This window comes from Podarcis tiliguerta (assembly GCF_965153285.1).
Source record: "Podarcis tiliguerta genome assembly, chromosome: 6".
In the NCBI taxonomy this organism is placed as follows: Eukaryota; Metazoa; Chordata; class Lepidosauria; order Squamata; family Lacertidae; genus Podarcis; species Podarcis tiliguerta.
This window is the reverse complement of record NC_139539.1, coordinates 70,310,783-70,382,871: the sequence shown is the minus strand read 5'-3', so window position 1 is coordinate 70,382,871 and position 72,089 is coordinate 70,310,783. Positions and strand designations below refer to the sequence as shown.

The window sequence follows — 72,089 nt, the reverse complement described above, 5'->3', positions numbered from 1 at the left end:
CCTTTCTTGTTTTCCGATTCTGACTCGTATTTAAACAAGCTGATCAGAATTAAATACGACGCTTCTCCTTCCGCCTCCTTTCAACATGCCCACTACTCAAACTGTACCATTGTGTTATTCCATTAGGCAGGCAATATTTCATATTTTTCATTTCTGAGAAGGGAGAAGAAGTACTGACTGAAGCATTCAAGGGTCCTCTTCAAGTTTTTCCTCTCTTTTTATGTAGGGGATTAAACCTCAGGTCTTAGTCACATCATACCTGGGGCTCTTTGCAGAGAGGTAGGGATCAGTCTATGATCCGGCAAGATTACATATTAAGGAGGAATTCTTGGGTGTTTCTTTTCAGATCCATGCCCGCTGAACTTTTATTCCAGGCATTCTGACTGGATAGACAGCCTGAGGTTTGATTGGTTTTTTAAAGTCTGGACTGGGGCATTAACAGGACTCCAATTACCAGCTGGCAACTTTTATCGCATACCAGTGCCATTGATTTTCATATTAATATGCCCTATTTTCCCACCAGCCCGCCTGTTAATGGAAGCTTACCAACACATCCTCCCCCTGCCCAAATTAGGAGTGATTTCAAAGAGACACACAGAAATGGCTTAGGTACTAATTGCATCCCCTAACATTACAGTGATGATTATGAGCAACCCTATTAGTGACCAGCTGCTGAGTTTAAACTAAAATCAATCCCAAGCGAAGGTCTGCCTTCTTTTGCTTTGCTCACGGAGCCGATGGGCCTGGATTTCTTGATTATCAAAGAAAGGACATGCAAAAAGTGCAAACTATTTCTGGAAGGGTGTTGCTAGGACACTTGCAGCAATTTGCAGAGTTCAAAAAGCAATCATTCTGCACTCCCTCCCGGCTTCTCCTTCACGATTCTTTCATTTACTGCCAAACATTTTTAAAACAAGCACATTAAATCTTAAGGCAGAATTGTAGGCTACAGCTAATTAAGACAAAGCTCAGGATATTAACCGGGGGGTACTCTCTCTCAATAAGAAAAGGATTATGTTAGTATAAGAAATTATGTTAGTATAGGGGCATTAGTAGAAGATATCATCTCCCTGAAAAAAAGTGTCCAGATGTGTGAATATTGCAGTGGAGTCAAATCTTTGGCCTTGCTCCTTTGACAAGTTATTGACTCTTCTGATTGTTTGTTTGGCAATTCCTAAGACATACCAAAGATGGATCAATAGGTTTTGATACAACACTTAACTGAAACTGTTTTTATCTTTCAAGATTCAGGAGAATGTTATGAAAAAGTAGAATGGAAATATTAGAAAAGGGTGACTTAGTTCACAGCTTTCCAGATTAAAAAAATAAATCACAATTGATTTGTTAACATGAATTCAAAATATCACATCAATAGAAATTCTAGATCCATGCTCATAAGCATGATCAAGGCTTTTGTTTTGTTTAGTAAGGTCCATGGGATAGATATCTCTAAAATATAATGATCTGGCTCTAAAAGAGACATTGAGATTTTGGAAATTTTTGAAAATATGTCCATGGGATGGTTCTTTATAAGCAAAGAGGCCTTCTTCTTTTTTTGGGGTGGGGAATACAAATCTGTTAACTCCTGAATATCAGGTGGCTTTCTTTCATTTTTCATAATTATTATTTATGTATCATACGGAATGCATGACATATATAATAAGCAGTGGTGTACATACCTCTGGTACCTTGAATAAGACTGAGAAGAAAGAACAGATTCAAAGAAGCATTTTCAAGGACTCAAGCTGAGAACAGAGAAACATGGTGCATTCAAAGTTAAATCACTGGCCTAGGTTGTGCATGGCTAGAAGGCATGCTTGGATTGTATGAATTGCATCAAAAATGCATTCAAGATATTGCATCAAGATTACTTAGTAAGAAGACTAGGGATGCCTGCCTACGAGAAAGAAAAGAAACAGCTCACCATCTAAAAAGTGCCAACAAGGCATAAACCCTCAGGCCACCCTGTTCTCTACAGCATTGCTCTGAATGGTTTGGAGGCTGTAAGTGTTTGATTGTTTCCAGATTCTTGTTGAAGAATTTACAATCAATCCATCTATACAATACACTCAAGTTTAATACATTGAGCCATTGGCTATTCGTTCTACTCAAGATTACTTCTGGCTAACGGAGGTCAAGAGGCTATTTAACACTTTATTCTGTTATAGTGGCATTCATGATTTAGAGCAGGCATAGGCAAACTCAGCCCTCCAGATGTTTTGGGACTACAAGTCCCATCATCCCTGACCACTGGTCCTGCTAGCTAGGGATGATGGGAGTTGTAGTCCCAAAACCTCCGGAGGGCTGAGTTTGCCTATGCCTGATTTAGAGTTTGCTTTGTCTCAGGTCATGAGATCATTAGAGCTGTCTAAATGTTATTTTTTATCACATGAAACTCATTTGAAATGTTCTCACATACTGCTCTAAAGTATGTAACTACTAACCAGTTAGTTCCCCCACACCATGTGGAAAGTTTCTATACCAGAGCTGCACTTTTCTGGTTGTAGTTCTGTGTGACAACTGTAAATCATATTCATTGGAAGTGCCAGGTTGGTTCACATAGCCATTTCTTTGTGATAAGTCACATTTATTCAAACTTTTCAAATCGTCAAGATTAAAATTAAGTATTTGAATCTTCAACATTTGCTTTGGAAGTTAAGTTTTGAAACACACAGTTAAAAGCTAGAACAGCAAGATGTTGTGATTTGTAAACAAGATTCTGAAATATCAACTTGCTGGTTTCAATATATTTATACCTTCTTCTAAATTCAAAAATAGCCATAGTTCAAAAGATTAAAACAGAAATAAGTTAGAATACAGATTTCAATTTCTTGGGCAAGCGATTGAAGTTAAGATTCCCCCCCCCCCTTGAGAATTCTCTCAACTCTTCTATAGTTTCATCTGTAATCGTGTGCTTTCCTTTCTAAGAGGTTCTGAAGCAGCAAACTGGTCCTGTTCTTGTCTATGAGGACATACAAAAATGACTATAGCCCTATTCAGCAGTTATCCTCCAATCATTCCAAGAAACCCTGTTCCTGCCAGCTTCACCTCCAGACCACTGGACAGAAGGTCTGAATTAAGAATCTATGCACATCTTGTGGAAGATGTCTTGGAGATGTCCTCCATGGGGTTGGGTGATTAGCAAAAGGTGCATAGCTTCTCCACTTGGGTGTGTGTGTGTGTAAAGATCGGGTGTGTGTGTGTGGAGCCAGTGATGGAATGGGGCATTGGGGATGGAGTAATACCATATGGCCTTGCTCACTCCTCCACACACAGGGCTTATTTGAATCTCCAGCAGAGAATTCAGGTAGCCTCTTTACTGTAGCCTAAAGAAAATGCTTTGTGACACCCTTGATGGTTTGGAGGGACATATGCTCAGGCACCAGTGGATCAGCATAATCAAATCCTATGGGTTTGCTGCGGATATAATCTTGGTCTGGCACCAGCATCTGGAATAGTGAGGCTTCAGGCCTACTTGGCCTACCTGTATTGGCGCAGTGTTGCTGGCCAGCATGTGAGCACAGGCTGGGAGCTCTGTTTGGTGCTAAAGCCAGCCCACCATACAGTTGAGTGGCAGAGGTGGCTGCACAGGAGCCAGTGCAGTGGCTGGGTCTCCTTTTCAGATTCCCCAAAACCCGGAGTCAGGACAGGACTGATCTGATATTATCACAATGATCTTCCATAAATCTGGAAGTCATGGCTCCTGGGGCTGCCATTGGCTTGGCTGTTCTGATGTTTCCTGGGTAGGCAGAAGCTGCGTGATGAGGATGGAGAAGAAGAAGAAGACTGGATTTGAGTTCTGAGTTTTGGGAACGACGTCTGGTTCATGAAACTTGATGACAATGATCTGTGGTCCTGGACCCTTCAAACGACCTTCTGTGGCCACAGCCTGAGTGTTTGGGAGCCTTTCAACGAAAGCAGATGGATGACACCTGTTATTTAGGTATATGGCATGAATGAAAGGAGGGCTGAAATTCTGATATGTGTATGTATGTGAAGAGTTGGAGAGAGAGGGAGAGAGAGGGAGAGAGAGAGTCATTTTGCAAGCAATCTCCTGCCTTTTCATTTACATGACACACATTAACCGCAACACAGGAGTTCCAAGAGAATTGTCTTGTTCCCTTGTCTCCAGGAACCCATGTAGGGCTCTTTAATTGCCACATTTTCAAACCGATATAATGGTAGGGATGTCTTGGTAATTACCTTAATGAGATAACACCTTTCCTTCCCTCAACCTACTCATTATCGCGCTTCTTGTTCAGATTCCAGCTACAAAGAGCTATACTTGTAAGGGGGAGAAAAAGAGAAGACGACGATTTGGAGGGTGGTGGTGGTGGGGGGAGAGTTTGAAACTTGGTTTTGGCCTCCCCCCTCTTAATCTAATTGCATATATCTTTCCAATGTGAAGTGAGGAAGGGGAAAGGGACAGCCACCCCCATCGAATCAAAGAAATGTTTGAATGGAGTAAACCTAAACATCTGGGCACCCTTAATTATTCGTGGTTGGCTTCCTTAGTCTGACCTGTAGTGATGCTAAGGTGCCAAAGTGATGAATTTTAAGATGTTGGGCTGTGAAGACGCGCAGCTGCAACACTGATGGATTTACGAAGGGATGGTAACAAGGTTAGCGGCATGTGAAGTGTGAATTAAGATTTTTGCAAAGAGACTGTGATTGCAGATGGGCGTAATGTTGTACCCTTCCATGAAATCTTGCTATTACCGGAGAATGGTCAGACAGGGTGTGAAATGACTTATTACTTTACTTTTGTTCTTTAATGAAGTTGGCTGCTGTTGAAGAGGAGCGGTAGGTAAGTTGATGGTAGGAGTGCTTTGAAACTAAATGGTAAGCAACCCTAGATTAAATATTGAGTTAGCCTTTAATTTTTACTACCAACTTACCACCCTTTCTCAAGTCGGAATATAGACGTCTGTCAATCAATCTCGCCAACCAAGCATAATATCTGACAACACAAATATCTGACAACACACTCCCTCCCCCATATTAAAAATGGAGGCTCTGCTCTTCTTTACACTTCTAATGGTAAACTTTGGGGGTTGTGAGGGTCAGAACTGCTTGTTCTCCAGCAGAGAGCAACTGGAAGGTGGCAAAACCAAAGCATTAAATCTCACAGAAATGCAATGGGGCCCCCTTCTCTGCGAAAGGCCTTGGGTTATTTAGTTTAACATTTTCTCATGGCACCCTGAGTGCTACAATTTGGGAATTGCCAGTCTCTCACTTGTGGCTATCTTTCATTGCACTTAGGCTCTGTCCGTGTCTCCAAGAACAAGTTATTGAATGTGCTCCGCTACCTGCCGATTTGCACAAAAACGATGGCACACGTCTCGCTAAATATCGGGGACCTTTTCACTCATTGCATTTATTTGCATGTAGATTTTGGATAGTAATAGAATTCCACAGAGCTGCAAGACTTCATTGATCTGCCGAATATCTCCAGGCCATTATGTGTTTATATCTATCTCTGTATCCATCACAGAGAGAGGGAGGGAGGGAGGGGGGAAGAGAGCGAGCAATCTGGGGCAGGTTGTCTGCTTAGCATACATTTATCACTTATTTTGCACATGGGCATGTTGAAGCACTACTTATCACCGTTTACGATTCAATCAGATAACCTACCCTAATTTTTTATGAATATGCACAGCAAGGCAAAAAAGGAAGCGGGATGAGTCCCTCAGGATCCCATCATGGACAAGGAGAGTCCCCAGCCAACCAGCCTCAGGATGCCACCGCTCAGAACTGCATGACAAATTCATTTTCTGCCTCTGCAGTTGAGAGAGTCTTTCATGAGAGGATGTCCCTTATTTATATCATATAATATGCTTAATAAATTATAGATGACGCTGTGCCTAAGTGATTGAAACCACACACATCCAAATTAATTTTTTTTGGAGTGGGGAGGGGGAAATCTCAGCACCCACATGACACCTGAATTATTTCATGAAATCACAACCACGAACCAATTTGAGTGAGATGGTACACAGGCTTGGATCCAAAATCTATTTGACTGGGATTTTACCTATGGCAACGCCCATAGGTAGATCAATTCCCCTTTTCCCTTCACACCCGTTTCGTACCACCCCAAAATATTCTCTGAAGGGTGAGGGGACACTCTGGGATGGGAAGATCCAATGAAGAACAACACTGTGTGTATAAACGAAGAGAGAATCCGATATAACAATAGTTCTAGTTATCAGGAGTGTCAACTTGGCCCTGTGACCATGGGTGCCCAGGGCCATGGGTGCCATGCAGCGTGCATGGCCCTGGCACTGAAATTTGTGGGTGTACAGCCAATTCATGGGGAATTTTGTGGGTGCTCGGGGACCCAGGGCCCCAGGAAGTTAGCACCTATGCTCATTATGGCATTATATAGCACCCAGCTGCAAACTTAATAGTCATTTTAAGGACTGTGGGCCCAACTGGCTTAAAATGAAGCACTTTCCAGTCTGCTTGAATTCCACGTGCAAGAGAGGCCTATGCCTATTATAGCTTACTTCTCAGTATTCAAGTATAGAATTGAACTGTACATTTTTTCCTGTACTGACTCAATAGGGCTCAAAAGGGCTCGGACTGGATTGTGCTCTTTGAGTGGGAGCATAATTATAAACAAGGAAATGGGCCTGTCTATGAGACATGCATGCCAGAGGCACAATCCTTTTGCTTTAAAAAAAAGTGCATCACACTTTGCAAGGTTGAATATATCCAAGAGTACACCCATTGAACCTTGTTGAATACCTTCTCTGTCCTTCTCCAAAACATTATTTGCTTGTGTGGATCCCTGCCCAGAAGATGTAGGTTGGCTGTTCTACACAGGACAATGAGAAATGTCTACATGGTAGACCTTAGACCTGATTGGATATTTTCTGAGTATTTCTTCAGCGCTTCCTTCTTAGAACCCAGCTTCTTTCTTCTTCTTTTTTTGGTAGCAGAAAAACATGTGAAAGGCTGGCTCTTTTTGGTGTTAATAATAACAAAATATGGTGATACATTTGGTGGGATAGATAAACTAACATGTAAATACTACCCCCCACCACTATATACAAGAAAGGTGATGAGATACTCGACAGAGATGGAATTCTGTGCATTTTAGTGCCTACCCAGATGGAAGGAGCTTATCCCATTGACTGCAGAGGAGCACGGTATTATTAGAAGATGAATCACATTTGATTCCCAATTGCTTTTGCATTATTATTGGCCTAACAATGTGATCACAGAGAAGCTGCAATTTACTCAGGTCTCAATGCAGAGGTCTAACCACCAGACAGTTAAAGCCAGTAATTTTGATCAGGGCTCAAGAAGACCTTCCTGTATTCTGTATAATAAATACCTACACATGAGCCCCATAAGTCTGTCATTATTTATCTATAGAGCCTCCACTGGGAATATTTGGACATTATGCAATTGCAACCCATCAACAGCAAGGTCAATTCAAACAATTGGCTGAGGTGACTTTTTATCGGCTTATCTACTGATAGTCTCCTTTCCATCGCAGGATAGATACATTAACGTGATACGAAAGCACTGTATTTGGTAACTGATGATGAACTGATCTACATGGTCAAGATAATCCTTCTTCATGAGCAGCAATGGAGGAAAAGGGCATAGGTATTATCTTACCCATAATGCAGACTTGGGGGTTCCAGTGGACAATTGTGTCAATTCATTCATTTAAACAACTCTGAGTACAAATCTCACATCTTTGCATGGTGAAGGATAGCTGTCTGCCCATTTGATTCGCATTTATTGTTTTACTGGGGAATCTGTTACCATTAAAGATTTACAGCGAACCATGAGCTGGACTCGGAGAGCCCAAGATTACAATTCTTGCTGGATTACTTTAGGCCAGAACTCACCCTCAGCCTCGCATACCTCACAAGGTTGTGGTGAAGATAAAATGAGACAATTTCACACACATTATCCGGAGTTCCTTGGGGGAAAGGGGAAATTCAAATATAACTAAAATAACAATAAAATTGGTTAGTGCTGACCTTTAAAGCTCTAAGTGTCTTCAGCCCTGTATACCTGGAGGAGGGTCTCCACCCCCATCGTTTAACCTGGACACTGAGATCCAGCTCCGAGGGCCTTCTGGCAGTTCACTCATTGTGAGAAGTGAGGCTACAGGGAACCAGGCAGAGGGCCTTCTTGGTAGTGGCACCCGCCCTGTGGAACGCCCTCCCATCAGATGTCAAGGAAATAAACAACTATCTGACTTTTAGAAGAAATCTGAAGGCAGCCCTGTATAGGGATGTTTTACTGTGCTTAATGTTTTAATTGGTTGGAAGCCGTCCAGAGTGGCTGGGGCAAGCCAGTCAGATGGGCGGCATATAAATAATAAATTGTTATTTATTATTATTATTATAATCATCAGTAAGAGAACAGGTTTTCTCCTAAAGTCACCTTTCCAAAACAAATGGCACGATTCCTCCCCCAACAGGTGCTTAGAAATTCAGAAGATAATATTTGCATAAACTATCCTGACTCAAGACATGCAAACAAACAGACGCCATGCAAATATCTTTGTGTTTTGCCTCTACTCACAGTAGCCTAGAGTTCTGCCTTTGGATTTCCTTGTAGCCTGCCTGCCTGCCTGCCTTTTGCCTTGGGCTGTTGGCCTACTTGGGAGGCTTCCTTTGTATCTGGCAAAAGCGCTGGTGCGAATGCAATGCAAAGTGTGAGCAGCAAATCTATGCTTCTTCCATGGAGACTAAGCTCATTATCTTGCAGTCTTCTAAAACATGCCTAACCTCACCAATCCAGAGCAGCGCCGGATCCCAAATCTGCCGAAGAGCATGGACACCCCAATTAGCACTTACAATGTACTGTTGACATTTCCCGAGGTTGGCCCAACAGGAATAATTAGTTCTGATATATAACATGAAATCATTTTTTAAAAAAAACAAAAAGCAGCAGGAATGTTTGGGTGAAAGCCAAGACTGGTCGTGCACCTGCTAATATGGTACCTTATTCTGCTCTCGTATTGGCTCATCCTAGGCATAATATTGCTGATGACCTCGAGATTTGTGTCGTAGGATTGAGAAGAGGAAAGGTTATATTAGGGTAGAATCCGGGGATTCAGGGTGGTTGGGCATCATTCCTGGGAGAGAGGATGGTAAGATTGCTCCAGCCTTTAGGACACACTGCACATACTTCTAGGCAGGATGAGAGAGAGATGAAAAATGGTGTTTCCATTCTTTAAAGCAGGACTGGCTAAACTGTTGCAGCCTGAGTGCCACATTGCTGGTTCATCCACCTGGCAAGGAACGTGCTTCAGAAGTGCCCCCCCCCCGAGAGAGAGGCAGATTCCACCTATTCTTCTGCCTACCAGAAAAAGAACTGGTTCTTCCTTCCTCACCCACATAGCAGCACTGGGGCAGAAGAAGAGAAAGCTCTCCTCTTAGCCCTTCATGGCTGGGGAAAGGGGAAGAACAGCACAATTGTGTTGGTCCCAAGAGGAATGCAGGTTTAGGTGGCCAGGAGCAGTAGTATTTCCCCCTTCCTATGATGAAGAAGAGAAGAAGAAGAAGAAGAGTTTGGATTTGATATCCTGCTTTATCACTACCCGAAGGAGTCTCAAAGCGGCTAACATTCTCCTTTCCCTTCCTCCCCCACAACAGACACTCTGTGAGGTGAGTGGGGCTGAGAGACGTCAGAGAAGTGTGACTGGCCCAAGGTCACCCAGCAGCTGCATGTGGAGGAGCGGGGACAAGAACCTGGTTCACCAGATTACGAGTCCACAGCTCTTAACCACTACCCCACACTGGCTCTCATGGCTCTCATGATGGTGCTGGGGAAGAGGAAGAGGAACTTCTCTTCCCCCTCCACTGGGCAAAAACATCTTCAGGATTCCTCTCTCACATTACAGAAGACTCTCTGTGGTGGCTCATTTCACCTCTCCCTCTGCTACCAATTGGTGCCCCTATCATCGGAAAAATAGGAGGTCACTTTACAGGCCCCAGCCAGTCCCCGGCGCTGGGAAAGTCACCTGAGCATGCCAACTGCTGCCTGCCTGCCGTACCTCCTTCTGGCCACCAGTGCTGGTGGCGCCCAAGAGCAGCTGATGAAAACATGAGGCAGTGGTAGCAGCTGTATGAGCTCTGTCTACTGGCAAACCTCTACAGAGGCATTGCTAAAGTGCCAGAGCCCCAGCTTTGAGATTTGCACCATTTTGAAACGCTGCAATCCTATTGCCCCGGAACAAAATGCTTTTCAAGCAACCATAGGGAATCATCTTTGGCGCGGAGCCTGTTCCTTCTTGTCTTTTATTGTGCTGCGAATCTGGAATGAGGATGGCGGAGAGAAACTCAAATGATAATTTTTCATGTTGCAGAGATCACGTGAAGATTTTCCTTTGTAGTTCACTAAGCTTCCACTCCGAGATGTTTGGAGAATTAAAGCATACAAATAGAAGAGATCTGCAAAAAAAAAACAAAACCCCAAAACACACCGTTGTCTGGTATTATTTATGTATTATTATTCTTGTTAGATGAGACGCATAAATATGAAGAATTAGATAAGACTGAGGCAGTACAATAAATTATAATGGAGAGATGTAATAAATCTAACATGAGAATAAAAGTATAATGAGAACATGCTTTCTTCCTACATAAATACAAATCCTGTCTGCGTTCTAAAACCCAATTAATTGGAGAGCTGCTACAGGAGAAAATCTTTAAAGGCGCTAAAGAAATCTCTTTCTGCTCAGGGATGACATACACAAATATCTCACAGAAGATCCACTGAATGACCCCTTACATCTTATTTATGCTTATGTGGCACGGGGGTAGACCTCATTCAGAAAAGAATGGCAGCTCCATGAATACACCTGCTTGCAGTGCGATCATGTACATGCCTATTGAGAAGTGAAGCCCCATGAGTTCAATGGGGGTTACTCTCCCAGGTAAGCATTCATAGGATCTCAGTCCGAAGCTCCAACCTTGCACCCAGCCACTCATTTGTACGCTGTCCCTGGTTTATAGTTCAACCACACCCCCATGGCAAGGGTACGAGACACAGGGTACCAGCTGGTTCTCCGGTGCGAAACAAACAGTAGCCGCGCAATAGAAATAGGGCACAATATCTTGTGACGCACCCACTGCAATGAACAGGAGGTGTGCACTACTCCTATTTGTTACAGTGGAGTTTATGTGGAAGTTCCCAGTGGATTGTGCCCTTTATAGTTTCTCACCAAGAGAAGATTTTGTTGCTTTCTTGGCTAGAGAACAAGGCAGAAACGAACTATAAATTAAGGCTGCCATATGTCCTGACATATCTGGGATTTGTCTGTCGGAAATGGTGTATGGGCGGAATTTAATAAAAGCTCAAGAACTTTTGTGTCCAGATTTCCCCTTTTTTGAAATATGGCAACCCTACATTAATTAATTTTTAAGCTAATTACTAATAATACTATTAACTGTTATTAATGATTGACGTATCTTCTACAGCAGATATACGTGCAATATTTATGCCAGACCATTCAATAAAAGCAAGTGCCACAAACCCGAGAAACCACATCAGGGAAGGTTTCAAGCTTTCTAGTTTAAAGATTCTAAATCACAGGTGAATTTTCTTATATTAAAGCATAGAATTATAGAGTTGGAAGGAACTACCAGGGCCACCCAGCCCACCTCCTTGCAATGCAGTCATCTTTTCTGCCCAACAGTGCCGGATTTATGTACAGTGGTACCTCGGGTTACATACGCTTCAGGTTACATACGCTTCAGGTTACAGACTCCGCTAACCCAGAAATATTACCTCGGGTTAAGAACTTTGCTTCAGGATGAGAACAGAAATCGTGCTCTGGCGGCATGGCAGCAGCAGGAGGCCCCATTAGCTAACGTGGTGCTTCAGGTTAAGAACAGTTTCAGGTTAAGAACGGACCTCCAGAACGAATTAAGTACTTATCCTGAGATACCACTGTATAGTCTAAGTAGGCTTCGGCCTCTAAATCTAGGGGGTCTCGCCAGCCCTCCCGCTCCCCAGTGGGCAGTCTCCCCATTCCCAAAATTGCAAACCTAAGGGCAGGGCAACTCAGGCCTCTAAATCTAGGGGGCCTCACCAGCCTGCCCTCTCCCCAGTGCTGCTGTCTCCCCTCTCCCAAAATTGTAAACCCAAGACTTCATGCAAGGGCAGGGCAACTCAGGCCCAGCAACTATTAGACTCAGGTGGGGCCCAATTTGAAGCAGTGGGGCGAAACTTGAATGTTTTTTTGTAGGGCCCCAGTTCACAGCCAAAGTCTGCAAAATCTTATAGATATAAATAAAATTCATCTAGATTGCCCTGGTGTGGGGGCCCCCTTAGGAGCAGTATGCAGGGCCCAATTTGGCCCAATTGCTCCATTTGCCTTAAGGTCAGCCCTGATGAGACTGTGCAGGGGTTGGACTGACAAGCCCTGCACCTTCTAGGTTCCTGGTGTCACTATTCAGAGTACAGACTCAAGGACTTGTTTTTTAAATCCGGCCCTGATGCCCGATGTAGAGCTCAAACCCATGACCCTAAGATCAAGAGTCTCATGCTCTGCCGACTGATCAATCTGTAAGCAGCAAACTTGAGAAGAGGGTTGATCATGGATCAATGAATCTCTTGCCCCCAATATGGTTTCCCATGCTTGTACTAGCCTAATAGTGATCGCCATATAGCATGCTTGTCCTGTGCACTCTCTTTTTATTACATCCTTTCTGCATGTTAATAAAAACAAGAGTGAATCCAAGCTTATAGCATATTCCCAAATTCCTTCCACAGGCATCCTATTTTGTTTGTTTGTTCCAGTATCCATAGTTATTTCTTGGTACTTGAATATCCTAACATTTATTAGGGTGTCTTACATAAACACCTCCTATGGCAGAAGATTTCATAAATGGGGCACCACCCAGGGGTTGATTTAGGGCTGTATGAGTGTTGCATGTTCACTAGGTAAAGGACCCCTAGATGGTTAAGTCCAGTCTAAGGCGACTGTGGGGTGTGGTGCTCATCTCTCTTTCAGGCCAAGGGAGCCGGCGTTTGTCCACAGACAGCTTTCCGCGTCATGTGGCCAGCATGACTAAACCACCTCTGGTGCAACAGGAAATTGTAAAGAGTGCCAGAGTGCACGGAAACACCATTTATCTTCCCGCCGCAGCGGTACTTATTTATCTACTTGCACTGGTGTGCTTTTGAACTGCTAGGTTTGAAGGAGCTGGGACAGAGCAGTGGGAGCTCACCCCACCGAATGGATTTGAAGAGCCGACCTTTCGATCAGCAAGCTCAAGAGGCTCTGTGGTTTAGACCACAGCGCTACCCACGTCCTTATGCACACTAGATGCTGAACTGAAGTGGGTACCATCTCAAAGTCCAGTAAGTGAGGTGCTGGGCTTTGGGAAGGAGGCATGAGGCTTCCTCCACTCCAGGTTTCTTCCCTCCATGAATTGTACAATTTTGGGCACCTCATCCTCAGGAGTCCCCCGGGTGCTTTAGAGATAAATAGGAATATGTGGTTGGTAGTAAAAGGGGATACTATACGTTCTGAATCAGCAGGGGTGTCCTACTGAGTTGTCATATCTTTATTGTACGGAAACAGCAACAGTCATATTTCCACTTCAAAGTTAACAAATGACCAAGAATGCGGGAAGCTTGCAGAAGATTAACCTAGGACAATTCTTATTGACATCTAAGTTTAAAATAAAAAGATGAGGAGTAATGCCTGGGGGGTGACACTGCATCTGATGCCTGAGGCAATAGCCTCCCTCTGCCTAATGGTAATGCCTGCCCTGGGGTGGGAGAGAATGTCTGAAGGGGGCTACCAGTGCTAGATGGAGGGTGGCAAGGGCACCCAGGGCGCTGAGCTGAGGGGGCGCAAATTTGAGCAGATCCAAAATTGAGAAGATCCATTTCTGGGCACCAAATTTTGGCCTTGCACAGGGCGCCAGTACAGGATATTCCATCATTCTTTAGCAGAGTTTCTCCACCCCCCCAGCAAAGTATGTGGCTCACATGTATGTATGGCTGCTATATACCCGGGACAACAATTTAGGGGGTTTCCTTAAAAAAAAGGTGCCCTGGTTTTTACTTTTTGAAATATGGCAACCTTATGTCTATGTCAAACAAAGCATATATCAAACAAATAACATACTGTCTGAGAAAAACTCAAAGAACATCATGAGGCAAGAAGCAAGAATGACAGTTGGTCTCTCCAACTGAACTTAACTGAACACCTGAAGGGAGGGGCCGATTCCAGAGACAACACAAAAGCCCTACCCACCAGATGACAGACAGTCTATTATTCAAATTAGGCTCCAGTGTTTTTCTAACACCAACTGCCTGTGGTCCCAATGATGCCCCCTGCCAACTGCTATTTATTCTGGGAGGGAAGCTGCCAAGCTTGGATGGTAATCACTGGTGCCTAAATAAAGTTGCTTTGTAGGCCAGCTTTGTAGATTTGCTCCCCCCAGCCTAATTCTTATAGGTGAAACACAGCCTGCATTTTGGAGCTTCCATTTTAAGCCAGCCAAATAGGGTTTGCTCACCAGTGTTCTGGTGCTGATCTAAATGCAGCCGCTAGGAAGATCAGAATATTTACTTCGCCATCTAGAGAGTGCAAAACAACAACAAGCCATGTCTAAAGGGACCAGCTTGGAGATGCTCGCCCTGATGAAGTCTCTTTTGTCGTCAGCAAACACTATCTGTAAAAACGGTGATGTGCCTAAATGATACATAAAGCCGCATCTTCAGGGCACTCCCAGCAAAAAGCCTTCTCTACCACACGGATTGCTTTATTGTGCACATAACCTGAGATTGTTACCAAGCCTTGCCAATGAATGACAAATCTACATACACGTCATGTCAGCCGGCAATATTTTGCAGCCTTAATTGCTTTAGCTTCGGGCATTCTGTGTCAAAAGAGAGTGTTTTACGTCCTGCGTGTTGCTCTGCTTCTTTGCAACAGTTAAATTATTCTGTAATTTGCCTGTTTTCTTTCTAATGCATTGTCCATTAAGTCATTTAATAATTTATGACATAAATCGCGCAGTGCAACCCTAAATAGCATATAAAACCACCTTGGGGTGCTCTAGTTGTGATGTCGGGAATCGGAAGAAGCATAAAACAGATTCATAATGAACCAGTTGCCTTCCAACAACTGGTTCATTTTTCTGGGGATGTGTGTGTGTTATCTTGGGAGGAAGGCACTTCCAGACTGCCACCATTTTGGGGTGGCAGATTCAGGTTGCATCGTTGGAGCTGTTGGGGAGGTCTTGCAAAAGAACATAAGAACATAGGGAGAGCCTGCTGGATCAGGCCAATGGCCCATCTAGTCCAGGATCCTGTGCTCACAGTGGCCAACCAGATACCCGTGGGGAGCCTGCAGAAGATAAGACTTTTTGTGATAACGAAAGCAATGGCGAAATGCACTGGATAGCATGGGATAACCTTGATTTAACGCAACAGCATTTCCCCACCAACCCTAATGTAATTAGATTGTAAGCCTGAGGGTGGGGAGTGCCTTTATTTGATTATATGTAAGGCTCCTCAAAGGGACGCGGGTGACGCTGTGGGTTAAACCACAGAGCCTAGGACTTGCCGATCAGAAGTTTGGTGGTTCGAATCCCCGTGATGGGGTGAGCTCCCATTGCTCGGTCCCTGCTCCTGCCAACCTAGCAGTAGATAAATAGGTACCGCTCTGGCGGGAAGGTAAACAGTGTTTCCATGCGCTGCTCTGGTTCACCAGAAGCGGCTTAGTCATGCTGGCCACATGACCTGGAAGCTGTACGCTGGCTCCCTTGGCCAATAAAGTGAGATGAGCGCCGCAAGCCCAGAGTCGGTCACGACTGGACCTAATGGTCAGGGGTCCCTTTACCTTTAAGGTTCCTCAGGAGCCTTTTTTGGCTGAAGGGTCGGGTACAAATGCTCTAAACAAAACCAATAAAGAAAGGTCATTCAGTAACCAATGTCTTCTAATCTCCCTGCATATATCAGGACCAGTGCTCAATGCATACCCTCCAACATTCCTCAGATGGAAATAGGGACATTTCTCTCTCCCCACAAGCTGGCCCTCCTTCCTATCACCAGAAGGTCGAGTGCCGCCATCACTACACTGACAGGACACATGCCCTCCACCATCCTGAGAAAACTCCTTACAGTGGTACCTCGCGTTAAGAACTTAATTTGTTCCAGAGGTCCATTCTTAACCTGAAACTGTTCTCAACCTGAGGTACCACTTAAGCTAATGGGGCCTCCCGCTGCCACCGCGTGAATTGTAGAGTTGGATGGGGCCCAAAGGCTCATCTAGTGCAACTCCCTGCAATAAACCTGAAAGAAACCTTTCCACTCTAATTTCCTGAAAAAGTACAAAGATTCCTCTGTAGAAATAACAACAGGCAGCTGTTAGGTGCACAATAGGCAGGACAGCCCAGTTGAGGATATCCTGGGGTTTTCAGGAAAGGGGAGTACCCAAGAAGGCTGCAAAGTATGGACCACAAAGGACCCATAGACTGAAATAAAGGACACTTAACAAATACCCCTTGGCCATCTTGAAAGTAAGGTAAGCACTACGAAACTCCACATCTCACCCACAGAAATTTCACTGAAATCTTTTCCGTTAGAAGAACAATACTCTATTGCACTGACCACTGGGATACAAATCAGCATCAGAACAAAATTCTGATCAGCTTGCAGCGGCTGGCAGATACCAATTTCTTAAATGGATGCTCTGCTACTCCTAGGTATATGCCACATAATGTTGGGTGGTAAGCACCTATGTCCTGTGTCCCATCAGGCACAAGGATTTCGGCTTGTGCAATGGGACTTCCCCCCCCCTCCCTTGTGTGAACTCTGCACCCCCCTCAAATCAGTTCCAGAGGGTTGGGGAAACCCCTAGAACAGATGGGAGGAATGGAGATAGGGAGAACGTTCCTTTGCAGAAGCGGAAATCCTTGAGCTGATGGAATGAGAGACTTAGCGTTGTGTTGGATTCCACCCATTGCTTTCCCATGTAGGTTTGCGAGGGTGGGGGAAATTGTGTCTCTCCATGTGTTTCTGGGCTTGCAATGCCCTTCATCTCTTACCACTGGTCATGTTGGTTGGGAGTGAGGAGAGTTGGAGTTCAACAACATCTGGAGGGCTGCTAGTTCCCTAACCCTAATTTAGAGGATTCAAGAGGTACCTGCAGCAAAATGCTGTAGTGGATCCTCACCTCTTAATAGGGTCACGCCTTTTCAGGTTCCCAGGTAGCCCTTTCCAGGTCATTCTACCCTAGCCCCCCTCATTTTTATTTTCCAACTGACTTCCAAAACTGTTTGTTTGCTAATCACTGATTAAGCTCAATCCTCACTGGGCTGTTTTATTTTGGTGGGCATTATCCCACCAGGTTCTTTAAAAGTATGCATTTTGGTTTTGTACCTCACAAACATTGGGATTCCCCCAGTGATAGCCCCCTCCAGTTTCTCAGTGGCCCTGCTTTTTGACTAGTTAGCAATCAGCACTCAACACCCAAATTTGCTATTAGAGGGAGTGATTATTTGGCCTCGTTTAGTTCAGACTCATCTTTATACCTAAAACCAGAATGAGCTCAATAATAATTTCATTCCATTTCCCCGTGTTTAAATCAGTTAAGTGTGGAACACATTTTAGCTTCTTTCACTTCCTTACTACATAAGCACTGAGGTCAGAAGTCTGATTCTTTTCTTCTTCTTTTTTTTATAAAAAAAAAGAAATCTTGTAAGTTGGGAGATAAGACTCCCCAAGGCCGGCAAATTATAGAACAATGTTGAGCTAAGCTTGGCTTAACAATTCTTAATTAGAAACTCCCTGATCATTTGCTAATTTTTGAGATAGTCCTTGGTAATTAGTAGAGTGCACCTCAGTCTGCCAATAAAGCAGAGGAGGAAATTTGCAGGGTGTAAAAATCAATTATGCTTTTGGATCGTCAGGTTTAGATATATCCCCCTATCCGCTCGCCTTGTGCATGGTTTGAAAATACATTTTTTGGGGGTAACAAAATAACTTGGGACTCATCTCAACCGCCTACTTGGAGGAGAGGTGGCGGGGGGGGGGGGGGCAACTCCTGGTCAGATCCTTGTCCTGGATTTAATTTTTCATTGATAATTAGACTCTCAAAGCCACCTGGTATTTTTTTGACCAGCAGGAAACAAAACCCCACTGATTGACTCAGGGGAGAGAAGCCAGCAGCTCCTGCTGAGCTCACTAGGCAGCTTCACAAAGACTGAAAACAAGAGCGGCGGCAAATTGGATCACCCTACAAGTTTCGACTGGCCCATTGTGTACAAGTAGTAAATTGAGAGTTGATATTTCTGAGAACAATTTATTAGCGAGGCTTGGTGTCTCGCTTGCTCTGCGACGGCGTCTTTTGCAAACAGCTTTTTACCAGTTTGGGTGTGTGTCTGTGTGTGTGTGTGTGAGCGAGCGAGCAAGCAATCTATGCCACTTGATAGAGAAAGTGAGCTAGCCAGCCAGCCACCAAGGAATCCTGCTCACCCTTCCAGGTAATTATTGTTACAGGACTCTTGCCGTCCGGAAGCACGTGACCAAGGCTGTTGGCTGGGATGTTGTCCTGGCTGTTAAGACATTTGACGCACCCTGAATTGCATTCAAATAAACAAGTAAATAAATAAAAGCGAAGGGGTGCATTTTGCAGGAGCTTGGTGAGGCACAGATGATGCGAGGGGAAGGAAGATTGGGGAGAGGGAACATTGTTTGGCTATTTCTTTCTGTTGCCGCCGGCTTTATTAGTATTTTAAATAATGACGTCCTAGCGACAGCTATCGGTTCTAATCATTTAGTGCAAAAAAGGTGCGAAAGTAGAAGGCTGTGACCAGTTAGCAGAAATCATAGTTATACATGCTGAGACCTGCCTTGCGATGCCAAATCGAAGGCTGCCTTACTGAAGGACGGATACACAGGGTAAGTTTCTTTTTCCCCTGCAGTCACAGGAAGATAATGTGATGATGGTTGTTTCATTACCTCTCACCCTCCCCTCCCTTCCCCTCCCCTCCTTGTGCTCTCTCAAGATTTTTTGATTTAGGTAAATTGAAAAACCCTAGCATCGAGGAAGAATGGAGATTTTCAAGGTGTTGTAAATAAAGCACATGCATCCCATTAAAAACAACAGACATGACTTTTATGTAGGATTGCCTGGTTGAAAATAAGCATCTCATTGCCAAAGAAACAACAACAACAACAACAACAACTTATTTATATGCCTCCCATCTGATTGGCTTGCCCAAGCCATGCTGGGTGGCTTGCAGCAAATTAAAACATTAAGCACAGTAAAACGTTAAGCATTAAAAACTTCCCTATACAGGGCTGCCTTCAAATGTCTTCTAAAAGCCAGATACAGTGGTACCTCGGGTTAAGTACTTAATTCGTTCCAGAGGTCCGTTCTTAACCTGAAGCACCACTTTAGCTAATGGGGCCTCCCACTGCTGCCGCACCACTGGAGCACAATTTCTGTTCTCCTTCTGAAGCAAAGTTCTTAACCTGAAGCACTATTTCTGGGTTAGCGGAGTCTGTAACCTGAAGCGTATGTAATCTGAAGCGTATGTAACCTGAGGTACCACTGTAGTTGTTTATTTCATTGACATCTGATGGGAGGGTGTGACTACAGAGAAGGCCCTCTGCCTGGTTCCCTGTAACCTCACTTCTCGTGATGAAGGAACCACCAGCAGACCCTCAGAGCTGAATCTCAGCTGAACGATGGGGGTGGAGACTCTCCTTCAGGTGGAGATGCTCCTTTGAACCATTAGTTCAGAACAAATGTTTCTATGGATGCACAAGTCCTCTTCTGCATACAAGGGCCCCATTTGCAGCAAGGAGGGCTGATCTCAGTGCAGGACGTCTTGAATTTCTTTATCTATGCCACCTTTGGGTCAACAGATGCCAGGATGGTGAACAACCCGAAATAGTAAAATATATAATAAAAGCACAGCAATTACATGAGATGGGAGAGGAAGGGGATATTGCTATCTCTCTCTGTGTGTGTCTTTCTCTAGAATACTTCCTGTGAACTATAAGTTATGCACCACAGCAGGGGTAGCCAACACGGCTGGGCAGCACCTGCCACCATCCCTGGCCATTGGCTGTGCAGACTGAGTCTGATGGTAGTGCTAAAACTCCAAAGTCTGCGAACACTTTCTGAAGTCCTTTCGCATGCTACTGTTAGGATATTACCGTTCCACCTTAAAAGGGAGCAGGATGTTTGTGTCACAGCCTGCGCATTTCCTGTTTCACAGGATGTTTCTGTTGTGTCTTTGCTTTCGTTTCTCTCTCTGCCGGAGACACTGAAGCAGGCAGTCATGTTTTTCTTTGTTCTGATCAACGCAGAAATAAACTTGTAAATAATGCTCTCCTGACTGCATCTTTCGCTGTGCATTATCTGCTGATAGAGCGTGCATTGGCTCTGGAATGTGGGAAGCTATTTCTGGAGCTCCTGTCACTAATTGCTGATATTGCGTGTCTACGCGAGATCGATGGACGTCCGGAGACGACGTGGAGTCATGATGGACTTTGTCTCCCTGGCAGTATCCCAACAGCTACTAGAACCAGTCTCTTCACCTCTGAACTTCTTCAATGATGCACAACTTAGCAGAGTAGTGCAGTTTTTCCCAGGCAACGATTGAGACTGCTCAGTCAGGACGACGATCAGGAACAAAGCTGACGACTAGTAACTTGATTTTGTAGTTTATTTTATATGGCAGTAAACTCACAAGCTATATACAAGTTACTATATACAGATATGAACTTCATCACTCTTCAAGCACTCCAGAATACTCCTAACTAGCAAAAAAATTTCACGGGTCATGCTGCCTATATGAGAGACCTCAGCCAATCACCAAGCTGTTACTCTTATCTCCAGGCAAATTCCTCCTCTGCTCTGTCTCCCTAGCCTGTAGTCAAAACACTAATTGCTCACTTGCCAAGCTGCACATAGACTGTGAACTCCAACGGGTACTTGCAGTCCCAACCTCATCCGGAGGGCCCCACATTGGCCACCTTGGCAACTACAGCACTGAACCTGAAAAGGAAAGCTACAATCTGGGCACCATGTATGTAGAAGAGAGAGGCAGCTAATGGACTCAGCCTGTATTATGGGTAGTGGCAGATCAAGCCGATCGGGTGTGCTTGCCCTGCGCCCAGGGGTGGTGCGAGCCGGGGCAGAATGCTCCATGGGGCCTCCCACTCAGCTGCCCTACGGTTGAGGGGGAGGCGGTGGGCAGACCATTTGGGGCAGCAAGGAGCCTGCGTGCGCCCAAGCCACCACGTCACTCCCAGGAGAGATGCGTGGCTCGGGCACATCCTGGCATCTCCATTAAAAGAAAGAAAGAACCTGAGACATCAGAACTGGGAAAGACACCTGTCCTGGACCTCCAGGAGTTTCTTCTAGTAGGGATGACTCTGTCAATTTTCTCATTTTCCCAATATTAAATTCAGTTATCTATATTTTGCAGCATAAAAAAAGCTTATGAAAATGCACCAGCATTTTGGAGTGAATTTTCGCTAATAAGCACATCTTTATATGCAGTTTTGACTAAGGCACACAGTTTTGCAAGCAATTCTCCCTAAACCACAGAGCCTAGGACTTGCCGATCAGAAGGTCAGTGGTTTGAATCCCCGCAACGGGGTGAGCTCCCGTTGCTTGGCCCCTGCTCCTGTCAACCTAGCAGTTCGAAAGCACATCAAAGTGCAAGTAGATAAATAGATACCACTCTGGTGGGAAGGTAAATGCCATTTCCGTGCACTGCTCTAGTTCGCCAGAAGCGGCTTAGTCATGCTGGCCACATGACCCAGAAGCCATCTGCAGACAAACGCTGGCGCCTTGGACTATAGAGCGAGATGAGTGCCGCAACCCCAGAGTTGTCCACGACTGGACCTAATGGTCAGGGGTCCCTTTACCTTTAAGCACATCTTTATAAGCACACAGTTTTGCAAGAAATTCTCCCTAATGCGATGCATTTTTGTATATTGTTTTCATGAATCTCTTCATTTTAATGCCCTTACATGTTCGGGGTTTTTTGTAAACATTGCTTGGTTGGAGAACTCCATTGCAAAATTAAGGTAAGTGCAGATTTTGAAGGATAACTGGGTTTACTTATTGTTTCGTAAAGTGAAAATTTGATTGATTCAGCTTTAAAAGTGTACTGAATAGAATTTCTCCTCCCCCCTGTACAGTATATGCCAACTTCATATGTTCAGTTTTCATTTGGTTAAGCACAGCACACTGCATTCACAGTTCTGGCTATTTCCATATTAATTTATTTCGCTAAGGACATAAGAGCCTGCTGGATCAGGCCAGTGGCCCATCCAGTCCAGCATCCTGTTCTCACAGTTGCCAACCAGATGTCTATGAAAAGCCAGCGAGCAGGATCCAAGCACAACAGCACTCTCCACTCCTGTGGCTTCCAGCAACTGGTATTTAGAAACATACTGCCTTCAGCAGCGGAAGTCGGAGACCTGAAAGCTCTCCCCCATAAATATTTATTCACTTAATAAATCATAAACAAATATTTATCATGCTCTGTCACAATGGCAGACACCATGTTGCACACCGAGGCTGCTCCTCAACAGATACTACAGAGAGAGTATTTATGTAGTATTTTTTTTCTTTTTTCAAAAATAAATCTTTATTAAACATTCAACACAAATTTGCACAACAATTTACCATATTATAATTACTGCACATATTCTGCACAAGGAAAAGAAAAATACAACTAAAAAAAGAGAAAAAGAGTGAGAATAAAGAATAAAGATAAGACAGATAAAATAAACTGCTCAAAAAACTGAGCCTCATTTGTTATTTTTACACAGTGTTGTATTATTGTATTTATGTAGGTTAGGTTGGGTTGGAGAAAAAGATGGCAAGATGGGTTGGCAAGAAAAGATGCTCAGGAACTGTGGTGCAATGGCTTAGGAAGGCACTGCAATGCTATTGCCAAGTTATTGCAAAGCAAATCCGAGAAATGTTGCTCATGCATTCATATGTCAAAGGGATTAGCATCGCCAATGCCTGGTAATTTAGAAAAGAAAAAGGGGAAAGGAAAGGAACGATCCTGCTTTCCATTTCCCCCCGCCGATCACATCATGATAATATTTCTGTTTCTGAATTGCCATGCCAGGTGTGAACTGGAATACAAAAGGCAGGATACCTGTAGGCATGAGGTTCACTATAGTACCTAGCCAGCTTGTCGTAGACTGCACAGCAATGATTATGCGGAGTGTGGCAAGAGCATTGTATATAAATTTAACCTCCAGAAAAAGAGGAGGAGGAGAAAAAAGCCTCCACGAAAAGCTAAGCCAGCACATTATCTAATTCTCAATGTAAAATAATGCACGAGTGCGGAAGATGAACATCTGATTTGTCACATCTGATACACTAATGTTTTATCCAAAAGGAAGAACACATTGTAACATGCTCGTTCATCTGCATAAACACCACCTGGCCCTTTGCAGGCACCTACACAAGTTACAGAACTTAATGGCAGCCCATTTGTAGCCCTTTCACTGGTAGAAACGGGAGGCTGTTCTAGTTTTCCTTTTTGTTTTTTTTAAAAGGAACATATTTATACAACTGTGTTAATTACACATCATTCTGGCCTATGTGGTTTATTGCTGCCAATTTCTTCTTTATAATTATGGACGTTTAAAAGAATTATGAAATAAAACGAAGCTTCAATATATAAGGACACAGAGATGACAGTATCTCCAGTGCTGAAATGTCTACAGAAGCATCTGTGTATCTTAATGGCAGATTATGGAATAATTATGGTATGGAAGAAACCTAGGGGAGACTGGAACGTATTAGAATAGGAGGTGAAACTCTGTATCTTTATGAAATTATTGAGTTGTTGTCCCACGATCTAAATAAGAGTGAAGTAGTGTGCCGAATATTTGTTTACGAATGAAGCAGGTTTGGTGTGTGTGTGTGGTTTTTCTTTTCTTTCTTTTTTAAAAAACTGACACATCCTGATTGTATGCCTCAGTAAGCATAGCTTTATGCTACATTACACACATGTATGTATCATCACATTTCCTTCTCGGACGAAAATAAAATCCAGGAACCCGAGACACTAAAATGCTTATGTACCAGTTAGGCAGGGTCAGAAAGGGATTTAGGCACGGAAGTGTGAAATGTAAAGTACGGAGGTGTGTCTCGTACATGCCTGGTCCTTGTGCCCTGATGTGGCAGGGATGGGAAACAGAATGTGCTGAATGTCACCTTGATGTCTTAACTCTGGAGGGTGGCCTGCTTCACAGAAGCTGCCAATAGGCTTCCATTTTGCCTGTGACCTGGCTCAGATGTAGAGAAACAAAATCAACGGTAGGACCGGCCCTCCTTACAGCAGTGAACACGTCACTGAAAAGCTGCTTGTCTGAAATGTCCAGAGTGTAATAACAAAACCATTATCCACCTCCTTGTTTTTCCAATGTCTAATATCTAATTTTATAGATGCTGGTTATAATATAGAAATGACTGTGTGGGGAAAATTATGGGGGGAAGCTATGAATTTCTTTGCGTGTTACCTTATAAAGGAAAACTTACCAAAGATGATGTACCTGATGTGCTTTTGACACCCAACAAACTGGTGAAAATGTACAAAAAAGGGTCAAATCTATGCTGGATGTCTCATGTGTTAGTGGGAACCTTGACGCATATGTGGTGGCCATGTAAATATGCTAGAGAATACTGGGAGATGATTCATACAGAATTAAAAACGATATTTAAGATAACATTTCCCAAAAGACCTGAGGCATTTCTGTTAGGGATAACAAGTGATGATATCCTGAAAAAGGCACTCAATCTCTTTATACGTGACCACCACAGCTAGAGTGGTATATGCAAAGAAATAGAAAGAAAAAGAAATACCCATGAAAGAAATTTGGCAGAATAAACGGATAGAATACACATAATTAGTAACTATGACTGCAAAATTAAGAAATAAGGATGAGTCATGGATAAGAGATGAGTGGATGTGCTTTGAAGAGTATCTTAGAGGGTATAACAGTCAATTTTAACTCAGCAGGAATGAACATATGAGCAGTAAAGGTAAAGGTACCCCTGCCTGTACGGGCCAGTCGTGTCCGACTCTAGGGTTGTGCGGCCATCTCACTTAAGAGGCTGGGGGCCAGCGCTGTCTGCAGACACTTCTGGGTCAGGTGGCCAGCGTGACAAGCTGCATCTGGCGAGCCAGCGCAGCACACGGAAGTGTTATCTATGAGCAGTAGAAAACACTAAATAAAGGAAGATTTGAGATGAAAATGGGTGCATGAATATGCAGCCAACAAAAGACTACCTAGAATGCAAAGGAGAGATGGACTGGGAAGTCTGAGGATAAGAGATAAATGATGAATATTGTATGATGGAGATATAAGTTGCAAAAATGCATAAATAAAATTAAAAGAAATATTTTTCTAATTTCAGACTGGCTGTAGAAGAGATGGCAAAAGATTTCCTTGTGATATGGCTACATGCTACAACTTTCCATCTTTCCCTGTGGTTAGGTACAAAGGGTGGTATAGCATAAGAATGTCAGTCTAGGGCCTGACAGCGCCAACTTCAAATGCTCAGTGAGTTATGTTGGGCCAGTCACTAGCTCTCAATTGAACCCACCTGATTGGACTGTTGTGAAGATGTAACACGGGGCAGTGCCATGTATGTTGCATTGGACTAACTGGAGGAAAGATGGGACTTTAATGTGATTAATTTTAAGTGTGGTGAATATTTGAGTGCTGCAAACTCAGGACAGGAGTAAAATGCTGTTGATGGTTCAGAAGCGTTTCTGGGAAATGAAACAAGCAAAAACAAACATATTGGCTAAGGTTTTTTTTTTAAAAAAATAATAATAAAACTTTATTGCAAATATAACAAGAGGAAAGAGAAAAATACCTCAAATAGAACCCAGTGTGAGTTCCCATTAACAGTAAGAATAATCCATCAATTCATTAAAAAAAGGTAAGAATAACCCACTGATCCTAAGTTGAATATAAGGGCTGTCACATGGAAGAGGGCACAAGCTTGTTTTCTCCTGCTCTGGAGGGTAGGACTCGAACCAATGGCTTCAAGTTACAAGAAAGGAGATGCCAACTCAACATACGGGAAATTTTTTTGACAGTAAGAGCTGTTCAACAGTGGAACAGTCTCCCTCAGGAGGTGGTGGACTCTCCTTCAATTGAGGTTTTTAAGCAGAGGTTGGATGGCTATCGGTCATGGATGCTTTAGCTGAGAGTCCTGCATTGCAAGGGGTGTGACTAAATGACCCTTTGGGTCCCTTCCAACTCTAAGATTCTGCGATTCTATGATTCTATAATACACATGTCCAAATAGGTTTTCAAATGACATTGACAATTATTAGATTTATGCTAAACTGTAGGGACGTGGGTGGCGCTGTGGGTTAAACCACAGAGCCTAGGGCTTGTTGATCAGAAGGTTGGCGGTTCGAATCCCTGCGACAGGGTGAGCTCCCATTACTCAGTCCCTGATCCTGCCAACCTAGCAGTTCGAAAGCACGTCAAAGTGCAAGTAGATAAATAGGTACCGCTCTGGCGGGAAGGTAAATGGCGTTTCAGTACACTGCTCTGCTTTGCCAGAAGCGGCTTAGTCATGCTGGCCACCTGACCCGGAAGCTGTACGCCGGCTCCCTCGGCCAATAAAGCAAGATGAGCGCCGCAACCCCAGAGTCGTCCGCAACTGGACCTAACGGTCAGGGGTCCCTTTACCCTTTACCTTTAAACTGTAGAAAGTGCCGTGAAATATTTACTCCAGAGGAATGGATGGTGGCTGCTTGTCCTTCCAACCTTGCAATAGCTCTCCTGGCAATGCTATGAGTTCACAGGATCAACTTTTGTTGCCCACCTGTTAAACCTCGCATCACAGGAATATAGTTTAAAAGTGTGTGATCACCCCTGAATTAGTGGCATTAATATCAATAGCTCTACTCTCAGTAGAACTTAGTTGACGCCGAAACTATCTCACACATGTTGGCAACACACACACATACACTTCAGCCCTTTCTTTCCAACCACCACCACCCACAAAATGAAAACAATTCCCACTTGTCCTCTCTACTAGGTTGAGTCTGCATAGTTAGAATTGACATCCCTCCCCTTTCCCCCCAGATTCAAAGCAGATGGAGTATTCTTATTATTTAGGGGGAAATGATGGCTACTTGTCTGGCTCTCTTATGCGGGAGCCTTCAAGAGGAGCTTTCGATCAAGGCCCATGGATGGCTTGTTACATTTCTGGCAGCATAACTGGTGCCTTTTTCGGAACAAAGGGGGAAATTAGAAATCATTTGTCATAAAAGCCTTTTTTCCTACTCGGGTTCATAAGAGCCTTTGTCTTTTACTGACCCCTTTTGAAAGTTGCAGTTTCGCGAGAGGGAGGGGAGAAGAAGAAGAACTCTTGAAAGGAGGACGCTGCCTTGTCTTTAATCTAAGGGCAGTGTAAGAGCCTAAGTAACTGTCTATAGAGCCACTTTAATCAACTTAATGCAGCTTGCTAGGCTACAGGGGAGTACAAAGAGATACTCAGATGCAAGGCCCAGAGTGGATACTTTCACAGGGCATTTGACTAGAAAAGAAATCTCTACGAGATAAGAGATCAGGACCAAGAGGAGTCAATGACATGACATACAGTGGATTGATAGTGGCTGGGATGATGCTTCTGTCTGGTGTCAGGAGAGGTGCAACAGCAAAAGCCAGCTGGTCCCTCCATTGAGCATCATTTCCTTTCCGAGGTGGCTGTGCAAAATAAGTGCACAGCGATGGACCTTTGTTTAGTTCAAAGGTTTCTTTCTTTCTCTCTTTTTTTTTAAAAAACCCTCTTTATTCTAAAGCCCCATTGTGAATTCACAGGGCTTAAAATATGTATCACTGTCCCTTTCATTTCATCCTTCTGGGGGGAAGAAAAAATCAAAGGCAGGGGGATGGGGAAGGGGGAAAGTTTTCATTTTTTCTTTCAACAAGCCATGTCTGTTTGAAATGGTATGGCGTTTGAACATATGGTCTCTACCAATATTACTTTCTCAGTAGAATCTTTGTGATACCTGGGTGTGAGATAGGAGTTCAAAAAGCACACATGAGCCTGAAGTAACTTGCAGATGAGTAAAGTGTCCCTTTTTCCATTTTCTTCTACCTGCGTCATTTTGAAATGTATTTCCAGGGCTCTGAAACAAAAAGGTGCTGTGTAAATTCAAAGGAGGCCCAGTTTTCTAAAACAGTAAGCTTTCTAAAAGAATGCTCTTGAATGCATAGAAAAATTTGCTGCCAAGAAGTTGGCTGCAGTTCAGCCCACAATTTATATGTGCTTAATTCATTGATTACAGTGCTAAAAACTCTGGCTTGGATCATAGCTGCTGGCTTCACTACTGGGCTCCTTAAATCTGATGGAAGTCGATTTCGGCCTATGTACACACTGTACCTTTAAATGACATTTGACACCCCCCCCCCAAAAAAGAAAAGGATTCTGGTCATTCACCAGTTAACAAACCACAGTTCTCAGAATCTTCTTTGAGGAGGGAAAGTGGAATAGCTCAATAGCAAACAGGATTGCAACTTGTGTTTTCTGCATAATACGCACTTGAACCTCTTAACTTTTTACTGGGGACTGACTGATTCTGCTGTGTACCACTGAGTTAACACATACCACAATTGCCTCATTACGTAAATCATGTTCAGAATACCACAACACACACGCAACTGGCTGTAAAGTAACATAACATTATATGTTATGAGAGTGTAACAAACAGAACTACTTAGTAACAATAAGGCAGCTGATGATAGAGCAGTTCTTAGGATACACCTTGTTTCTCCTGGAAATCTTGTCGCTGAAGAAGCCCAATGGGCAAAACAAGGGTGTATCTTGAGAACTGGTCTTGACTATCCGTGGACTTTACGACACTAAAAGCATATAGAAGGTTAATAGTAATATGATATGGTATTGCCACCAGGAACTGTGCTTTGCAATTTTTTGATGTGACAATTACAGTTTTATTATATATAATGTTATGTTACTTTACAGCCAGATATGTGTGTGTTGTGGTGTACCACTGAGTTACAGCTCTGGCGCCTCCTCACGCTCCATGAAAAATATGGGGTGTGAAATAGCACACATAAGGAATGCAACACCGAGCTCCTTAGACAACTCCCCAAAACTGTAGTGATGTTCCCCAACTTGGATGGCTTTAAAAGAGGATTAGACAAATCCACGGAGTATAAGGCTTTCAGTGACTACTAGCCATGATGGTGACAGTATGCCTCTAAATAACAGTTGCTGGGTTATGAATGAATGTCATGAGTATGAATGATACTGTTACAAAAGTCAGGTGCCCCCCCTCTTTGCTGAGTGGTGGCAAGAACCCATGGGGTTCTCAGCACTCAGCCAGGGTCTGTGTTCCTCTGTAGCACTGAGACATGGCAGAGACTGTCATAGCCTTAAGAACTATGGTTTATTCAACTATTTACACCTTCAGTCTGCAAGGAGGGAGTCCAGATCTTACGGCATGGGCATTTCAAGAGGGGCATATCCACCACAGCAGGGCAACCATGGAGCCCAAGGCATCTTTTGCAGCCCGCCAGCAGCCTGCCCACCCAAGATGGATCCCAGTCTTTCTCCTTCCTCTTCTTCTTCCCAGCGAACCTTGCTCAGGATTCTCTTCCTATCACCTCACACCCAGTTATGCTGGCAGCCTTCCAACCCCTGTCACTGTCCACACCTCAGAGCAACGGGGGAAAAGGACAATTTGTTAAGTTGTGGGTGAACATATCAGATGACACAGGGATTCTTCAAACAGCTCTTGTTTATTCACAGGCCAGAACTGAACTGAACTGAAGGGTTCAGCCAGCCTGCTTATATAGAGCTCCACTACAACACAATAGTAACCATTTTCTGTAACTATCCAATCACTGAACGTCTCATTCAATCCCTTATTTGCATATGTGGACCTGAGTGAAAACTATCTACAGTATCCCCCTGCTGGCCCAGGGTGAGAACTTCAGTACATAACACAATTCTCTTGCATTGCCAATGGCCCTCCATAGCCCTGTCATGTTAAGAAACAGTTGGACAGCTCATTTGGCACAGGCTAGCTCAGGAATTCCTCGACAATTTGTATTTCTCCCTTAACACCCCAAATAATCAAAATCCAATCATTTATTAATTTATAGGGATTAGGTGGGGAGGGGGTCCCCTCCCAAATCTATTACAATACTGTTGCATTTGGATGTTGCTTTCAGGCTTACCACAGGCATTTGTCTGCCTGCTATGAGAACAGGATGGTGATCAGTTGGTTAGAGCATGGTACTGATAATGCTAAGGTTGCAGGTTCAATTCCTGTATGGGGCAGCTGCATATTCCTGAATGGCAGGGAGTTGGACTAGATGATCCTCAGGGTCCCTTCCAATTCTACAACTCTACAATTCTATAACTAGATGGGTCCTTGACCTCATCCAGCAGGGACCTTCCTATGTTCTTAACTATTTGCGCTAACAGTTTCTGGATCACACTATAGGCTACAGAAACTGTTTACATCATTTAGGAAGATATGTGTGCGTTGGCTCTGCTGGTTCTACATGATATACTATCTGCTGACATATGAGACGTCGTTTAAATTCGATCTTGTATCCACTTGGTTAAGTTTAAAGCATAATCTCTGTGACTGACAGTCTTCATGGAGGGGGGGGGGATAAACCCCCCGCAGAACAGCCCAGCTTTACCATGAAGAGAGAAGCACGCGATAAGAGAGCAAAAATGTGGGTGACACTGAATTGCTTCCTAAAGATTTGCGCATCATTCTGAGATGCGAATCAAAAACAATTGTGACAGGTGAATGAAAAGGGGGGAAAAATTAAGATATCGCTACAAACAAAAGCAGCATTAATAATTCAGGTAAATAAACTTCGCAGTGCAGAAATAAAGCGGGCTGTCAAGGTGATGGAGACTCCTTCCTCAAGTACACTTAGGCAACAGAAGAATGCAGAGAGGTTTAATGTTGTACCTTTGTCAACAAGGGCTTTTTATTTCCCTAATTTCACTTCACTGGTTACGTTCCCCACCCCCACCCGCACCCGGCTTCCTTAGTTTACTGTGGTTCATAACCCAGGCCCTGTAAAATGAGTTTGATTTCCACTGCAGTAAATAAACTTCACTGCAATGTTAAGATGCTAACAGCGGCCTTATTACAATGCAAATTTCCCTCTTTTTATCTGTAATATGCTACCGTCTATCTATATTTAATGTGCACACAACTAACCCTTCTTTGCTATCGCCATCTTACCTCATCAAGCAAAGCCCTCAGATTTTCACATTCCTAAAAACGCACTTTAAAAATGAAACATTGCATTAGCATTTTTTGTATCTCGTGCTCTTAATAATTTGAGCAGAAGAAGAAGAAGAAGAAGAAGAGTTTGCATTTGATATCCCACCTTTCACTCCCCTTCAGGAGTCTCAAAGCGGCTAACATTCTCCTTTCCCTTCCTCCCCCACAACAAACACTCTGTGAGGTGAGTGGGGCTGAGAGACTTCAAAGAAGTGTGACTAGCCCAAGGTCACCCAGCAGCTGCATGTGGAGGAGCGGGGAAGTGAACCCGGTTCCCCAGATTACGAGACTACCGCTCTTAACCACTACACCACACTGGCTCTCCAATTACCAGCAGAGTTGGTAGGGCGCAGTAAAAGTGTTGAGATGGTGTACTTAGAGAGGTATAAGGGCATTTCGATCATGAGGCCTACATGGACTTAAATGGTCAATCCTACCTGGGATCTATGTTAGAAAGGTGGTCTCGAAAGGCTGGACTTTTCAAGCAGCCTTGAAACAGGAAGCTGATTCTGAAGGTTGTTTCATTGTGCACCCTAGCTTTGACAAAAACCAGGTTCGATGCTTTTTTTAATGATTACATCTTGACGAAACAGTAGGAGAAACTAAAAATAAAGTAAAAAACACAGGACAAATAAGTACCTGAATTAGGCTTGCCCTATTCCTAAAAGTGAAAATCCGGACAAAGCTGTTGAGCTCTTTCCCCCCTTCTTCTGAAAGTTGTTGTTAAAATATTGCCCTACTTGCCATATACCTGGGTTTCCCCAGACACAATTTTGCAGTCCAGTTCCCAGATGTATGGCAGCCCTACCTGAATGATCAGTGCTGCCTTGATTTCATTCAGGGCTCTGCTGCCACATCCTCACTGCAGCCAACGGCAAGAGTTAAAAAAAGAAGACGTAAGATTTCCCATTTTTATTCTCGCTCTCCAAATGACCGAGCTTAGACTTAACAAAATTCATTAACATTGCTGCAATGAGACAAAACCACAAGAGGTACAACAATTTGTATACTCGCGCAAACCAGAGTGTTCTCGTGTTTATAAATATTCCTCTATGGAGAGAAGTGTGTGTATTATGATAATTATGCATTACTGCCTCATTAGGAGGAGGTTACATTCATTCTGATTCTTTTTCCCTCTAGAGTATTTTTGATAAGCAAGCACTCTTTCTCTCTCTCTTTTTTTTTAAAGAGAAAGTTTATTTAGCACGAGAGTTTACCTGTATGTCTTTGGAGATCCTGTTATGCTTCCTAACCTGGGACAGATGGCAAATTACATGGATTCTGTGTGTGATCTCAGCTGATTGGCATCTTTTGCAGTTCCCCAATGAGGAAAATGTCTAGATCCAATTAATCAAAATGAGGCTAAAGTGTTGTGAAATAAATGCTTCTATAAGGTCATTTTCAAGAGTCATCGTCTAACTACCCAATCTAGTGTCTCCCCATCAGTGTAGTATATAATTTGGAAATGTCACAGTATTTAGATTTATGGCATTAGTGGTTCTCTTGATAATTTCATAATACCAGGTCTGAATTAACCAGTAGGTTAAGTATGGCACAAAGTAGAGCTCCAGTCAAATCAAGGATCCAGCCAGAACCCAGTAATCTGAGAGCGCCCTGATGTGACAAGTGTAATTACTCTGCTTCCTGTGATGGGCTGCTCTGAGATTTCTTAAAAGTGTCCTAGGAATATATGCCCGTCACTGTGAAAATCTTAATAGTGAATAACTGGAAACTGGATAAAAATTTTTCCAGGTCAGAATAGTTACAGAAATTAGTTGAATATGCAGAGCTAGCCAAAGAAGGGGAAGAAATGGAGACAGTGAGAGATTTTACTTTCTTGGGTTCTATGATCACTGCAGATGGTGACAGCAGTCACAAAATTAAAAGATGCCTGCTTCTTGGGAGAAAAGTAATGACAAACCTAGACAGCATCTTAAAAAGCACCTTGCCGACAAAGGTCCATACATTTAAAGCCATGGAAGTGAGAGCTGGACCATAAAGAAGGCTGATTGCCGAAGAATTGATGCTTTTGAATTATGGTGCTGGAGGAGACTCTTGAGAGTCCCATGGACTGCAAGAAGATGAAACCTATCCATTGTTAAGGAAATCAGCTGAGTGCTCACTGGAAGGACAGATCGTGAAGCTGAGGCTACAATACTTTGGCCACCTCATGAGAAGAGAAGACTCCCTGGAAAAGACCCTGATGCTGGGAAAGATGGAGGGCACAAGGAGAAGGGGACGACAGAGTACGAGATGGCTGGACAGTGTTCTTGAAGCTACCAACATGAGTTTGACCAAACTGAGGGAGACAGTGGAAGACAGGAGTGCCTGGCGTGCTCTGGTCCATGGGGTCACGAAGAGTCGGACACGACTAAACGACTAAACAACAAAGCCAACAACAACAAACCAAAATTAACCAAAAAATTGAAAGATAATTCAAAACAAATGTTTAGTGCAAAATGGGAAGTTTTCAAAACATATCTTAAGAACAATTGTGGCAGTATGAACTCAGTCGCTGCCTTTGAATAACTTCTGTAGCTGTACCAAGTAAGAAACAAGGACTCAGGAGAAATAATACTTTATTATAAAACGATTGGATAGGTTTTTGTAACAAGTTAGTAAATATGAAATGAAATACGGAGACGACGGGAAGTTAGATGTACTTTAAGAAGATTTGAAAGTCTTAAATTGTTGTTGCTAATTTTTCTTAGTGATAGTTTTAATGTTTTTTAAACCTCTTGGTTTTTTGTTTTAAAAAAACCTATCAAGTGGTATATATGTGTTAGGAAATGAATGAATGAATGAATGAATGAATGGTGGGTCAGGAAGAGAAAGAGACACTATAAACAGAGACTGGTGCTTGGATTGTCTTTTTCTTCTTCCCCTCTCCTTACTGGCAACCACATTTTTAATGTGGATTTAAAACTCTGGTTGAACATTAGGGCTGGGCCAGGCCAATCAGAATCATGAAACTGGGTCCCAAATCAAGTGTGTGTGTGTGTGGGGGGGACTTGCACAGTTCTGCTGGATTCTACACACTTTGCTTTGGGATTGACAGAGGAACTTTTGGCTTTCCTGCACACCTGTATCCTTGTATGACCTGCCATCAGGTGAGCAGGGCACATTTCATTCCTATCACATTTTAATGCAAATTTACCTAATCTGCACTTCCCGGAACAATATGTGAACCAACAGACAGCTATCCTTTCAAATTTGCACTTCTCTGAAATCTGTGACATCCTTTTCCAACTCTAACATGTGTACAAAAATGTGTACATTGTTGAAAACAACAAACAAAATTCCATGCTACTAGGGGGGAATTGCATACAAAAATGCACATGTTAGAATAAATGCCCACTAAAGATCTGTAAACTGGTACGAACATGTTGCAAACTGACTGGAAGAAAGAGAACCCTAGAGAGACAGATTTCCCCATCCCTGCATATTGATGAGAGTGGTGTGATGAGCCCATAATGCATAGAATATGTTCTTGGTTAATACAACATGGACAGGGCTATTGTACGCATAAAAATAAATGATCAGAGCACTGCCTCTTTAAAATGCCTTTTCAACCCCCCCCCCCTGTGGCCCAAACAATAGCAGCTGATTAAGTGGGTTAGCAACTTTCTTCATGACTAAAGTTGGCACCCTGAGCATGGGATACATTCATCTCCATCCAAGATAATGAAGGAATGAAGGTCTTCATAGGCCTTCCTTGTTGCAACTCCTGCTACCAGAATTATGATCACATTACAAAAAGGAAATTAGTGATATCCTGAGAGGGGAATAATTCCATTGTAACTTTTTCTCTTCTATCATTAATTTCCTTTTGGCTATCAAAGTCAAGGTTTCAGATTACAGAACTAAAGAGGGCGGAGGTACTTAACTCCGCCATTTTTTAAAACAACAACAACACACAAAGCAGATTGACTTTTGAGCAAATTGCCTTTTTGTTGTTCCGAAAGACAAAACAGTATGCCAAGGGGGAGAAAACAACAACTAATTGATGGCTTTCTAAGTAAAGCATGAGAGTTGTTATACAAAATTGGTTGTCTTGTTCAAATTAATCTCTTCATTACGTGGCACTGGGCTGACTATTTTGTGCTTTCAATCCATCTTTAACAGCAGCATTTGATTAATCAAGTTAATGATGACAGCTTTTTTAGCTGGTGACAAATGGTACGTTTATTCAGGCAATGTTGCAGATGATCCATGCTATTGTAAGCAAAAAAAGAAAAGATGCATCAATTTGCAAGATTAGGTTATTATGCTGTGACCAGTACGTGGTTCAGTTTTTCGAACAAAGGAGATCAAAAAGTGAGGATTACTCCATAAGTAGTCTACCATCTGGAAGCCATAATATAAAATAAAATCAGACACATGAGATACATTTTCTGGCAGTTAGTGTGACATGTGAGAAGCAATTTGAATGCACAAAGTTGACAGAACCTAGAATTAAATAAGAGTTTAGAAATGATCCCCACTCTGCCTAATTTTCAAGTTACTTCAAGTGCTACTATATGTTCAAAATCAAGGTAGGATGAAGCTACCTTAGGGCCTTTTCTATGCCATGTGTTTTTGGTACCTGTGCAGACAAACTGGCTAACAGCACTCAGGAAGGTACAAAAGCCACACTCCAAAAATCTGTCCTTTTTTAATCGTGTGGCTACTGCCATACCTTCCAACATTTCTCCGATGAAAATAGGGACATTCTTCTCTACATCAGGAAGCTTCTCCTGTGTTTGATTTCCCGCACACATATACATCATACGAACATATACATCTGTTACCTGGAGCCAATTACAACCTCTCTGCCAAACCTACATGATTGTTGTAAAGAAAAAAAAATGTGTGAGGGAAGGGATTGTGTAATAAATTTTTATCTGTAAGCTGCCTTGAGTCCATGTGAGGGAAAAAGGTGGATGATGATAATAGTAATAGTAATAATAATAATAATAATAATAATAGAAGCAAGTGTGAGAATGATCAGGAACATACCAGAAAGCAAATCCTATTGAACTCTCATTGGGACTTAGTTCTGAGTAAAAATGCCTAGGATTGCAGCGTAAGGCAGCCCAGTTACCTGGGAGTGAGTTTCATTGAATACAGTGGGGCTTACTTCTAAGGAGACAGTATAAGGGTCAATTTACAATAAAGGAATAAACAGTGGCATAGCGTGGGTTGTCAGCACCCGGGGCAAGGGAAGTAATTTGCGCCCCCTAACGTGTGGATTTGCGCCTCCTAACCCATGGATTTGCGCCCCCTAACCCTAACCCCCAGATGTTGCGCCCGGTGCGGCCGGGCCCCCCCTGCACCCCCCACGCTACGCCACTGGGAATAAACACTCCACACATTTCCTTAAAAATGGCTAGCTGCTGAAGCAATGCCATGAGAGAATTTAAAGCGGATTGGTTCCATTTTCCTTCAAAATTACAGGAAGGGCTTCATATGCCAGCTTCACTATTTCCTTCATTTGGTGCAGGGATTATATTGTCAGTATAAACAGGACTCTGTTTTTGCACCTACACACACACACCATTTTTAATTGTTCTTCAAGACATGGAGGGGAGGAAAAAGGAAAGCCAGGACATTCTGGGATCAAACCAGAAACTGGGACAGCTTCTGTAATTCCAGGATTGTCCCTGGAAAATCGGGACAGTTGGAGGGTATGTACTTAAGATATAAAAATGGAACACTCACATTGAGCTGATCAGTGGCTATCAGCCAACTCAAGTGACATGCGATTTACAGGAGTACTCCTGTTACCTAGAAAGGACTCCTGGGTTAATGCAATACGTCGAGGCCTGGAGGTGAATATTTAATTTTGGCCCCAGGGCTTTGCAGAGGGGCCAAGCTTCACAGGTGGGTGGGACTGCCCACCTGGCAATCACCTGCCATAATTATGACATCACGTGACAACATTGCCTTTGAAGACTGTTTCCAAGCAGGTTCATTAGATACTGCTTGTATAGGGACTTCAAAGGGATGTCTCTCAGTGTCCATCCCATATGACAACAGGACTGAGACTGTGATTTGATGAGGAGGGCTTGGGAAAATGGCCCCATGTGGCAAACTGGGATATCTAATGGGTCTAATTTGGCCCACTGTCTGGAGGTTCCCACCCCTGATATAGGCTGAGGTCAATACTTTAAATTGGGCCTAATAGCAAATAGGGACAGCAGAGAAGTTTGGTACAAATTTTAATGCAAACGTAGCTAATTTAAACATCTGGTGCAAAAGGACCACTTGGGGAATCTAAAAACATTTAATGTTATGATTTCATTAAATTGACCATCTTGTGTGGAGGGGGGAAATCAACTGAGTAATCTGTCTGCCACATTCAATAATAGTCTGCCAGAATAAAATTTCTTTAGAATCATAGAACTGCAAGAAACTCTGATGGTCATCTAAGTCCAACCCCCTGTAATGCATGAATTGTCACCAAAGCATCCATGACCGATGACCATCCAACCTCTCTAGTGAAGGAGAGTCCACCATCTCCCAAGGGAGTCTGTTCCACTGTCGAACAGTTCTTACTGATGGAAGGTTCTTCCTGATGCTTAGTCAGAATCTCCTTTCTTGTAATTTTAATACCTTGGTTTTGGTCCTAGCCTCCAGAGCAGGAGAAAACAAGCATGCTCCAGCTTCCATGTGGAAGATATTAAATATTTGAAGATGGCTGTCATATCTCCTCTCAGCCGCCTCTTCTCCAGGCTAAATATACCCAGTTCCCTCAACCATTCTACATAAGGAATGGTTCCTCCATACCCTTGATCATCTTGGTTGTCCTCCTCTACACACATTACCGATTGTCAATATCCTTCTTAAACAGTGGTGCCTAAAATTGGACACGGTATTCCAGGTGTGGTCTGACTAAGGCTGACTAGAGTGGTGCTATTACTTCCCTTGATCTCGACGCTTTTGTTGATGCAGCCTAGAATAGCACTAGCTTTTAGTACCCAATGGAAAATGGCAAGGGAGGGAGTTAACTTTCTTCATAGGGCAAAGCATTCTATAATCTGTGGAGCCACTGAGAAGACCCTAGTCATCCATTATTTACCTGTAGGGCATAGATAGGTAGAGCAAAGAGTGAGGAAGGGCCATGGTAGACCTGTTCAATCTTTGACATCTTCAGATAGGGCTGGGAGAGAATCCTGGAGTGTTGCTGTCTCTCAGGGTGGACAATAATGAGTCAGATAGACCACATGGGTCTGGATTCCCCACCTTGACATTATCCTCCCACCAACTGCATGTTGGACCCACTTGTGTTGGAAGGGAGCATCCACCATTACATGGCAAGCTAGATGTTTTCTGAAGCAATTGCTGACCTCCATGAGGTCCAGGGCAAGGATAAGGCCAAATAAAGCAAAGCTGCCTTGTGCAGGGCTCGGGCTGGATGCTAGAGGAAAACTGTGACCCGCTGTTGCTTCAGCAACAGTCAACTTTAGAACAAAACCTATACCAAAGCAGGAAGATTTATCTTCAATGAATGGTGACTCTTCCTCTGAAGGTCCCCAGCACACAGCAGTCTTTTAATCAGATAATACATTGGTTGTATTGTGGCTTTTACAATGGAATCCTAGGACTTGGAGAACAGCAATGTGCCATTCTTGGTTTAGAAGAACACTGACACCAGAGGCTTGCTTGCTTTCTTTCTTTCTTTCTTTCTTTCTTTCTTTCTTTCTTTCTTTCTTTCTTTCCTTCCTTCCTTCCTTCCTTCCTTCCTTCCTTCCTTCCTTCCTTCCTTCTTGGATTTATATTCCCTCCCCCCTCTTCTTTTTTCCTTTCCCCTCCTGTGATGGAACTCCTACTTGGGGTCTTCCCTGGCTTTTTTCTGGCCCATGTAGGACCAGTCTGGAAAGTTAGCCTTGGTGAAGTCTGGACGTTTTCATCCCCCCAAAAGTTTTTGATTTGAGTTTCCATTGAAATGAGGCTGTATTTTAATATATTAATGTTAAAATGTTGTATTTTAATCTTGTTTTTAAGTTGTATTTCAATTAATTTGTTTTTATATCAGGTGTTAGCTGCCCTGAGCCCGGTCTTGGCTGGGGAGAGCGGGGTATAAATAAAATTTATTATTATTATTATTATTATTATTATTATTATTATTATTATTTATCTCCCTTTATTATAGGATCTCAGGATAGTTCACAGCATAAAATACAGGACAAAATCAAGTAAAAACAATCAAACAAAAAAAGAACAGCAAAACAATAAACCCCCTTCCCGCAGACACATTTAAAAGGCTGTAGAATATTAATTGTTGAAGAGGAATGTTTTTTGCCTGGCACCTAAAAATTCCACAAATAGGGAGCCACTACAAAGAAGGCCTTTTTCTCATGGTGCCACCCTCTGGACCTTATGTGGAGACACCTGAAGAAGGGCCTAAAATCAGTGGCGTAGCGTGGGGGGTGCAGGGGGGGGCGGCCACACCGGGCGCAACATTTGGGGGTTAGGGTTAGGGGGCGCAAATCCACGGGTTAGGGGGCGCAAATTACTTGCCTTGCCCTGGGTGCTGACAACCCACGCTACGCCACTGCCTAAGATGATGAATGCAGAGCCCAGGATGGTTTATAAGGGGAAAGGCTGTCCTTGAGGTATTGCGGTCCTGAGCTGTTATATAGGTCAAAACCAGCACTTTGAATTGGGCCCAGGAGCTAATTGGCAGCCAGTACAGTCGGGCCAGGGTCGGTGTAATATGCTCCAACCATCTTGTCCCAGAGAGCAACCTGGCTGCCAAATTCTTCACCAGCTGAAGCTTTCGAACCAGAGAACTGCTCCTGGGGTTGACCCTGTGTAAAGTTTCCCTTCTGACTCAGTGTCCTTGACCTCATTCCCTGGAGAAGGGGACTGCGACCCCAGGATCAAGACAAGACGATGTATCAAAGCAAATTTCAACAGTAGTAATATGGCAAGAGTAGATGGGTGAAAGAGGTAATAATAATAATAATAATAATAATAATAATAATAATATATTATTTGTACCCCGCCCATCTGGCTGGGTTTCCCCAGCCACTCTGGGCGGCTTCCAACAAAGATGAAAAATACACTAAAATGTCACATATTAAAAACTTCCCCGAACAGGGCTGCCTTCAGATGTCTTCTGAATGTCAGGTAGTTGTTTATCGCTTTGACATCTGATGGGAGGGTGTTCCACAGGGCGGGCGCCACTACCAAGAAGGCCCTCTGCCTGGTTCCCTGTAACTTGGCCTCTCGCAGTGAGGGAACCGCCAGAAGGCCCTCGGAGCTGGACCTCAGTGTCCGGGCAGAACGATGGGGGTGGAGATGCTCCTTCAGATATACTGGACCGAGGCCGTTTAGGGCTTTAAAGGTCAGCACCAACACTTTGAATTGTGCTCGGAAATGTACTGGGAGCCAATGTAGGTCTTTCAAGACCGGTGTTATATGGTCTCGGCGGCTGCTCCCAGTCACCAGTCTAGGTTGTTGTTCAAGGGACAAAAAGACTTGTTAGGCACCTGCAAGTCCTTAGATGCACTGGAAAATTGTGAGCAGGAACTTGAAAGCCAAACGGTTATGGATTTAGGCATAAGATAAATGGTCAGAAAGGTCAAGTGAAGGAATTTAAAGTGTTGCCACAAAGACATCCTACCTTTTCATGTGTGTCACATTAACTATGTATGACTTTTGAAAAAATAATAACATTAATAATAATTAATAATATCCATGATTCTTTAAAGCAGAAAAAAAAAATGCAAGAGCAATGAGCTTATGAATCACTATTCTTTTTCATTATAGGAGGCTAAAAGAAAGTCTAATAATTGTAAAATGTCACAATGTCATGGGTTACTACTTTCCGAGGATTAAGGAAGTTGCATCCTGATTGATGAAATTCATTGTTGTCATTTTCCATTATGTGCAGAGACTGCAATTAACATGCACAAACTGGGATCCGAATATAATCATAAGTATTATGAGAGCAGAAAGTGCAAAGTCTAGCCTGAGTGCTGTTAATGTAACATTATTTCAAAGGAGGTGCCCATTTTATTTTTATAGTAGTAGCAGTAGTAGTTTTACATTTTGACATAGCATTAACAACGAAATCTGATAATAAAACAGGGATGCTGAACTCAGAATTGATTTGGAAATGCATTATTTAAGCAGCAGTAGGGTCAAGACAATCTTGAAAAGCTCCTTTTTTAAAAAAGTTAACACTTTTGCACACATTTACAAATCGAGCCTTAGCTTTCCCTGTTTTAGCAATGGCAGTCTGCTTTGTGCTTATATATATTTTGCTTCTGTATACTTGGTAACATTAGCAATGTGCCCTGCCGATACATTTGAGAATGGCACCTAACTCCAACCCCCCGCCCTCCCGCTCCCTTAAGGTTTCAAAAACTGTCCTAAAGAGATTTAGGTTTTAGCGGGATTGATAAGAGGACAGGCAACATAAGAGCTCTTTCTTTGATGCGCATTATAATAGCGGGCCGAGAAAAAAACCCCCACGCTGGTTAGCCTTGAGAGCAGACCACTACACTGAGCAATACTCAGTTCTTTGGGACTGATTATGGCCTATTGAGGCAGAAAACTTGTTCGAGTTCAAACTCTTTGAATTCCTTGTTCACTCAATAGTGTGTCAAAAAAGAGCATTCAATGGCTCATGTCGCAAAATCACCGCCAGCCTAAATTGTTCCTATTTCTCCCTCTTTTTCTTTTGCATATGGTGGGCTAGAAAACTTTCGACGCCCTTCCGCAGCACCATAATGCTTTGATATGGGTAACATTGCCATAACAGCCTGCATTAGGCAACTTATATTTTATTCTTCTTTTCAGTTGTACATAAAAATCCCAGCTTAGTCCTTTTTTGTCTTTTGGATCCTTTGAACCCTTTCAGGCTATTTTTCCGAGACTTTCTGTGCTTTGACAGTGCTGTGCATTCACTGTAAAAGCGGTCAAAGCCGGGAGGAGACCACAAGCAAAACTGCGAGTGTCTTAAGGAGGGGAGACCACACAAATCCTGCGCACATTTGCATATTTTAGCAACTCAGGCCAGTGTGAATCTCAAAGTAAAGAAGGACACCGCCTCCTTCATTAGATGGCTTTAATTAAATAACTCCCCCCAAACTCCCCGCCCTAGTCCAGTTTTGGCAAATCTCCGATAATACCTGTTTTCCAAATGCTGGAGGTCCTCCCCCCCCCCCCCCGGGCATTTGAAAGTCCTGCCTCGACATTACCATTAGAGAATATGTTTGCCTTGCACAAGGGAGACTGAAGAATAAAGTGCTGATTCAGACACAAAAGTAGACGTCTTGAAGTAGCCAACCTGAAGCTCAAAGGGAACAAGGCCAAAGGCGGACTGCTCAGTTCATTTTCCAGCTCAGTAGCTGGAGTAATGCAGCCTAGCCAGCTGCTAACAAGATTGGGTCTGAAGTTTACCTCCACAATGAGATAATCAGATTACCAGCCACAAAGATCAAATAATGACCCAGCTTTAGAGCAAGTTCAGTAGGCCCTTGATAGCACTGTGTGGTCCTTGAGACTTGATTAAAAAATTAAATGGCTAAACTTTGCCTCAATATTTCACGTCGGAATTTTGAGTGACTTGACGGTTCTTTGCAGACAGCCATGTTTTGGGGGATATATATATATATATATATATATATATATATATATATATATACGCACATGAGGAGGTAAGAGAATGGAAGGATGAGCATGCTGGGCTCTTGAGCAGGGTCTCAAACGAAGCATGTGGAATTTCTAATTTGGTGGGGATGAGGAAAGTGCTTCTGCTCAACATAATGACCAGGAAGGAGGCAGATTATAACAAAGTTAAGATCCATTTCTACAAACCTGGAAAAACAAGCAAGCAGATAAACGAAACAACCGGCCCACCTCTTCCTTTGACCGAACCATGCCTGCACTGTACGGATGGAGCAAAAGTAGCGATTGGGTTTCAATGGAGAGCGATGCCATTTGAAAGTTTTTCAGATTTGGCTCCTGTATGATAGCAGTTTCAGTAGTAAAGGGATTATTCTGAGAGGCATACAAATGTGATTGTCTCACAGCAGATGGTGCGCACTGCTTCACCTTTGAGAAAAGTTAATTAAGCCAAGCATATTGTGCCCATAGAGAGGAAAATGTAGATGAATATTAAGCAATCAAACTCAGTGTCTCCTTTTTTCATGCCTCTGCAATGGGACACAGAATCCCATTGAAAAAAGAATTATGTACAGAATCAAATTAATTCACAGCCAACTTTACTCTCTTCCCACGTTTTAACAGGGGTGCACACCAGGCCCTTCAGAAGTTTTGTCCACAATCAATGGGCCACACTGCTGTGTCCACTAAATTAAATGAATCAGTGCAGAAAAATCTCTTGTGAGATATTAAAAGGGTGAAAGACTGTTTAATTCAAATCCTTCCGTAGGCTTTTCACAGCCTCTTTTTAAATAGTACAGTATAAATTATTAACTAACTCCTTTTTAAAAAATATATCGTAGAGCAAATTACTAAATAGACACAATTACCCTCTTGTTAATGAAAGTGAACACTTTGGATGCATTTTGAAAATAAAAACCCTCTGCTTTTGGTTTTAGTTCCTGTTTACTGTTAATTTTGCTAATAGAACATTAAATCCAAATGCAGTAATTGCTGGTAAGGTGTTAGAGTAAAAGAAAGCAATTAACACAGTTAATTGTTTTATATGAATATACAACTCCCCCACCCCCAAGAATAAAACTTACAATTATTGTAGAGATTTCCTTTTACAAATTTGTCTTTTAGATTTTTTCCCTTTTTAAAAAAACTGTTCTTTCAAATAGATCACACAGCTAAATCTTGTGGTATCTTTATTTTATTTATTTACAACAGCCTCCTTCATTTCAATTTAAATTGTTTGTGGAGATTTAAGCCTGGGTTTCTGGTCTCTGGAAACAAAGCGTAACTGAAGGTGCATGCCTTCTGACCAGCCCTGTTCTTATAAAGAATAGACGACTAGAATAGCTGGGAAAGGTTGCAGCTTTTGCAGAAGCTATTCATCTGATTCTTTCCCCCTTGAAGCTGCTTGGTGTGCATGCGTATTCTTCGGGTGTTTGAGATCTGTCTAAATGTGACTCTAAATCAAGAAATTCAGAACTGGAAATGAAGGTCTAGTAGAGGGGCCTTACTCATCATCATTGCACACAGTGGTTTGACTGTACAAAATTGTTAGGCTGATTTACTTGTATTTCCATTGGCCAGTTAGCACCGTGGCTTCAGCAATGGGTGGTAAAAGGAAGAGCACATGTCTTGAAAAGAAAAGGTCCCCCTGATTGATTCCTGATGGGTCCAGCTTAAAACAACAGGTAGAAAGGTGATGTGATTCAACACTTTTCCCTGTGAACCTGGAGAACTGCTACCAATTGGAATAGACATTCTAAGTGGACAAAGGGTCAAGAAAAGCCTTTCCGAACCTCGGGTCCCCAAGTGTTGTTGTACTACAAGTCCCAACATCCCTAGTGAGCAGGGCTAGTGGTCGAGGATGATGGGAGTTGTAGTCCGGCCTCGTTTAGGGACCCTAGGTTAGGAAAGGCTGTTCTAGGTGGTTTATGGCAACTTCCTATGAACTGGCAGGACATCTGGCAGGCTGACAAGACAACATATGGACCGACCTTATTCAGCAACTGAAGACTGAAGGCAAAGTTCATATCTAGCAAAATCTAGCAAGACCCCTGCAAGCACCATGTTTACAATTTGCACACTAAAAAAGTGCATATGACATGGTCTCAGACTATATGCATGATGTAGTCTGGCGCTCCTTGAAGAAGTGAAGCTGCTGAAGAAAGCATATAGTATACTGCTAGAATGGGAAACCAAAGGATGAGGAGGTCAAATCACTCATGATCAAATGGGCACAAGATATAGGACATTATATACAACTTGAGGATTGGGATAGGGTGTGGAAAGTGGATTTGAAATTTACAGATTGTTGTCTTCTGAAAGAAAATTGCCGTACTTTTTGCTCTATAAGATTAACTTTTTCCCTCCTAAAAAGTAAGGGGAAATGTGTGTGCATCTTATGGAGCGAATGCGGGCTGCGCAGCTATCCCAGAAGCCAGAACAGCAAGAGGGATCACTGTTTTCGCTGCGCAGCGATCCCTCTTGTTGTTCTGGCTTCTGAGATTCAGAATATTTTTTTTCTTGTTTTCCTCCTCCAAAACCAGGTGCGTCTTATGGTCTGGTGCGTCTTATAGAGCGAAAAATACGGTACATGAAAATGATGTACGGATGGTATATCACACCAGTACAAATAGCAAAAATGTATAAAACTGGGCCAAATACATGTTGGAAATGTAAAGAAAAAGAAGGTACTATGTATCATATGTGGTGGGAATGTAGAGAAGTTAAATTTTTGGGGGGGAAATGATATACAATGAACTGAAAAAAAAAATGTTTAAAATGACATTTGTAAAGAAACCAGAAGCATTTTTGTTAGGGATTTTAGGACAAGACCTGCCAATAAAAACAAAGAATTTATTTATGTATGCGACAACAGTGGCAAGAGTCTTGTTAGCACAAGGATGGAAGAAGGAGGAAATCCCAACAAAAAACCAATGGCAAGAAAAATTGATGAGTTATGCAGAGTTGGCAAAGTTGACACATAAATTATGTGAGAAGGACAATTGTAACTTCAAGGAAGATTGGGAACTTTTTGCAAACTACTTAAAAAACTCCCAAAATGATTTGGACTCCTTGGCAGGTTTTGAATAAACATCCACAAATTTATTAATAGAATAAATGATAGATAAGGCAATGATATGCACAATTTTTAACATGCAGAGAATAATATGTGCAAACAAATCAGAGAGGGCAACTGAGGGAAGTCTGAGGTGGGGGGGAGGGAGGGTGGGGGGAATAAAAAAGGGGAGAAATAATGTAATTGATTATTTGGATTGATAATTTGTTTCGTTGAAATTGCTTAATAAAAATATTTAAACAAAAAACAAAAGCTGGAGCTCCTCATTTCTCTGCATGAAAAACCTATTGGATTCATTGTTTTTTTTCTTTTTTAAAATAAACAACAACAACCCCAAGTAAGGATTTGCTGTCACACCTGCCCCCAGCCTTCACCAAAGCGGCAATACAGGCTTGCATTTCTCCCTTCTCAAAAACTTAAGGCTGCTTCAGTTCAGTCCTAGCCAAACCACCAACCTCTGAGTTTGCATGGGAATTGGTTGGGTCTGCCCCTGCCTTCCCAGCACAGGAAATCTATACTTGATATGCATTGACTTGGTTAAGACTCACCTGATTGTGCAAAAACTTGCATCCCTCCACTCAGTGTACAGGCAATCATTTCATGCTCATCAGCTCTCTGTATTGCTTCTGCTTAGGGTTGCCATATTTCAAGAGGTAAAAATCCGGACCCAAAAAGTTGTTGAGTTTTTTAAGGGGAATTGCCCAATAGCCCCACCACTGCCACTGCCACTGAGCCCAAGGCAGATTACCTGCACCAGAGCAAGGGTCTGAACCAAAGCCGCTAGCACTTTTTTTTTAAAAAACAACCCCAAATCCAGGACATTTGCTTTAAAATGTAAAATTCCCCCTGGATGGGCATGTAAGAGCTCAAAAGAGGACATGTCCAGGAATTCCTGGACATGTGGCAACCCTACTTCTGCTGCTACTTCCCTTTTCCAACCCCTCTGAGGCATGGATAAGAGGTAGCCCTGATTGCACTACCGTGTGTGTGTGTGTGACACAAACAGCTTCTACCCACCTCTGAAATGCCAGACCATTCTTTTAGCCATACTTCTGGTCCCTAGCAAGACTCCGCAAATGGCAGATTTATATCAAGCTCAGCATCTGGGTTAGTTGACCTTCACGAAGCAGATGTGCTCATTGATACGTAGTCATGGGCTACACTTGTACAAAAAAATAAAATAAAATAAAAATCAGGAAAAAAGTTACTAGAGTTAATCAGGTCTCTGTGTGCCATGTTATCTAGGAAAAAGTCTTTTCAGGTATTGGGATAATGGCTGAGAACAGCTCTGTGTTTTAAGCAGGGGGTAGGTAATTTGGGGCAATTTCCCAATGTCTCTTGCATTTCCAATGCACTGTCAAAAGCCCAGAATGAACTGCACGTTTGAGGAGCCTATGCATATTTATAGCAACCTATTATGTTACAGTTATTAAATAATTATGATGCAGGATATTACACCATTTGGCTGCCATCTTTAGCTAATGTATAAGGGATGTATTTTTTTTTTGGTTAAAAAAAAAGGATTATAGCGTGCTGTGCTGCTAGAACAACAACCAACGTGTAATACAATATTAACAGTGGCTTTGAAATGTAGAAGCTTTGCTTTGTGATGTCTTCACTTGTTTCCCTTCAAGCAACCTTCCAGTAAAAGAAAAGCACAGGGAACCGTAAAAGAAAACCCCCCACAAATACTGAACTGCTCTCATTGCCATTCTGCCGCTTTAGCAAGCATCCAACAATCTCTTTGTGCTTGGTGATTTTTTTTTTTTAAAAAGATGCTTGAAAACATGATAATTTTAATTTGGCCAACGCTAGAGTCTAAACATGATACAAGTGATTTGTCTCTCTTCTCTTGAAGCAGAAAGTCCTTCTTGCTAGCTGTCAACAGAACATAAGGAGAGCCTGAAGGATGAGGCCAATGGCCCATCTAGTCCATATCCTGTTTTGCGGCCATCGTGGTGTCTGTAGAAAACCCATAGGCCTGGTTGAAGAAGAACGTTTTTGCCTAGCGCCTAAAGGTGTATAATGAAGGTGCCAACTGAACCTCCTTGGAGAAAGCATTCCACAAATAGGGAGCCACTACAGAAAAGGCCCATTCTCATGTTGCCACTGTCTGGCAGCCTCCTGAAGGAGGCTCAAGAAGAAGTACCTCAGGAGATGATTTCAGGGTCCGAGTAGGTTCATACGGAGAGAGGCAGTCCTTTAGGTATTGTGGTCCTCAGCTGTTTAATACATTGAACCTGAAACTTCACGTTGAAGACAGCACACAGCACCAGGAGTGAAATACATTGTGGGAAGGTATGTAGTGAACAGCCTTACCAGGTGCTACTGAAAGCTCTGACACAGTAGTGTAGCATATATTTATTTATTTATTCAATTTCTATCCTGCCCTGGATCATATACTTGAGAGAGTACCTTAATCCCTTGTAAACGCAGTACGTCAATTCTGCAGGAGGGTCTCTTCTTCAAGTCCTGAAAATATCGCAGCAACTTTCTGTGTGACAGCCCCTCTCCTGCAGAAAGACATTTCTGCTGAGATATGATGGGCACCCACTTGATGCACTTTCTATAAACAATAGAAAGATCTTTGCAAAAGATGTTCATTTTGTAGAGGTTTTTTTTTTTAAAAGAATCTATCTTCAGTTATTTTTTATTATTTTAAAAAAGATTTTAGCTGTTTTAATTACATGCTTGCCTTTACAAACATATTAATAATCATAATACCTCAGAGTAAAAAAAAAGGTAAAGGTAAAGGACCGCTGGCAGTTAAGTCCAGTCACGAATGACTGTGGGGTTGTGGCGCTCATCTCACTTTACTGGCTGAGGGAGTCGACATTTGTCCGCAGACAGCTTCTGGGTCACGTGGCCAGCATGACTAAGCCGCTTCTGGCGAGCCAGAGCAGCGCACGGAAACACCGTTTACCTTCCCACCGGAGCAGTACCTATTTATCTACTTGCACTTTGACGTGCTTTCGAACTGCTAGGTTGGCAGGAACTGGGACCGAGCAACAGGAGCTCACCCCATCGCGGGGATTCGAAACGCCGACCTTCTGATCAGCAAGTCCTAGGCTCTGTGGTTTAGCCCACAGCACCACCCGCATCCCAATTCAATAAGATGTGTGGTGTATAAATAGTAAAATTATCATTATGGAATGGGACGCCCCTATTTTCATCAGAGAAATGTTGGAGGGTATGCTATTGGGTAATCCTCACAGGAACTATCAGGTTATAAAATTCAGCCTTGATTGTGTTCCAGAATTTACACAATTATGGCCAGCTTGAACAACTTTTAGGGAGATGGAGATGGTGAAAGGGCATAGAAATCTTCCGAATTCAGATCCCAAAATTCCTCAAGTCTGTCTCAGATACGTTCACCTGTGAAAACTTTGTTGCCTTTTCTCTTTCTCTTCTGCAACCGTGTCATAACAGCTTCCACTGATGTAACCTCAAGGTATCTGCAGGCACGTTTGCCAGAGACGATAGGAGAGGGGAATTTGAAAGGGTTCGCCCTGTAGCTGCACCTACATCATTAAACAGATGCAAAGATAGGACAAATGTGGGATGGGTTTGTAAGGAAACTGAAGTGAAAAGGAAATAGATTGTGTGTGACCTCATGTCACATGTCATTACTTTCCAAGGTAATATTTACTGCATTCTTCCTTCAGGCTTTTAAAAAACTTTTTTTCCCCACGTTGCAAAAAGTTAAAGTTTCACAGCTGTTTTCTGAATTGACTACTGTATTTCTAAGTATCCAATCATGTATATTTCTGCTAGTTTAAAGGCACATTCCTATGCTCAGTCCTTTGTAGGAGTCTAGGTAGGCAGCTGTGAAATTATGAGTATTGCCATGATTGAACTGGATTTTTCAACAGAAATAAATTATCTTAATTCTCGAGGTTTATTGTTGCCCACTGTGGTCTAAACTACTGAGCTTGCCGATTGGAAGGTCGGCTGTTCGAATCCCTGCGGGTCGGTCATGACTGTACCTAATGGTCAAGGGTCCCTTTTTACCTTTTATTCCATAATGATAATTGTACTATTTATACACCACACATCTTATTGAATTGCTCCAGCGCTCTGGGCAGCTTCCAATATATAAAAGCATAATAAAACATTAAACATTTTTTTAAAAAAACCCTTTCCTATACAAGATTATCTTCAGATGGCTGGGGGGCTGGATAACTCATACCCTTGAACATTTCTCCAATGAAAATAGGGACATCCTAAGGAAAAGTGGGACAATTCAGGATCAAATCAGAAACCGGGACAGCTTCTCTAAATCAGGGACGTCCCTGGAAAATAGGGACACTTGGAGGGTCTGCAATAGGCAAACTAAGCACATGCTTAGGACACCAGCAAAGCAGGGGCACAGATTTTAAAAATGACAACTTTTAAAAATAATTTGGCATTTGGTGTTTCAAAAAAGAAAAGCTAAAGCTTTGAAGCAGTCATCATGGGGAAAATCAGAACTCTATCAGACTTCCTTAACACTCCACTATGCATTGTTCTCCCATTTTTCTGTTCTCTTTTGATCACTTATCCTCACCTAAACCAGGGGGTGTCCTGTTAAAGAATTCAGTTAATGGGTTAATTCTCCGTGATTCAGCAGAGATGGCTCATTTCCCACAATGCACCTGCAGGTATATTGTAGCTCTCCTACCGGTGTTTCTTAAATCTCATTTAGTACAACATTGCTAACTCCTAGGCAAGAAAATACAAGACTGCAGCCCAATCTGATAAAATAATAACAATCCAGTTTGCCGCACTGTTTAGAAACAATTCCCCCCCTGTCTAAAATCCCAACTTCTAACTAATCCGAGAACCCACAAACTCTTCGCTCCCCACCCACAAAAGGGTGGGGGGTGATTGTCATTCAGAATGTTTGATATGAAGCTGATACAGGAGAATCTAAGAAAACCTCTTGTGAACTAGGTTAGGAAACTCTCATCTATCTTCCTTCAATAACTTTGGCCAAAAGTGTAAGATCAAAAGCAAGCACTCTGTGGGAAATTGAGGGAGGGAGGGAGGGGTGAAAGGGGGGGGGGAGATGATTTTCTTGGGTGCCATTCAAATGGCCACATATGATCTCAAAGTACAATTGTGCACACATCTACTTAGAAGTAAACCCAACAGAGTTCAATGGGACTTCCAACTGAACAAGTAGGTAAAGCATAACATCTTAAGGGCCACTCCGGACTGGAATTCTTTGGTGGGTGTTCTGCAACATTGACACAATAGTTGTGCGTTCATGGTGGATTTATACTGGACCATCCACACAATGGTCTCCTTTCCTGGTTGTTCTGCATTGCTTCCCCAACTTCATTGCCACTGGGAGTGGCACACTTGCAAAATGACACAACAAAAGTGGAGCACATACACACAGCCCACCCCAAAAGTTTGTGATATAAAAAAATTATAGCATTTCAGCAGGAAGTAATTGAACATGCCCTACTGGAACACGAAACAACTAGACGGTTAACGGGGGGGAATCCCACGCCTAAACGTTGTAGCTCAGTGATAAAGGTAAAGGTAAAGGGACCCCTGACCGTTAGGTCCAGTCATGGACAACTCTGGGGTTGCGGTGCTCATCTCGCTTTATTGGCCGAGGGAGCCAGCGTACAGCTTCCGGGTCATGTGGCCAGCATGACTAAGCCACTTCTGGTGAACCAGAACAGCACACGGAAATGCCTTTTACCTTCCCGCTGGAGTGGTACCTATTTATCTACTTGCACTTTGACATGCTTTCGAACTGCTAGGTTGGCAGGAGCAGGGACTGAGCAATGGGAGCTCACCCCATCGCGGGGATTCGAACCACCAACCTTCTGATCAGCAAGCCCTAGGCTCTGTGGTTTAGACCACAGTGCCACCCGCGTGACATATCCAGGTAGGTCTGGGATAGAACCCTGCTTGAAAGAGAGCAGCTCCTCTGTCAGTGTAGACAGTACCAAGCTACATGAACCAGTGGTCTGGCGTGGTATAAGTCAGTTTTCTGTGTTCTTATCAGAAGTGGCTCACTAGGTGCAGAAGAGCTGTGCTGCTAGCTTCCCACTAGGTGGGACACTGCCGCTTAACATTTGGGAGAGTCAGCTGGGAAGTTCATGCAGTGCAAAGGCAGCAGCAGAGCCAATCTGGGGCTCCTGCTGGTAAGTTTGTACCATACTGACCTCTCCACTAGTCCTCCTTCTAAGCAACAGTGATCCATTGTTGGCATTGAGTATCCCTGAAAAGGAAAGAGGAGCACTCCAGATGGCAACATTTTGTTGCAGAAGGGGTCCCACTTGTTTGCACAGTATTAAGAATGTGCAATTTTAATTAAAAATTCTGAAGCTAAACACCAGGGTGATCCTGCAATCTGAGAGGGATATAACAAAGGAGAATGTCGCAAGACGTGTGCCAAGTCTGGATCTTGGAGTTCGTCTTCCTAGCTTGATCTTTCTGTGAGCTCTAGGGCAAATGAGCTGTCCCCGACAGCAGCATCCCATTAGAGGCCTCCATGGCCCCTTGGCTGGTAAGAGACTTGTCCTTGAAACCTCTGCGGAATCGCTCTTTCTTTCCATTTCAGCTTGAGGTTATCATTAGAGTACATTTTAATGATACATATCATTCCTTGGTTCATACATGGAAGTCATACAAATTATTGATTTTCATCCAAGATCATTAAGAATTTTTAACACAGACCTTGGCTGTGGAGATAAAAAGAAGTCCTATTACTGAGCTTAACAAAGGTTAATTTTGGCATGTAATTAACTCATCATCCAGCGGCACAGAGACAACTTTATGAGTTAATTCACACATCAGATTTTAGAGTTCAAAGAAGCAGGGAACATTTTAAAGTAGCAGAGGAAGGAAAGTGGTTCTGCTGCACTAATATCCTCATGTCTCCAGACTTTTTTTTCGTAAAGTTGAAAAGGAATGGAGAATCATGGTGAAAGTGGAGACAAACGATGTTTTTAAAAATGACCATAAATACATTAGTCTTCTCGGAAAGATATGCCCCTAGGAGATGTGGGGCATCAGAGATGGAAAACTATCTGTCCTGAATGTGTTAATGATTATATGACAGTGTTATAGGGCCCTCCAGAAGTTGCTGGACTCCAACTCCCAATGGATCCAAACTACAAGAAAGAAGATTCCACCTAAACATTAGGAAGAACTTCCTGACAGTAAGAGCTGTTCGACAGTGGAATTTGCTGCCAAGGAGTGTGGTGGAGTCTCCTTCTTTGGAGGTCTTTAAGCAGAGGCTTGACAACCATATGTCAGGAGTGCTCTGATGGTGTTTCCTGCTTGGCAGGGGGTTGGACTCGATGGCCCTTGTGGTCTCTTCCAACTCTATGATTCTATGATTCTATTCTATGATTCCCTCATCTTCTACTCTGCTTGCAGCTGATGGGAGTTGGAGTCTAACAATGTTTGAAGGCCCACAGCTTCTCCATCCCTGAGGTAGACCACACATGAGAAAGAATGCTTCCAGAAGCTCTCTAGAACCTGAATCACCGAATGTATCAATTTCCACCAGGGATTTCATGCTGATATGTTCCATGTACTTGAAGGCAGAGAGAAGAAAATGTATATTGTCCCCTTTCAGCAAAACTCCAGCCAAATTGGGTTAAAACAATGTAGCCTGTTCTGGTTTGTTAAGAAGGTTATTTACGTATGCCACTACTGTGGCCTGTGTTTTGTTAGCCCCAAAATGGAAAACGAGCGAGGTCCCAACTAAAGAAGAATGGCAACATAAGCTGATGGACTAAGTGCAGCTTGCGGACTTAACATATAGAATAAGAGAACGAGAAGAACACATGTTTAGAGAAGATTGGAAAATGTTTATTGTATATATGGGGGGAAATTGTGTACACTTGAAAACGTTGGCAGCATTAAGATAAATTCAACAGTGTAAATAAGTTTTGATGGATGTAATAATAGAATACTGAATGGTTTAGTTTATGTAAAATATGCAGGGATTTATGATATGCAAAATGAACCATGGAAAGAGAAGAAGGAAAGTCATTGATATTTTAAGGATGTTTGAATGAGTATTCTAAATTGTAAAACAGAAAATTTAATAAAAATTACACACACACACACACACACACACACACACACACCATAGCCTGTTCTAGTTAGGAAGAAATTTGAGCTACTACTGATTTTTACCTAGCTAGGGTTTAAGGCAAATGTGGACGTTCCTGCTTGGGTTTTGTTTTCAAGGAAAACAAAAGGAGCTTTGAGAACTCATCTTGTGGAAGAGTGGGTAGGGGACATATCTCTAAGTACTTCTGAGTTTTGTCTAAAACAAAAAAATACTTTTATTTATTTTTTATGTTGAGGTGATAATTAAATAAAAGTTATGCACGTTGTAACAACCTTCCCTCCTCCACTTAATAGTACACTGAACATACAGTTATTTGGCGCAAATCTGAGGAGGGTGTGGGATGGGGACACAGGGAGAGGAGAGGCAGGGGAAATTCCATGGCACAGATTGAAATCCTTGCACTAACAGAACTACCTCACTGAATCCTGCCTCTCTTCTAAGGACTCCAGTAGGAATACAGCTCGAGCTCAGCCTATCTGTAGGACCATAGTCTCCCCCACAAACCTGCCCAGGCTCTGAGATCTTCAGAGGAGGTCCTTCTCTCAGTTCCCCCACCCTCACAGGCCACGTGGGGATGTACGTGAGGGTCTTCTCGATGGCTGCTCCCATACTTTGGAACTCCCTCCCTAGAGAAGCCAGACTAGCTCCCTCCTTGTTGTCCTTCTGCCGATAGGTGAAAACTGTTTCATTCTGATAGACCTTTGGGAACTGACCATTGTTATTTTTCTTTTAAAAAAGGAAAAGGGTTTTAAGAGAGCTGTGCCTGTACTTTAATGCAGGTAATAAAATCTATTATTTTAATAGATTTGCCATTTATATTGTTTCAATTAGAGTTTAACTCATATTTAAAGATTCTGTGTTTAATTGTTTTTTAATTATTGTTTTTCCGTCTATGTTTGTAGCTGCTTCTATTTTATCTCTAAGCTGCCTTGGGTCCCTGTTAGAGAAAAAGACAGAGTAGTAACAACAACAACAACAACAACAACAACAACAACCTTTTAGGTGTTTCTAGCTTTTTGCATTTTATCTGTGTTGTTTTAATCTTTGTAAGCTCCCTTGAGTCCTTATCTGAGGTAAAGGTTGGATGATGATGATGATGATGATGGGAAGAAGAAGAAGAAGTTTGGGTTGCTTGGTTAATATCTTCATTTTTTTCTGCCTTGTTTTGCTTTCTCAACCCCAGAACAGCCCTGATTGAAATTGTGGCCCACAGATTATAACTCCCATGACCCGGTCACCAGGGCTGTAGATAGATATCCAGCATGTGCCACACTTGATGAGATGTGGCCATTTTCTGCTTTCTGCCCATGACACCTATATGGTGGCTCTGAGTAATCCACATTGCTCATCCTAGTGGGAGCAAGGGCAAAGCAAAGAGCTTGACGGTTCCTCGGAGTCCAGGGAGGCGCCAGGCAACGAAAGCAACGCAAAGCCCTATCGGATGAAAGCTACCATTATAATGAACCGCAAAGCTAGGCGCATGGAACACAAAAGCTTCCTAAGCAGAACATCTGATATGGAAATGTTCAATTCCAGCACTGAATCTCCAGCTCACCCTTATCACTTGAGCATGAAATTTAACATAAGATGTTCTTTCGTCCTTAGTCCCACCAAACCCTGGCAATTTGTGGGAAACTTTCTGGCAAACAGAATATGAGACACTGACAAACTGAATCCTCATTAAAACAAAGAAAGGTTAAGGGGAAAAAATAACCTATTTAAAATGAGGTAACTCACCAGTCTTTGAGCTGTAAATTGACAATAGGATTTATATAAATCCATAATTGTATCTTTTTACCTGCAGTTAGGCTTGTTAATGATGAAAAAAGCGAGCAGCCCATCGTGAGGTTTTAATGAGGATTCTTCTTCTCTCTCTCTCTCCCTCTTTTTTTTTGCAGAGTTAAAAAAACCCACCAAATTAAATTTCTGCCAATTTACTCCATTGCAAATTGAGCACCACCCTGTGTGCAACCCCCCCCCATGAAGTACCTTAAATCAGTTACAACTAAATGTGTAAGTCAGCGTGTGCTGTAGCCTTTAGTCATGAAGAATATATTAGATTTTAAAAATAAATGGCTTTCTGCTGAGTCTTCATTGCAATGGCTTTCTGACTTTTAATTAAATTTTCAGTACTTGTGGGCGCTTCTTCATGTACTTTGGACATAGATCTCGTAGTGTATGTATCATTATGTGCCGAGGGGAAGGAGGAAAAAAAAAAAGCCAAATTGAAGATTATTAAGTCTGTTCATTTCTTTGTTAGTTGCTAGGAAGCTACCTGGCAAAATGGATTCGTTTCTATTGTAATGAAAGAACTTAGCATTTACTCTACCATCACATTCTAGAAGACCGAAACAGATGCTGCTAAGTGGAACATGATTAGTCCTGCCACTGGAAGTTGTTAAATGATACTCATTATACATTTCTGGCCTATTTCATTGGTGTTAAATGAATTTAATGTAAATTAATAAAACTGGCTGCTGCTATTAGTAGCAAGTGGGAGAGGAAGTCAGGTGTAACTAACTCTAAATTCAACAACCGGCAGTGAAATATGCCGTTTTCTTGTGTAAAAAAGGGGTGTGTACTTTCAGACCCTCTAAGTGTCCCTATTTTCCAGAGACAGTCCTGGATTTACAGAAGTTTCTGATTTGATATTGGAATGTCCCACTTTTCCTTAGGACATCCCTATAAATTAAAAGACGCCAGCTTCTTGGGAGGAAAGCAATCTTAAAAAGCAGAGACATCACCTTGCCAACAAAGGTCCATATAGTTAAAGCTATGAAGTGAGAGCTGGACCATAAAGAAGGCTGATCGCCGAAGAATTGATGCTTTTGAATTATGGTGCTGGAGGAGACTCTTGAGAGTCCCATGGACTGCAAGAAGATCAAACCTCTCCATTCTTAAGGAAATCAGCCCTGAGTGCTCACTGGAAGGACAGATCCTGAAGCTGAGGCTCCAATACTTTGGCCACCTCATGAGAAGAGAAGACCCCGTGGAAAAGACCCTGATGTTGGGAAAGATGGAGGGCACAAGGAGAAAGGGACAACACAGGATGAGACGGTTGGACAGTGCTCTCGAAGCTACCAACATGAGTTTGACCAAACTGCGGGAGGCAGTGGAAGACAGGAGTGTCTGGCGTGCTCTGGTCCATGAGGTCACGAAGAGTTGGTCACGACTAAACAACAAGAAATTCCCATCAGAGAAATGTTGGAGGCTACGGAGTTATGCGACCACCGAGCCATCTGAAGGCTGCCCTGTATAGGGAAGTTTTCTAAACATTTTATAATGTTTTTATATGTGTTGAAAGCTGCCCAGAGTTGCTGGGGCAACCCTGTCAGATGGGTTCGGTATAAACAGCAAAATTATTATTATGGGATAGGATGTCCCTGTTTTCATCGGAAAAAATGTTGGAGGGTATGTAGATTGTCACCAAGACCATAGGGTAAACATCAGTCTAGACAACTTGGTCAAATATAGACAATATAACTTAAAGCAGCATGCTGATTCTGCAACAATTCATCTTTCAGAGGATTCCAAAGATTCTTTCAGACGCTCTAAGGAGCACCAAGCCTGGGGACATGGAGACATTTTCTCCCCAGAGGAAATGCAGTTGTCAGGGACTGTGCTGAGGAGGACTGCACTGAGGAGGAGCCTGTCCCCCCTCCTGATCCGGATCCTGAATCTTCCCAGCAGCAGGAGGACAGTATAGATTTGGAACAGTGGTTTGCAGAGGGACATAGTTCAGAAGGCAGAAGCTGGGAAATACTGGATGGGGAATAGCTAGGAGAAGAAGCACTGGGACAGAGAGAGTTAACAGATTCGCTGTCTCTGGAAAGCGTCCATCCACTCTCCCCAAGGTCAAGAAGAGCTGAGAAAGTGGCAGAACGGAAAGCACACAAAACACAGAGGGGACAAGCTCATATTACAAGATAGAGCATTGACGTGGATTAATAGGGACGCATTAATTGGGAACACCACCATTTCTAGGAGATGGGTTCTTTGTTCTCTCGCTGTGATTATTAAAGTTTCTAAGTGGTAAGAAGAGTCCTTTTCCTTTGTTCTGCTTATCTACTGCCATGGGGGCGGTGGGGAGGAAGCCGTTTCCATGAAGCCTGACAACAATGGATTATGTGGCATCCTATGCAGCATTTGCCGTTGTCCTGCTTCCTCTTCAGCCCTGTGTTCCTGTTCATTGATGACTAAGGTCTGCATCACATGGCCAGCAGACGAAAGAAACCAGGCCATGTTGTTGTTGCTGCTGACCATTGTTGTTGTTGTTGTTATTATTATTATTTCATTTTATATACTGCCCTTTATCAAAAGATCCCAGTACAACATTAAGAACACATTTTATGGAGTACTGTATAAATAATAAAAACATAATAAAAAGCATAACAACAGACATAACAATAATAAAATAATAATAATAACACCCCCCCCATCAGCTTTAACAGGCCATAGCTTATTTAATGGCTAAAGGCCTGGGTAATGAGGAATGTTTTTGCTTGGTGCCCAAATAAATGTAATGATGGTGCCAGGCGAGCCTCTTTGGGGAGAGCATGGTTTAATCGGGCAAATTTTAAGGGCTTAATTGTTAAGGAAAGGGCTTTTAAATAGGGCTGTGCTGTTTTTACAATGTGCATTTAAAAGATATGTTTTTAAAATTGCTTTCATTCTATGATAGTTTAACTACTTTTATCTACTATATGTTTTTCATCATCTGTATTTCATCTGTTTTGTTTTCATTTGTGTATGCCGCCTTGAGTTCCGGTATGGGAGAAAGGTTGGATATAAATACAGTGGTACCTTGGGTTACAGATGCTTCAGGTTACAGACGCTTCAGGTTACAGACTCCGCTAACCCAGAAATAGTACTTTGGGTTAAGAACTTTACTTCAGGATGAGAACAGTAATCGGGTGGCGGCGGCGAGGCGGCAGCGGGAGGCCCCATTAGCTAAAGTGGTGCTTCAGGTTAAGAACAGTTTCAGGTTAAGAACAGACCTCCAGAACGAATTAAGTTCTTAACCCGAGGTACCACTGTACTACTACTAACGCTAAATTTAGAGGGGAAAGGATGTTAGTTTATGGGGCAAGGCATGGCTGCTTCTTAATGAGGGGTGTATTCAAATTTATTATTTATTATTATTATGTGTGACTCCAATAGCTGCCATGTGTGACCCCAATAGCATGCAGAATTACTCTAGAAAGCCACTGAGTGCCTCATTTTACTCAATCAATCTTCTTCTCATGGACAGGTCAAGGTCCTACTACAAGGTGAGCACCTCAAGGAATGCCTAAGAGACGTAGAAAAGGAACCTGTAAAATGTCTCATCACTTCCTGAACTCGCAAAGAAGTCTCTGACGCTTAATGTTAGGGGGAGGCAATGGGAATATTGGCACTCAGCGGACACTGCATACCTACATCTGAGTGATCCAAATTGGAATGCTTGTTTTTTTTGGTCCCGAGCTCTTGCGGGAGCCAATTGGCTTGCACCAGAGGTCCTGAGCAAAAAAGGGGCATTCTGGGATTCAATCAGAAGCTGGGAGCAGCTTATGTAATTTCAGGATATCCCACTTAAATCAGGACAGTTGAGCAGTATGGCACTGTCCTTCCCAGTTGGTCACTGGCGTGTGATGCCTGAGTCTTGCAGGGCTGGGGAGAAGGGGGTTTGTGCTCCTGTCCTGTCTATCAAAAGACCCCATATTCCAATTTAAAAAGAAAAGGAAGCTTCCACAAGGCTGTCCTTTGCCCCATGAAATAGTTGGCCATGGTTGAATAATAAGCAGTCAGTTGACAGTACCATTGACAAACTTTGTCCCTTCTTGGGATACGGTCCACCTACCTGGTCCAGCCCAGCCTAACAACAACAGGCTGGTTTCTCTTCCTTTGCAACCTGCTCCTTTATGTCAGAATGCATTTATGCGGAGTCCCACCGCCTCGGCACAAACAGCACTTCCCTCATCTTCTGCCTCCTAGTGGGCTGTCTGAAGGAGGCTATACATATGTATTAACTTATTAAGCCGCAGTATAGATTCTCACAAGTTGAAACACAAGGCATGCTGTGCCTGTGCTCAGGCATCTCCAGGAGGCTCCAGATTAATAGAAATGCAAATGGCACATCTGCAGAAGGCCATATGATTAGAGCCTTCCCCGCACCCTCGCACCTCAAAGTCAAAAAGGGGGGGGGGGAGAGGAGGAAACACTGCATGTGAAATACAACAACAACAACAAAATGGGTGATATAATATGTAAAGTCTGTTTCCCGTTACAGCCACAGTCAGCAAAACATTCAGCTTCACGCCTTGCAGAACGGCACTGCCCTGGCATTACAGATGCTAATTGTTTTAATCGGTGTTTGGATGCTGGTGTACGTCACAATCCACCTGGAAAAGTCTCTGTAGAACTTTGACACAGCCCAGTTGAAGAAGAGGAATTTGATTCATCAGGGTAGCGAAAGGCCCTCCATTCCTATATTTGTTCTACCCTACAGTTGTCAAGCTTAACCAGGAACTCAGAATGTTCATGTGAATATTGACTTTTGAGCTCATTAACTTTCTCCCCCCCAGATGCCAAAAGAATTCTTTGTCTGGTTTTGAAAACATTGATTCATTTGCTAAACTTTTTAGAAAACGACATCCCCCTTGCTGTTCACTAGTTTTCAGCTGTTCTTTCGATTTTCAGTACATACTAAAGCCTAGTGCTATTTTTCTAGAAAAAGAGGTGATGGAATTCACCCTTGTTCTCTTATAATGGCAATGGCACCCATCTGAGAGGTGCCAGAACTGAGTTCTGGCTGAAAAAAAAAGCCCTGCTAAAGCCCATTTTACATGGATTCATTGACCCCCTTTTGGTTTGTTTGTTTGTTTGTTTGTTTGTTTGTTTGTTTGTTTAAAATCACAGGATGAAAAGGGGGATCTTTCCACCCTCTCGGGGCATACTTAATTAACCTATAATACAACGGAGTGAATTTGTGGCATTGGTCAATACAAGATGGGTCGCGTTTGGAAACTCCCCAGTTCACTGATGCTTTGCATGTAGAAAGGATAGGTTCAGCTGTGACATCTCTAGGTGAAGGATCTCAGATAGCAGGGCTCTGAAAGACCTCTCCCTAAGGCAGAGATGGTGAATGTGTTGTCCCCATCAAATATTGTTGGACTACAACCTCCATAATCCCTAGCCATTGGCCATATTGACTGGTGCTGATGGAGTTGGAATCCAACAACATCTGGAAGGCCACACAGGTTCTTTATCCATGGGTTAGGAGCTTGGCAAACCATGACCAGTCAGAATTCACTAATCCAGTTCAACAGTTCAAAATACTTTCTAGTATTTGAAAATGATGGCTGTTGGCTTCAAAATGGCTAGTTCCTCTTTCAGGGAACAAGGGGGGTTGACCCCCTTTCCCACACAAAACTACACAGATTTTGATGACACACTAGGAAACAATGGCAACCCTGCCACTTTCTCTCTCTACTTTTCTCCACTAAGATTAAATATATAAAACCATGCACCAATTTTTTTCGCAAGTGCATGATTTGCCTGCTTTGCTGACAATCCAGACTGCAACACTAGATTGGGATTCGAAATATTCTGTCTGAGTGGAAGATGCATCTGTGTTCTATATCCCACTGAATGTGAACTGTGAGGGGGAAGCAGGAAGCAACAGTAAGAGAAAACTATTGGACTTTTGGTCTGCTCTGACAGGGCTCTTCATATGTTCTCATCAAAGGAAAAAGCAGATAGTGAATATTCTGAATTTATTGAAAAGATAAATTAGTAAATGTAATCTAATCCAAGCAAGTTGCTGCTCTAAGGACAGACTCTGGAAGAGCAGAATTTGTGCATTGTCCTTTGTTGCCACCATCTTCTTACTATTATCTCTTATGAGTCTTGTTCTTATCATCATCGCCAACATTGTTGTTGTCACCTACCTTACATATTACCATGTCTTATTATTTATTATTGGTGGTGGTGCTATCACCACCATTTGCTTATTGCCACCAGAGTCCACGGCACCTTGCAGAGTGACATATAAAGCAATATCCCTCCTGGAGAGCTTAGAATCTAAAATTTGGCACAGAGAGAGAGAGAGAGAGGGAGAGAGAGAACTGAGGGCCATACTAGATGCTCACGATACAGGTTGCAACTAACTGATGTAACCGTTCTTTTGTTAATCAGTTGTGTCCACATGGTATAGAATGCTTACAGGGAAGGGAGGCAGTGAGAAAGGGAGGCAGTGCTGTGTGCTGCAGTAGAGTCAATCTGCCACCCTCGCCTTTGTGCATCTGCACAGCGCCAAACTCCCCACGCCTCATCCTTCTTCCTCTGGTAAGTGCCAGTGGGACGTAGTATATGGAAGTCAGTGGGACTAGTGGTGCCCCACTACTGCACCACATCGGCCACTTCTGTTCCCATTCAATGAAACCTAATCTGGGTAGGGCTGCCCCAGGAAACTGTTTATGGTTTAGGGAAGCCAAGATCATGCAACAATAGACTCATTTAGGAGGTCCTATTATTTCCCTCTATGGAAGTGAGAGCTGGACCATAAAGAAGGCTGATCGCCAAAGAATGGATGCTTTTGAATTATGGTGCTGGAGGAGACTCTTGAGAGTCCCATGGACTGCAAGAAGATCAAACCGATCCATTCTTCAGGAAATCAGCCCTGAGTACTCACTGGAAGGACTGATCCTGAAGCTGTGACTCCAATACTTTGGCCGCCTCATGAGAAGAGAAGACTCCCTGGAAAAGACCCTGATGTTGGGAAAGATGGAGGGCAGAAGGAGAAGGGGACAACAGAGGATAAGATGGTTGGACAGTGTTCTCGAAGCTACCAGCATGAGTTTGACCAGACTGCGGGAGGCAGTGGAAGACAGGAGTGCCTGGCGTGCTCTGGTCCATAGGGTCACAAAGAGTCGGACACGACTAAACAACTAAACAACAACAACATTATTTCCCTCTACCTTGAGCAGCAAATCCTTCGTGGTTCCAACATAATCCTAAGTAAAAAAACAATAGGAACACTGATGATCATGTGTTTTGGAAGTTACTCTCCCCCCCCCGCCACCATTCATGTATAAATGAGGTGGCAATGTACATATCTTGCATTATTTGTGTTTGCAGGGTGAGCTTGTATCGCCTTAGGAAAGCCTCTTGGACTAATTTGGTCGCAACCGCACTCTTAAATCTCGCTTACTATCAGTGACTTTGACAGAGAAAGGAGTCTGAGTGTGGTTTTTCACATTTTGTGAAGGTTTTATGATGTTGAACCTTGAAAGTGACGATCCTGATGCCACAGTTGGCTCACAGCTGCTGGCATACTTAGTGTCTCTGTGAATGAAATAATGTACTCTTGAGCACTTTCCCCTTCCTCAGAATAAGACTCATGAGCAGCTGTTGCTGCCTTCAGAGTAGTTTTGTATAACATATGAAGGATAAAAATATGTCTACCTTCCCTATGAAACAAAGCTTGGAAGTGGATTGGACAAAACCTCTTCGTGTAGAGGACCCTCTGTCAAGCATTCTGCTATGATGCCAAGTGGAGACCTACCTGGTCCTTTGCATTCTTCCCAGATCCAAGCAGTCTCAGATCAGTTGAGGACTTTGGGCTTTAACATTTCAGAGGCACCCTGTACAATGCCAAAATTTGGTGCCCTCACCCTCCTCTCGCCTACTGTTTTTCATCATTGTTTGTCACAGACTGTCAGAATATAGAGGAGTGGTGAGAGGTACCAGTAGAGGAACCCCCAAGAGAAGAGGTCTCAGAGCCAGGGGATTGGTGGTAGGACAATAATAGTGATCAGAGAAAGAAAAGGGAGTAGACTGAGAGAAGGAGGTGTCGGAAGCTGAAGAGGTAACAGGGTTCAGTGAGCAGGAAGAGATTGTGGCAGAGAGCAGTCCAGAATCAGAGACAGAAGCAGAGGCTGTTGAGGAGGGAGGAGCAAGAGGCAGAGTGGAGGCAGGCTGTGAAGAAGCCAGGGGGTCTCCTCCTCCTTCTGCAACAAGCTCCTCTCCCCTCTGGTCTCCCAGGTCCAGAAGAGGTATGAAGAGGGTGGAGCAAAGACAACAGAGCCTCAGATTGCTTGGGAAGGAACCAGTGGAGGAGGAGCCTTAGGGAGCTGTGGAAGAGGAGACCTTCAGTCCTGGCAACTGCCTCATAGGGGCAAGTTCCACCAGGAAGAGCCTCCTGAGCTGTCTGGTTTCTTTGAATGAAAAGTTAACTTCATTGAAGCCATGTGAGTTATAGCTGAGCCACTCCTTGCTCCTGTTATTGTTGCAGTGCCCTCTTGGCTACGTGCGCAGTGTAGACAAACCAGTTGCCTCTGCACAGGATGAACCAAAAAGGGTTTCAAAATCAGCTTAAGGAAGCAGCAGCAGTATGGGCAAGCCCATTGCATTCTCAAAGTAAGAGGGTTTTGGTATGTAGGACTAGACCAAAAAAAGGGGGGGGGAAGCAGCATATGTGGGCCCAAATATGTACGCAGGTTAAGGTGTCACAGAATTCAAATGGTGTGTCAGGTACATTGGAGGTGATGAGATGGATGATGTCAACTTCAGTTCCCCCCTGTTTTCCCAGTCTTTTAAGTTTGCTTTCCCACATTTCTGCAATTTGTTTTTGTTTAAGAAAGCCAGCCTTGTGACTTAAAAAGCACTGCCCAATGACCTTGCCCAAATTCTTATTTGTACTTGGACAGGTGCACACGACAGCTCATGGAATAGGAGAAAACATATATGTGCACTTTGTTAAGAATAAAAATGAGAAGAGAAGAAGAGCTCATCAGTCAACTAGTTCTCCCTTTCTATAAGCATGATGGTGATAAGTGGATCAGGCACAGATTTCCTTCAAATGAGTTTGATGGCTTTGCGTTCCCAGTAGACAGAACTCTGTGTTAGTTTTCCATTCTTTCTGTAGATTCCCAGGCAAAGTGCTTTCCCTATGTGATAAAGTGCAGCTGCTCTCAATTATTAGGGCATTTCCTAGTTAACAGTAAACCCCTTGTATAATACCTGCAAAGCCAGATTTTGGTTTCTGGGGACTCAGTAAGCTGAGTCAGTGGCATCCCGTGGATGTACTCAATGTCATTACTTCAAAACCTTTTCTATTGCTGGCTGGGAATTGCTGAGACTCGGCTGGGCTGCTTCTCCCTCCAAAGTATAAGAGGAGAGAGAGGGGAAAGAGAGAGAGAAATTGCTGCTTTTTAACATTTCCTTTTGAAACGAGAACTCTCTTTCTTGCTACATATTAGCCAGATGCAAAGAGAACATCCAAGCAATTCCCACACCTGAAGCCATAATAATAATAATAATAATAATAATAATAATAATAATAATAATATTAAAATTATTTTATTTATTGAATTTATATACCGCCCTATATCCAGAGGTCTCAGGGTGGTTCACAGAATAAAATCAAGATATAAAACCATAAAATACATAATAAAAATAAAAACAACAACCCAATAGCCCCCCCAACAAAAGACATTTTAAAAGCTCCCAGCAGAATACAATAAAATATCAAACATTAAAAACTTCCCTAAACAGGGCTGCCTTCATATGTCTTCTAAAAGTCAGGTAGTTGTTTATTTCCTTGACATCTAATGGGAGGGCATTCCACAGGGCAGGAGCCACTACCAAGAAGGCCCTCTGCCTGGTTCCCTGTAACCTCACTTCTCTCAGGGAGGGAACCTCCAGAAGGCCCTCGGAGATGGACCTCAGTGTCTAGGCTGAATGATGGGGGTGGAAATGCTCCTTCAGGTATACTGGGCCGAGGCCACTTAGGGCTTTAAAGATCAGCAGCAACACTTTGAATTGTGCTTGGAAACATACTGAGAGCCAGTGTAGGTCTTTCAGGTATATATGAAGTTGTGGTGACCCATAATGTTCTCATTCTACTTCATCATTGCAACACACCCAGCTGTTCATGGCTCACATGTAGGATTCCCAACAGCTGATATCCGGACACATACTGCCCCAGACAATGGAGCCAGAACACAACCACTGTGAGTAGCCCCACTGATTGCTTTACCATCCATGAGGCCTAAGCCTACTGGATAGCTCAGTTGGTTACAGAGTGGCACTGATAATGCCAAGGTCACAGGTTCAATCCCCATATAGGACAGCAGCATATTTCTGCATTGCAGGGAGTTGGACTAGATGACCCCAAGTGTCCCTTGCAACTCTACAATTCTATGATTGTATGATTCTACAAATTTATATAATCCTCTTTGAAAGCTGACCAAGTTGGTGGTCATCACTAATGTCATTAGATAGGAGTGCTACCACAATAAATCACAGGCCCCTTAACAGAACACACACACACACACACACACAGACACACACACAGTTTCCAAAATGACAATTAACCATTATTAAAGAGAAATAGGCCATTTCCCCTCCTACCCGTAACATTTCTTAGCACATTTTCACATTCTCAAGTTCTTTTTGGCTGTCACCATATACCCCCACCTCTCTGCTTTGCCTCTGGCTACATTACTTATTTTTTCCCTCTAGTCTTGCTCCACTTTTTCCTTTCTGATATGGTTTGATTGTTTAGAATTGTTTCCCTCTGGTTCCCATCTTCCTTTCTGCGACTTTTGTATTTATTTCTAACAATTCTTTTCTGCTTCATTCTTTTGGAAAAAGAGAAATCCTGCAGAATGAGCCAAACCCGGAGGCTGCGATCCTAAATACAGATACTTGAAAGTAAAGGTAAAAAGGCAAAATGGTAAAGGACCCCTGGATGGTTAAGTCCAGTCAAAGGCGACTATGGGGTTGTGGTGCTCATCTCGCTTTCAGGCTGAGGGAGCTGGTGTTTGTCCACAGACAGCTTTCTGGGTCATGTGGCCAGCGTGACTAAACCATTTCTGGTGCAACGGAACACCATGATGGAAACCAGAGCACACGGAAACGATGTTTACCTTCCCGCTGCTGCGGTAGCTATTTATCTACTTGCACTGGTGTGCTTTCGAACTGCTAGGTTGGGAGGAACTGGGACAGAGCACCCCGCCGTGGGGATTTGAACTGCTGACCTTCTGATCAGCAAGCCCAAGAGGCTCATTGGTTTAGACCACAGCGCCACCAGCGTACCTCCATTAACGAAAATGCGATTCACTTCCAAATAAAGGTGTTTTATATGAAACATATTGACCACTCAACAGGACCGTAGCTAAAATTCTCTTCTTGTTCAATTAAATGAGAGTAATAATTACAAATGTTACAGAGAATCTTGGAAGGGGGGGGGGAGGCAAAAAGACGTACTTTTTGTCATCATCAGACGGTTTATTATTTAGTTATTCATTTCATTCATATACCATCCTTTCTTGCGGGAGCTCAAGATGACCTCCATGGCATTCCTAAGTAGCCTCCCATCAAGGTGCTGATTCTCCCTCTCCAAGGTGCTGATCCTGCCTTGCCTTCTTGTCTGCCTGGAATCTTGGGACTATAGACCTCCTCCTTGCTTGGGTGATGGAGGCGGTGGGCTTCCCCATGGAACAAAACAATGAGCTGCCCATGTGTGTTGTAGCAGGTGCCTTCCAACCACCTCAGTTTCAAAGTGTCCTGTGTTCAGATGTGCTATGCACACACAAGGAATGAGAAATGATGCCTATCTATCAACTACACCCAGTCAGCCAATTGCCACCAGCCGGCTACAAGTGATGCTCCGACAAGATTCCCATTTTCCATTTATCCATCTATTTTCACAACAAGGGTTACCTGATCAATGAAATTTCCCGTTGAACTTGTCTAAAATTGTTACATTGTGGGGGCATATGGGATTTGAGAGAAGGAATCCCCAAACTGTCTTTCTTCAACCTGGTTTCAGTGTTGATGCATTCAGTGAATAAGAGAGAGAGAGAGAGGGGGAGAGAGAGAGAGAGAGAGAGAGAGAGAGAGAGAATTCCATTGAGAACAAACTTTGGGAGTTCTAAATATAGGTCTTGGAGTGGATTGTAATTAGGGGACTCTCTAGTAACAAGCACTTCCCTCTTTTTTTAATAATGGAAAAGGCATTCTTACATTGTTCAAAGCTGCAAAAATAAGCCACGACATGCTATCTAAATGGACTGTTGATGAAATGATACATTTTTCATTAAATAACAAACAAATACAGGGGCGGAGGAAGGGGAGGGGAGAGAAAACACCATGCTTTGTATGGTTGGATCATGCTGTGTGTCTTAGCTGCAGTCTCTCTGGTGAAAAACTGTCAGTGGAAGCCTTGCGGTAATGGAGACAACAACAGAAGTAGTAAAATAAGTTAATCCTTTATTTATTAGAGCAATAGGGTATATATAATGCATTGGCTTCAATCTCTTGAGTGTGGCACAAAGTCAGAGGAATCATCTGGAGCAAGCCATTAGCAGAAGGGCATTTGCCTCACATGAAACTGGGACAGGGACACTATCTCATCATGCACTTCTCGATTGCTCCAGTTGGTTTTTTAAGTTCAAGCAAGACCCACTGCTGCCCAGTTGCCCCATCATGGCTGTTCACAGTTGGCCAGACCATAGGGTGAGCTACTGCACATGTAGACCTTGAACATCATTAGGCCGCCATGTGGATGCAGTGTGGGCAAGAGCCCACATGGAAGCCTTTTCATGTCACTTTCTCATTTGGCAATGCCTGGGAGCTTTGCAATCTTTCTCTACGTAGCCCATGGGCTTAACGCAAAATGATATAATGGTTTGCAACAACACAAAACCAACAACACAGAAAGTGGCAAAGCCTCCAAGTGTCCCTATTTTCCAGGAGCAGTCCCGGATTTACAGAAGCCGTCCCAGTTTCTGATTTGATCTCGGAATGTTCCGCTTTCCCTTAGGATGTCCCTATTTTCATCAGAGAAATGGTGGAAGGTATGAAAATGTCACCCCAAAACTTCTCCATAATATTTGTGGATTGTGAATTTTGGGTCTGCGTATTCTCTGGTTGAAGGAGAGTGAGTGGAAGTGTAATGGAGTATACCAGAAATTTCAGGGTGGAAAATTCTCAAGCTTCCCTGCTTAGAAAAATCTAAGACAATTACCTTCTGATAAATTTCAGCTCACTTAATTAAACTAGTTCATACTGGAGGAGGAGGGAAGTGACGGGTGGATGGTTAAGAGAGGAGTAAGGCTGGAAGGAATAGGGGTGAAGCTCATTGCATCTATCAATAAGTGGGCCTTGACATCCTTCCGCAGGGCCTGCAAGACAGCGCTGTTCCGCCTGGTCTTTGGTCTGGGTCCAGTTTGACCCCCCCTCTATGGGACCCTGTAAGTTACCTCTTTCGCCCTTTTATTGGCTCATGTGGGACCAACATGGGTAGCTGGCCCTGATGAATACTTGAGGTTCCCAACCCCTATGGTTGTAATTCGTGGGCAGTCATTTAATTTTATCCTGATTCTAATTTTTAAGCTGTATTTTAATCAATTGTTTGATTGTGTTTTAATGTATTTCATATTTGATGTTAGCCGCCCTGAGCCCGGTCTTGGCTGGGGAGGGCGGGGTATAAATAAAAAATTTACTTACTTACTTACAGTTATACTAAATGATACAATAGTGAAGGCTGGATTCACAGCAGCACTTTATTCATAAGCAGATGGTGAGGGGCATATTTTACTGAATATTCTCCTGTGTGTTTGTGTGTGAGAGTAATTCTTCAACTGTCCAGAGGAAAACTGGACAATAATTTGGGTAGAGATTCAGGAAATTCTTTTCTGAAAATTTTTGGCCCAGTCAAAATTTGGTGCCTGGTGAATTATTATTATTTTTTTGCTGGGGCCTAGTGGCAGAAACCCTAAAAGCAGATAAGAGAGAGAGGTCTTCTGGTTCTTTTAAAATTTAATTAGGCACCAAGCTCTCAAAGTCCATTAAATCTGGCCTTGTATGAAATCTCTATATTTAGAGAAACAGGCATGCTTTTATTGCAAAATGAGTCTTGGGTTGGTTAGCTGGGTCTGTGCTGACATAAAGACCTTTAGGAAGATACTCTTAACAGCAGTGCGGGTGAAGGAGCTTTCCCTGCTATCAGTGCTTGAACAAAATTGGGGAAATGGACATTTTAGGGGGAAAGTAAATATTAGAAGCAAGCAATGGCTATGAAAGATACTGAAACGTTATAGCGAAGAGCCCATTCGATTCCAGTCTACATTAATCCTTTACTATCCATCTTGGCTGTTTCCCCCACATATTTTAGATTTGTGGATAGGGGATTATCCCTTCCCCCTATAAATAGTGGCATGATACAAATAAAATTTAACAAGGCACCAATTAGCAGAATTGAGGGGGGAGGCAAGTTTTAGTGCTTCTTTCTGTCCCAGAAGCTCCTCAAAATTGGCTCTGAAGAGTTGAGGGACCCTCTGGGGAAGTTTGGGGGGGGGAAAACAGGGATTGTAAGGGGGCAAGGAATCACAAAAGTTTGCCTCCCTCTCTGTTCTGCTGAGGAATACTTTTCATCAGTGCAGTGGAAGGTTATCATTACTAACACTAATGCTAATAGGTTTGTTTTCTATTTATGCCCCGATGAGCACTGCACTCTTTTAAGCGATGTTTGGTTGCTTGGGAAAGAAAGAAGCTTCGGCGATCAAAGAAACAGGCACCATAATCTTGTTGGAAAGGCTTCAGGTTTCAAGGAGACAAAGGGCTCTTCTGCCTCTGACTCATTTGTTAGCAGCTGGTTCTGTTTGGTAGTTTTATAAATGACACCAAGAGCTTAATAAGGGATTGCTGGTTGGGTTGCCATACGCCTGGAAGGTTGCACAAATATTCCACAGTAAAATAATCATAATTATGTATCTGGAGTTTGCAAAATATCTGTAAAGCAAAAGGATCCCAAAATCTCAAGAAAGTCCCCAGCATAGGCTATACCGCAGATTTATTTTATGTAAACAAAATAACGGGCATGTGCACCCTTTGTGTTTTTAGCTCCTTGACTGTTGCCTGCTGTATCAAGGCAACAGAGTTTAACTGTGGATCGCTTCTGTTTTGATGGGCGTAACAAGCAATTGACAAGGGGGTCCTCGCAGCTTGTCTCTATGACACCATGGTGTCATATTTCAAGCTGTAATTCTGTACCCATTTACCTGAAAGTAAGCCCCGTTGAACTCAGTGGGACTTGAGTCTGTGTAGCCCTGCGTAGGATTTCACTGTAAGTTACCTTGCAAACAAACCCCCACTGTTTTAAAAGAACGGTTAATGGGTTCAACATGGATTCACCCAAATGAAAGTGTTCCATTTGTAATGCAAACCCCTTCTGCACTTCATACTTATAACAGTATCATGCCACTTTAAATAGTTGTGGCTTCCCCCAAAGAATGCTGGGAAGCGTAGTTTGTTAAGGGTCCTGGGAGTTGTTAGGAGACCCTTATTCTGCTCAAAGAGTGACAGTTCCCAAATTCACTGTGAAGAGGGATTGACCGTTAAACCACTCTAAGAATTACAGTAGGGTTGACATAGCCAGGTTTCGGCCGTCGGAAACTGTGTTTGGGTGGGAATTGCTGAAATGTCTGGGAAAATCTGGATGTATTGCAACTCATGCGGGAAGTGTAGATTTTGGCAAACTTCCTTAAAAATAGCTCTAAAACCTTTGTGTCCGGATTTTCACTTTTTGAAATATGACAACCCTATAGTTCCCAGCAATTCTCAGCACCCTTAACAACTACATTTCACAGGATTTCTGGGCGGAAGCCTGCTTAAAGTGGCACGATGACTTCTTTAACTGTTTAGTGTAGATGGGGCAGTAGAATGCCTCCCAGTTCCAACATAATAATTGAAAGTTAGTTTGCTGCTTGATGGGAAGATAACTGGTGCTGATTTTTTGAAAAAAGGGTAGGTTGCAATTCAGTGCACACTTACCTGGGAGTAAGCCTCGTTGAACACAGTGGGACTTACTTCTGATTAAACAAGCATAGGACTTTGCTGCAGAAAAGTGACGTAGGATGAATGCTGAAATAGGTAGAAACTTGATCTTAAAAAGCTCATGAAAATGCACAAATAATTGATAACCGCAAATAAATAAATCAATCCAGTATAT

At 42.9% G+C, this 72,089-nt stretch overlaps 1 long non-coding RNA gene across 2 annotated transcripts; it reads right to left on the bottom strand.

The window, feature by feature from the left end:
* Positions 1–28,059: 28,059 nt before the first annotated feature.
* On the bottom strand, positions 28,060–37,130 carry LOC310680501. 2 transcript variants are annotated; one of them, XR_014512817.1, is made up of 3 exons: positions 37,008–37,130; positions 31,745–31,909; positions 28,060–28,157 (listed from the first exon to the last, which is right to left on the bottom strand). It is a non-coding gene; the product is annotated as an uncharacterized lncRNA (long non-coding RNA). The 2 variants fall into 2 exon arrangements; XR_014512818.1 differs by lacking the exon at positions 28,060–28,157 and adding an exon at positions 29,463–29,705.
* Between the last annotated feature and the right edge of the window lie 34,959 nt (positions 37,131–72,089).